This window comes from Peromyscus eremicus, chromosome 4 (assembly GCF_949786415.1).
Source record: "Peromyscus eremicus chromosome 4, PerEre_H2_v1, whole genome shotgun sequence".
Taxonomy (NCBI): domain Eukaryota; kingdom Metazoa; phylum Chordata; class Mammalia; order Rodentia; family Cricetidae; genus Peromyscus; species Peromyscus eremicus.
This window is the reverse complement of record NC_081419.1, coordinates 48063850-48135938: the sequence shown is the minus strand read 5'-3', so window position 1 is coordinate 48135938 and position 72089 is coordinate 48063850. Positions and strand designations below refer to the sequence as shown.

At 41.0% G+C, this 72089-nt stretch overlaps 3 protein-coding genes and 1 pseudogene across 5 annotated transcripts in view; 2 read left to right on the top strand and 2 right to left on the bottom strand.

Annotated features, from left to right (window-relative positions):
* Ubr3 (ubiquitin protein ligase E3 component n-recognin 3) overlaps positions 1-20422 on the bottom strand; it is a 159124-nt gene extending 138702 nt beyond the window's left edge. For 2 of the 3 annotated variants that reach the window (XM_059260641.1, XM_059260643.1), the window contains exons 1-3: positions 19830-20422; positions 4024-4163; positions 114-272 (exon numbers count right to left, since the gene is read on the bottom strand). In XM_059260641.1, the coding sequence (XP_059116624.1) occupies positions 114-272; positions 4024-4163; positions 19830-20383 (853 nt within the window). In that variant the 5' untranslated portion in view covers positions 20384-20422. The remainder of the gene's footprint in view (positions 1-113; positions 273-4023; positions 4164-19829) is intronic. The other variant, XM_059260642.1, reaches the window with a different exon arrangement.
* A 21120-nt stretch (positions 20423-41542) lies between these two features.
* Mettl5 (methyltransferase 5, N6-adenosine) lies at positions 41543-53751 on the top strand. Its single transcript, XM_059260640.1, has 7 exons — positions 41543-41879; positions 44970-45084; positions 45509-45690; positions 47371-47453; positions 51497-51548; positions 53188-53237; positions 53649-53751. Exons 1-7 carry the CDS (start codon positions 41771-41773, stop codon positions 53685-53687), a joined length of 630 nt encoding a protein of 209 aa, XP_059116623.1. The 5' UTR covers positions 41543-41770; the 3' UTR covers positions 53688-53751.
* On the bottom strand, positions 53463-66742 carry Ssb (small RNA binding exonuclease protection factor La). The gene is made up of 12 exons (XM_059260639.1): positions 66612-66742; positions 64957-65048; positions 60457-60560; positions 60088-60262; positions 58885-58992; positions 58711-58811; positions 57114-57185; positions 56776-56815; positions 54972-55112; positions 54307-54502; positions 54077-54202; positions 53463-53840 (listed from the first exon to the last, which is right to left on the bottom strand). The coding sequence occupies exons 2-12, from the start codon at positions 65020-65022 to the stop codon at positions 53752-53754; spliced, it is 1218 nt and encodes a 405-aa protein (XP_059116622.1). The 5' UTR covers positions 65023-65048; positions 66612-66742; the 3' UTR covers positions 53463-53751.
* On the top strand, positions 54688-54779 carry LOC131910182 (small nucleolar RNA U13; annotated as a pseudogene).
* Positions 66743-72089: the final 5347 nt, after the last annotated feature.

The following is a 72089-nucleotide window of genomic DNA, read 5'->3' as shown; positions in this document are numbered from 1 at the left end:
TTTCAAGCTTTAGAATTCTATGAAAAATATTAACTTCATTTTTATTTTCTAAAGATGCTACTTTTATTACAATGAATAAGTAAATTGTACATTTCTCCTAACTTTTCACTTACCAGAAGTCAGATCTTTGTAGTTTTGTTGGTTTGTTAACACCTGAGTAAGAACAGACCTCATTGCTCCTCCCATTTTAGTCAGGTCTTCTAAAAAGGAAATCTGAGGCTCCAAAAGCTGTAGGACTTTGTTAAGATCTTTTTCTGATGGTATATCAGCTGCTTTAAAAAAAATGTATTTATAACACATGTTTTATATATGTATATAAATGCATATATATATATACATAATTATATAATGAAGAATAATTTAAAATATTTTGTTCAGAACAATAACATTTTATTCTTTCACAATTTTAGTGGTTTTGATATTTTATAGCCAAGAAAGTCACTATTTAAGAACTCTGCTAGACACACACCTTTAATCCCGGCATTCAGGAGGCAGAGGCAGGCAGATCTCTGTGAGTTCAAGGCCAGCCTGAAAATTCCAGGCCAGCCAGAGTTACATGGTTACCTGAGACCCTGTTTCAAAAAATAAATAATTTGCCGGGCGGTGGTGGCGCACGCCTTTAATCCCAGCACTCGGGAGGCAGAGCCAGGCGGATCTCTGTGAGTTCGAGGCCAGCCTGGGCTACAGAGTGAGTTCCAGGAAAGGCGCAAAGCTACACAGAGAAACCCTGTCTCGAAAAACCAAAAAAAAATAAAAAATAAAAAAAATAAAAAAATAAAGAATTCTATTAGAAAACTAGTATCTGCCCAGCACCTACCCTACAAATGACTCACTCTGGAAATCAGTCATTTGAAAAAAGTAGATGATAAAAAGAGATGACTAGTGACATGGTAAGAATTTAATTAGTGGGGCTGGCAAGATAGCAATGTGGATAATGCTTGCCTCTAAACCAGACTTCAATGCCCAGAAACACATATGAGGGTACCGGGACCTCACCAAGAGTTCTGTGGTGGGTGCACACTCAAAGAGGAATGGAAATAGAGGTTATAAAAACTAAAAATATGTTTAAAAAAAAAAAAACAACTCCTTGGCCAGTAAATGAGAAAAATATTAAAGATGAAAGGAAAAGCAATGTTTTAAAACCTCACAGCAGTAGTTCTCAACCTTCCTAATGCTGAGATCCTTTAATGCAATGTCTTAGGTTGTGGTACCCCAATCAAAAAATTATTTCATTGCTACTTCATAATTGTAATTTCACTAGTTACAAATTGTAATATAAATATCTGATATGCAGGATAGCTGATATTCAACCCCTGTGAAAGAGTTTCTCAACTCCACAAAGGTGTTGCGCCCCACAGGTTGAGAACTTCTGCCCTAAAGACTGAAAGAAAGACATAAACAAAGATGTAAAGTTTAGTAATGACTGGTTAAAAGAATACCCATAAGAGAGCTAAGGGAGGGTCTGCATGCCCCAGAAAGGAGAGACATACTAAGCACCCAAATCCTCACTTTCTCAGTTGGCTGCAAGTGCTGTGAGCTACGAACGTGTACCTTCTCCCCAGTGACTCACACAGTAACACAGGAGATCTGTAATGGATGTTGTTTTAGTTTCCAGGGGCTCTGACAACATCTAATAATAGGCTACACATTTAGGGTAGAGAAAAAGAACCCAAAGCAACTGTGAATTCACAAGATTTCTGTGAATCCACGAGCTTCCATGACCTCGAATTTTAGTATGGTCACAAACAAACACAGATTGGGGGTTTTGTTTGTTTAGTTTTTTTCTTTTTTTGATTGTTTGCCTAAGTAAGAAATTAATGCTGAGCAAAAGAAGAAAACTTAATGAATGCACATTCATGAAATTCATCCTTAGACAAAAATGCTTTCACTAGTTTCTTCATATTTTCAGATTTAAAAAAAAAAAAAAAAAAAAGACAGGTGTGGTAGCACATGCCTTTAGTCCCAACAGATGAAGGCAGAGGCAAGCAATCTCCAAGTTCAAGACAAGCCTGGTCTACATAAAGAGCCAGGTCAGCCAAAGCTACATAGTGAGACCCAGTGTCTAACTAAAGAAATAGATAGAGCAGATAACAGTAGTACATAACTATCACAGCTATGCCTCTACTTATACTACTACCTTTTTAACCACTGAATGTTACTGAAGGAAAAATTAATAACACACTTTTGTATGAAATAGTCATTAAACTAATTGTAAATTTTCAGAGTCTCACAAAAAAATGTTTTATTACTTTTTAAAAATAGAATGCCTGCGATATAAAATGCAAATTTCCAAAAAGCTTAGCAAATTCATGAGAAATAATACTGAAAACAAGTTTTTTCATCCTAAAGAGACAGCAGTCTGGGACTAAATCTAAGTAAAAGTTTTCTTTTTAGAAAGCTACATGTCCTGAGAGGAGTACTTCAGAAATGATTCTATGTTGTTGTTTAAAACACAGTTAAGAAAGTGTAATGGCTTGCTCACAAGTCTCAGGAATGGTGAAGACATTACAAGATGGCTGTAGTGATGGACCTGTAATCCCAGCACTCAGGAAACAGAGGCAAGAGGAGCACCACACAGTGAGTTTCAGGTCTACACAGTGAGTTTCAGGCCAACCAGGAATACAAAGCAAGACGCTGCCCCAAAAAGCAAAAAATTAAATAAAATAAAATCAAAAGGTCTATTATTCTTTCACAATTTAAGAATGGGAACAGAAGATAAAAATGTATGCCATATCCTAGTTTCAAACTGAATATAAGGTTTATATATTAAATTGTTGAAAACATAAAAATAATATAAAAGCTGGTACCACAGGATAAAAAAGTCACTATCATTAGAAAGGCAGAAGACATAAAAAGCTATAAATTTGTTCTATACTACTACCATCTCTAATTCATAACATCTTACAAGACATAAAAAGCTAATAAATTTGTTCTATACTACTACCATCTCTAATTCATAACATCTTACAACGAACTCTAATACGTGCCTAAATCAACCGTTTAAAGAACATTTTTCAAGATTATGACAAAATCTTAATACAATAAGTGTAAGTTGAGTGTTTTTCCTCTTTTTTTAGTACTGACCTATGCACACTTAGCACTGATACACTAATATGAAAGCAAACAATTTAAGTCTATCATAAGTTGTTATATAAAATATCTCAGGGAGGAAAACAATAGCAATTTATTATCTAAAAATCTGTTAAATTCAAACATTTCTCGACTATATAATTTTGCTCAATGATAATATAATTAATTGCAAATCACTCTTTATTTAGAGGCAAAAAGTACCAAACTATGCCTCTACAATGTATCTATAAAGTTGTACAGATCAGTACTTTTCTATATTTCATAGTCATTACTTGAATGTTAAGCAAAGAAACATAAAACGCAGCAGAAAGCAGTGCGGAAAGGGGATAAGGTTACAATAAATGTAATGTATAAAAATGCCATCATGAAGCCCATTATTTTGTATGCCATCTTTAATTTCTTATTTTTTAAGTATTAAAAATGTTAAATAAATCTGGGCAATGGTAGCACACACCTTTAATCCCAGCACTCAGGAGGCAGAGGCAGATAGATCTCTGAGTTCGAGGCCAGACTGATCTACAGAGCAAGTTCCAGGACAGCCAGGGTGGTTACATGGAGAAACCCTGTCTCAAAAAAACAACAAAAATGTTAAAAAAAAAAAAAAAAAAAAAAAAAAAGTGTTATCTTGGACTGGAGAGATGGCTTGTGGTTAGAAGCATGCACTACTCTGACAGAGGACCTGAGTTCGGTTCTCAGTACCCACATCTGAAGGCTTACAGCTACCTATAACTCAAACTTTAGATCTGACACCTCTGGCCTCCCTGGGCACCTGCACTCATATGCACTAACACACTAACAGATAACACACACATATACATATAGTCAAAAATATATAACTTTCAGTGATAGCTTTAAATTTTTACTTTATGATTAGTGCTAAAATTCTATGATGTGATCATTTAAGAGTATTACAATGAACATATTAAAACATACCTGGTTCATTATAGCCTTCTCTTAAGTACTGAATAAGACAAAAAATAAATCTTGGAAGAACAAATTCAGACATCATCAGTAAGTCTTTGGGGACACAGGGAATATTTGAACTTGATTTAATCTGATGTCTTCTGCAAAACCTGTAATAGGGGGAAAAAAGGAACTGAGAAAAGGAGAGAAAAAATGTCTAACCAGGCAAAAATGTATTATTTCTATTTATAATATTCATAAAGAAAATACAAGCAAATACTAAAGCCAGAACAATCCTTCTTGGTGAATTTTAAAGCACCAAGTTAAAAGAATATAGCTTCAGTGTGCCTTTAAACTAAAAGTGGTACCCAGAGACTTTCTGAGAAAGACCATAATAGCCATGTCCTAAACAGAACACAAAAAGAAAATAAGCATAGTTTTACATTTATGACTGCAATATATCACTTCCAAGTACTATTTTACTATTTCCATCCTTTATAAGTCTGTAAGTACACACTCGGGAGGCAGAGACAGAGGCAGAAGCAGATGGATCTCTGTGAATTTGAGGCCCGTCTGGTCTACAAATTGAGTTCTAGGACAGCTCAGGCTGTTACACAGAGAAACCTTGTCTCAAATAAATAAATAAATAGATAAATAAATAGATAAATAAATAAATAAATAAATAATGAGATAAGCCTGTAAGTACAACTTGATGTTATCTGAAGCAATTACATTTTCCAATCCGACCTCAATGAATTAATCAATGATATAAGTAATTGAAGTTTATCTTAAAAGTTTATACATTCAAGTGTATATATTCTTGTTAATCTTCATTATACATTATCGGAAAAAATCACTGGTACATTTGAGCAACAAAGGCAAATATTCACAATCCAAATTGTCACAAATAATTTATTTTGCTTCCAAACACAAAATTACTAATTAAACACATAAAAATGTCTAAAAATAAACTTAATAGGAAGAAGACAAAAGCTATTTTGGCTAAAAAAAAAAAAATTAATGATCTGAATACTGACAGCAAACAGCATACTTAAGTGGAAAAATGATTTTATTTCATAAAACACAGAAATTCTTCTAAACTTAAATGCCATTAAATTCATTAAATTTAAAGTGCAATGGAATGGGCTGTTGCACAAAGAAACCCTATCTCAAAAAACCAAAAAAAAAAAATCTAGTTGCCATTAATAATTAATAAACATAAAAACTGATCAGGAAAAGCTCCATCAGGAAAAAAACACCACACACGTTCATTTGTCAATGATACAACAGGAAAAATGTTTATAATTCATAACTAGCCAAAGGGCTACCTAAATACAACCCTGTGTTTTAGCCCCAGAATGGTACACCGCCCCATCTTAGACTTGGACTCAGTACAGCTTACCATGCCAACATTAAGGATGAACTTCTCTAAACTCTTTCTAATCTTGTACACAATCCTTTAACCTAACCGTCTAAGATTTTTTTTCTTTTTTTTTTTTTCAAATTTATGAGCATGTGTGTACCCCACATTGGGTGTGTGGGGAGTGTGTGGTGGAGGAGGCCTGTGCCAGATCCTCTGCAGTTAGACTAAGAGGTGGTTGTGAGCCATCAGGTGTTACATGCTAGGAATCAAATTGGGCCTTCTGGAAGAACAGCAAGCACTCTTTTTGGTTTGGTTTGTTTGGTTGGTTTTGGTTTTTTGTGGTGGTGGTTTTTGAGACAGGGTTTCTCTGTGTAGCCCTGGCTGTCCTGGAACTCGCTCTGTAGACCAGGCTGGCCTCGAAATCACAGAGATCCACCTGCCTCTGCCTCCCAAGCACTCTGAACTCCTGAGCCATCTCTCCAGACACTCTTCTTTTAAACCTTTTGAAAAAATTTACTTTCAAAATAACTGTATTAGTTCGAGTTCACTTTAAATTAGAATTAAGTTGTGAGATATTTTGTGACACTTCCTAAAGAGGACAGTGATACATGAATACCCATATTGCAGGGGTTTGTTGTTTTGTTTGGGTGGGGGCTTGTTGTGAGGCTTTTTTAGGGAAGGTCTAATGGCCCAGACTGGCTTCAAAATCCCTAAACTAACTGAAGTTGCCTTAAAACTCCTAATCTTCCTACCTCCACCTTCCATTGCTGGGATTACAGGTATATACCACCTTACATGGTCCCAGAAACTCTCATACACTACACAGACATTTTATAAACTCTCTCCTTTGTTTATAAATTAGGTAACCAGAAAAAAAATGCAAGATTTACTAACATAGGAATTCATAACTATATTAAGATCCCAACTCACTATTACTGCAAGCTTGATGTATAGTTCATGCTTAGCATGTGTAGGACCCTGGTTAGATTCCCAGTACCAAAGTAAGGAGGGAGGAAGTCCATATACACAAATATATCACATGTGTGCATGCAACTTTAAACATAAGCAATCAACCACTTCCTGTTTTCTCAATAAGAAAGAGTAACACTATTTGCAGCGTTAAAGTCCCACTGTGTAGAAATCTAACCCTCTTTTACTTTAGAGTAAATTAGAAAATGAGTAATTGAGCAGATATTAAAACTGAAATTATCAAAACTATGACAATATACTTATAGTTTCAGAAACAGAGTTCCTGCCTTATAGTTTTTCCTACTATTTACAATGAATGGGGGTGTCTGCACATTATAAGAAATTGTATATCTTTGAAACTGTCTGACCAAAATACTGTTTGTAGCTTAGACCAAACTCTGATTAATAATAAGTCATTGCTAGTCAAAAGGGGGAAGGCCACAAAATCATGTGCCACCATCTACTCTTCTCCACAAACCTTATTAACCTACTCTACCCCTGGACTCCTTACTGCAGCTAATAACAGCATCATTTTCTCAAGCATTCATAAGTAACTCCTCTCAACTTCCAGCATAAAATGTACATGGTTAAGTGACTGCTACATTTAGACTAGTATATGATTTTTAAAAAATATCATAGTAAAACCAAAAGTATATTATTTATATTCATTCTTTCATTGCACTTGGGTTTAGATGAGATCTTAAATTAACATGTATCCACGTTTCCTAAAATTTTCACTTGTTTAGGAAAGAAAAGTAATTTTTAAGATCACAAAAACTTGTAGCTATAGGACAAAATTTAACCATGTTTTTGTTGTTATTTTGTGTGTGTGTGTGTGTGTGTGTGTGTGTGTGTGACACGCTGCAGTTTCCAATGCCACTATAATGAACGAATATTCAATGGGGAGGTGGGAAAGATGGAGGAACAGAATGGTGAGTGAGAGTGGAGGAGGTGGAACTAGAGACGCAATGCGGTGACAGGTGTGAAAGGCTGCAGTGGACGGGGGACACGTCGTTGCTGAGAAAGTCCAACAAGCCTAGAGCTTGCACAGATTCAGACCCCGAAAACACTGCCCAGCTGCATGATCCACCTGGTTCTGAGCAACAACAGGAAGTCAGTTCATTTTCTGGACTGGACCTCCTTGAAAGACCTCTGTGGTCTGTCCTGCTCCTGGAGGCCATGTATCTGATGTCTGTGGTCCATACTGCCATTGAGGGCCATATTTGGGTTCATTCTCCCACTGCGGCCTGGGCTGTGTTAATGTCTGTGGCCCGTGTTACCACCAGTATCAGTGGTCTGTGCTGCCACCCAAAGCCATGTTGATGTATGTGGGCCGTGCCACTGCTGGGTGCCATGTTGATGTGAATGACCTGTGGAGCCACCTGAAACCATGTTGACAGCCTTGGTCCAAGCTGCTGCCAGTGATCCTCCTGAAGCAGGGGATCACATTGATGTCCATAGTCTGTATTGCCACAGGAGAACATGCTGAGATCCGTGGCACATGCTGACACAGAGACCATGTGGTTGTCCATGGGCTATCCCAAAATCCATGTACAAGTTCATGATCTGTGCTCCCACTGACTGTAAAGGGCAAAGTAGCTACTTTTGCCATGGTATTGATGACTTCAGATTCATAGCTGAGAAAGAGGAGCATAGAAGGCTTCTTCTGTGACAGTCATTACCCCTATCTCCACCCCACCCAAGCCCCCACAAAAAAAAAAAACAGGTATCACTATCAGAGTTTTAGACTGAGTAAAAAAGCAAGACCCAATGAAAGCAGCTTCTTCATTTTTCTTCATTATATTTACTTATGTGTATGTATATGGGGAGGGCACACCTGTGCAACGGAGCATGTATGGAGGTCAGAAGACAACTTTCAGGAGTTGTTTCTCTCCTTGTACCATGTGGGTCTCAAGGATTGAACTCAGGTCACATGGCTTGCAAGCTTTGATATTTGCTCAGTAATTAGTAGAACAAGTAGTCAGAAATTTTTTTTTTTTTTTTTTTTTGGTTTTTCGAGACAGGGTTTCTCTGTGTAGTTTTGGAGCCTTTCCTGGAACTCACTTGGTAGTCCAGGCTGGCCTCGAACTCACAGAGATCCACCTGGCTCTGCCTCCCGAGTGCTGGGATTAAAGGCGTGCGCCACCACCGCCCAGCGACCAGAAAATTATTAAAAATTTAAGAGTTACATATGTAACTCAATGACAGAATGCTTGCAAAGCATTCATTGAGCCAATGAATATAAAAAGTCCTCTAAGAATCTGGAAGACCTGGGCACCACTACAAACCAACTACTACAAAACACCAGACCCTTTCCAAATGCACAAGTAACAAGACTGAGCAGTATATTCTATTAATGTATGACAATAACAGAATTAGATCAAAACTTACTAGTAAATATTACCTAAACTCCCCCAAAACTTCTACATAACCCAAGAATCAAAGAGGAAATCTGAATAACAGAGAATATTAACTGAATAAAAGTAAAAATACACTAAAAATGTGAGATGCCTCTAAAACTATTTTTAGACTCTAAAATTTAGAGAAATGCCTAACATTAAAGCTTTTTAGTGGGGGCTGGAGAGAGAGCTGGCTCAGCAGTTAAGAGCACTGGCTGCTTTTCCAGAGGATCTGAGTTCAATTCCCAGCACCCGCATGATGGCTCACAACCATCCGTAATGGGATCTGATGCTCTCTTCTGGCCTGCATGAAGACAGGTCACACATGTACATAAAAAAGGAAAAAAAAAAAAAAAAGAAAGCTTAGTAACCGAAAGCAGAAGCAGGGCTGAGGAGGTGGCCGAGCAGTAAAGTGCTGCTGTTCAAGCACCAGGACTGAGAACTCACGGAAAAAGCTGGGCACAGTGGAGCCTACCTGTAACTCCAACAGTGGAGGAGGGGACAACCAGACCTGAAGCTCACTGGCCACCTAGCCTAGCCAAACTGACAAGCTTCAGGTGCAGTGAGAGGCCCTTTCTCAAAAAACCAAAGTGGAGGGCCAGCAAGTAAAAGTGACTGCTGCCATCCATGCCTGATGACCTGAGTTCATTCCCTGAGGACCACACGGTGGAAGGAGAGAACCAACTCCCACAAGCTGTTCTCTGACCTCCACATATGTGCACACACAAATACACATATAAACAAAATGTTAATTGAAAAAATGTAGCAAGTGATAAAGGCACCTGATGACAACTTCTAGCTTCAACATGCAAGCAGCACACAAAATGCCTGTGCACATGCACCTGCACACACACGTGCAAACATCCACTGATAAGTACATACACCACACACACACATCACACATACACATCACATCACACACAAAAACAAAAGCCAAAAAAGACCAATTAGCAATCTATACTGTTAGGAGAAAATTAAAACAAAAAGATGAAAGAAAATAAGAAACAGATACTAATGAATTTCTAGGGATGGAGAAAAAGAACAAAAAAAAAAAAAATCAATAAAACCAAAAGCTGGTCTGTCTTCAGTGGCAGGGAAACATAGCTCTATGCAGCCCACAGCAGCCTGAGTTCTTTACAGAGAACTCTCTACTCAGGGGCATCCAGAACTGTTGGTTTTGACACAGAAACTAATTACAGGACCAGCAAATATGAAGCAGAGTTGGGGTTTATTAAAACAGAAAGTCAATCAAGGAAAGAATAAGACTCAACTGACAGCACAGGTATAGGCTTCTCAGAGAAGAGATGTAATTTATTAAAAAGACACTATATTAAAAAAAAAAAGACATTTTAATATGGTTTTTAAGTAGAGGGATTAAGCACAGAGACTTTCCAGGAAAGAATAAGACACAGCCAGATGTGGCCTGTCAATCAAGAGACTTGCAATTGTATCTTAGCATTAGCTTTATATACAATTTTGGTAACTTTTTGTTTGTTTTTTTGTTTTTCAAGACATGTTTCTCTGTGTAGCCCTGGCTGTCCTGGAACTCTATAGTCTCTCGAATCCAGAGACTCTCCTGCCTCTGCCTCCCTTGAATACTGAGACTGAAGACATGTGCCACCACCGCCTAGCTATTTTGGTAACTTTCATGTTGCATGGCTAAAAAAGTTTTTCTTTTCTCTTCCTTTCTGATTGATATAAGATTATAGGATGGCTCTGGTAGTACCCTGAATGAGGTTAAATGCAGTAAGGTGCAAACAGGAGCCACAGGCTCAACAAGAAAGCTGGGCATGATCTTTATGTAAAGGGAATCCTGAAGGGAATTCTGGGGAAAGGCCCCCAGCAAGGCTGACGTCCAAGACTTCTCAAGTCTCAGCTAACAAGAGGCTCCATCCAGAACTCAGGGAAGGGTCCTTCCTTTTCCTTGTCACAATGCTCCTTGCTTCAAGTCCTCCCACCGACCACAGCCTGAGAAAGCCACACACTAGACCTCAGTCCTAAAAACTTGTACGAATGTGGCAGACTGCAGGACAACAGCAAACTCCAGAGAAACAGAAAAAAAAAAGGGGGGGGGGTCTTTAGCTGTCTTACTAAAGCAGCTCCAGAGCAAGCATGACAGTCATGTCTAGTCCTCTCAATGTGAATACAAAGGCATGTGTTTATCTTCCTGTTTTTGCTCTACTCAAATTGTCTCACAGTTTAAATAGTTTTAAAGTATTATAATGATAAGAGAAAAAATAATTACAACTAAGAGGACTTCCAAATTGCTGCTATACTTAAATTTCATAACCATGAAGATGCCACAAAGTACTCTACCAGCTGAAGTAGGAAATCATGTCCACACTTCTTCGAGGAAATTAGTAAGGAAAAATGGACAAGGAATACAGAAAGGGAACTGAAGTTTTCTTCAGCTCTTCTTCCTCCAAGCTATTACATCATGAAAGGTGTTTTGTTCCTTTGTTTGAATTGGTAACTTCACAGTTAGATGACTATTTCATTAGAGAAAATTCCAAGTTCACAGGGAAGAAATCTAACAAGCAATCCATACAAATGTATGCAATATATAATTTAAGAGATTAGCTCGTGGGCGGTGGTGGTGCATGCCTTTAATCTCAGCGCTCAGAAGGCAGAGGCAGAGGCAGAGACAGAGGCAGGTGGCTCTCTGTGAGTTCGAGGCCAGCCTGAGCTACAGAGTGAGTTCCAGGTAAAGGTGCCAAAGCTACACAGAGAAACCCTGTCTCAAAAAACCAAAAAAATAAAAGATAGAGAGATTAGCTTGCTGGGTGGCAATGGCGCATGCCTTTAATCCCAGCACTTGGGAGGCAGAGCCAGGCAGATGTCTGTGAGTTCAAGGCTAGCCTGGTCTACAGGGATGAGATCCAGGACAGGCAACCAAAACTACACAGAGAAACCTTGTCTTGAAAAACCAAAAAAAAAAAAAAAAAAAAGAGAGAGAGAGAGAGAGGGAGAGAGAGAGAGAGAGAGAGAGAGAGAGAGAGAGAGATGAGCTCTACCAGGAGTGGTAGTGCATGCCTTTAAATCTAACACTCAAGAGGCAGAGGCATAAGGATCTCCGTGAGTTCAAAGCCAGCCTAGTCTACACAGTGAGCTCCAGGCTAGCCAAGTGTACACAGTGTGACCTGTCTCAAAAAGAGAAAAAGAAATTACTCTCATACTTTCTACCATTAATTATATTACATAACACAATTAACGAATTTGCTAAAATGCCAGTATGTATAAATGGGATATAAATGGGAAAGTAAAGGCACATATCTTTATTATCAAACTTATATTGAAAGTTCACTACTCGTACAAGTATAAACTAGCCAGGCGATGGTGGCGCAGAGGCAGGCAGATCTCTGTGAGTTCAAGGCCAACCTGGGCTACAGAGCGAGTTCCAGGAAAGGCGCAAAGCTACACAGAGAAACCCTGTCTCGAAAAACCAAAAAAAAAAAAAAAAAGTATACACACACACACACACACACACATACACACACACACACACACACACACACACACACACACAAAGGATAAATAGAAACTCTCAACTAATAAAGTCCAACCAGGGCTGGAGAGATGGCTCAGAGGTTAAGAGCACTGACTGCTCTTCCAGAGGTCCTGAGTTCAATTCCCAGCAACCACAGGGTGGCTCACAACCATCTGTAATGAGATCTGGTGCCCTCCTCTGGCCTGCAGACATACATGCTGTATACATAATAAATAAATGAATCTTAAAAAAAAATAAAAATAATAAATGAAGTCCAACCCTGCCCCACAGCTTCACATTTATGCTATATAAATGTTGCCTTATGTACGCCTTCCACTCGCTGTGGAATTAGACTCACATTGAGCTTCTTCAAGGATAGGAATGTAAAAGGTCCACTAGAGATCATGGAGAGAGGAGCCCACAGCACAGGGGAAACACAGAAATAATGGCATGTAGGCAGATAGAGTACTGAGGCGGGCAGGACAATGGTACCTTATAGACTATGGTACGATGTGATGAAGGCCCTAGACTCTGATGGTAACAGACAACAGGAAGGACCAAGTAGACACAGAACAAAAGAACAGGACTTGGTACCAAAGAGGGCAGCATAAGAAAAAGGAAAAAATCAAGGACACTCAGCAGACATTGTTAGATAACTCGGCAGTATTAATTTATCCGGTTATACCAGGACATAGGACAAAGTCACAAAGTCATGCAACAATAGTTCATAAGAAGTATGATACCCAATGACACTAACAAACTAGCAACAAAACTAGTTCTGTAACCTCAAGAGAGAGATTCCCTACAGCAGCATCAAAAAGAAGGAAGGCTGGGATGCTTAGTCCACAGAAGGTATGTACCACCATTGCTTCAACAGGTTCACTAGAAAAAGAGGAGCCCTGGCTAAGCTGGTACAAGTTCCCAGGACCAATGGTAACAGCATGATGACATCTGCCATCAATGGAAAGGCAGTATCTCAGGTACAAAAGCCACAGCTTGTTGGAAAAGCCACAGTGCCAAGCTGGGAAAGGGAAAAGGCTATATAGAACCTAGCTCTAGAGTGGGTTAAATGTACACTGCTGAGTTTTCTGTATGGAATAAAAATGCCTGCAAAAAAATCAAAACTAAAATGTTATGCATGTTACATGGGCCAGGATGGAAAGAAACCAACTCATACAATGGGGAGAGTGTAACTTAATTTCTCTGAATGGATCTATCAAAGATTGAAGTGTCCATTTTAACTGAGATGTAGTCTCTGAGAGTTTATCTTTATACATATGTGTGTGCACACACACAAACTATATGGCTATATTGCCTACAACAGCCCCATGAAAATGCAGTGGAATACTAAGTAACTATGAAACAGTGTAGCTAGAGTTTTCCTGCCTGGCCCACAGTCAGGACAAATCTCTCTCACCTGCCAGTCCCACAGCCTCTCAGAACCTGACCAAGTAAACACAGAGACTTATATTGGTTACAAACTGTATGGCCGTGGCAGGCTTCTTGCTAACTGTTCTTACAGCTTAAATTAATCCATTTCTATAAGTCTGTACCTTGCCACATGGCTTGTGGCTTACTGGCATCTTCACATGCTGTTTCTCATCGTGGCGGCTGGCAGTGTCTCTCTGACTCAGCCTTCCACTTCCCAGCTTGGCCCACAGTCAGGGCAAATCTCTGTCACCTGCCAGTCCCACGATGAGAAACAGCATGTGAAGATGCCAGTAAGCCACAAGCCATGTGGCAAGGTACAGACTTATAGAAATGGATTAATTTAAGCTGTAAGAACAGTTAGCAAGAAGCCTGCCACGGCCATACAGTTTGTAACCAATATAAGTCTCTGTGTTTACTTGGTCGGGTTCTGAGAGGCTGTGGGACTGGCAGGTGAGAGAGATTTGTCCTGACTGTGGGCCAGGCAGGAAAACTCTAGCTACAAAACAGAAATAGGTAAGAGTGTAATCCACATCTTTAATCCCAGCACTCAGGAGGCAGGGGCAGGCAGAACCCTATGAGTTCAAGGCCAACTTGGTCAACACAGTCAAAAATCTGTCTCAGAAAGGGGAGGGAGGATGCTAGAGAGATGCTCAGAGGTTAAGAGCACTGACTGCTCTTGCAGAGGATCCAGTCAATTCCCAGCACCCACATGGTGACTCACAACCATCTGTAACTAGTTCCTGGAGTTCCAAAGCCCTCTTCTAGCACCAGGCATGCAAGTGGTTCTAGGACATACATTCAAGCAAAACACTCACAACACAGAAAACAAAAGAGAAAGAAAAAGTGTTTTTTAAAAGAAAGTGCGCCAGGCGGTGGTGGCGCATGCCTTTAATCCCAGCACTCGGGAGGCAGGCGGATCTCTGTGAGTTCGAGGCCAGCCTGATCTACAGAGCGAGATCCAGGACAGGCACCAAAGCTACACAGAGAAATCCTGTCTTGAAAAAAACAAAACAATAAATAAATGAATAAAAAATAAAGTGCACTATGTGCTAATATGAGACACTGTCCAATACACGTTGAGGGAAATAATGAAGAGAAAGACTGTTAACCAGCTACTCACTGCCTCCACTTCAGCACTGTCACAAACCAAACTACCGAAATAGTTCAATGAAACAGCTAGAAGGACTGATCCATTGTGCTAACATCTTTTAAGTGCATAATTAAGGTCAAATGAAAATGAGAGAAATCCCTCATTGAGGAACATATGAAAAAAGGAACCTTGACCTTTTATTCTATCCACGCATTTTTATGTTATACCCCATATGGACTACTTTTGACATTTTAAAGGTGGGGGAAAGACTTTCCTAAGCACTCTGAAAATAGGTGCTATGAACCTGTTAATCAATGACATTTCCTGAATAATAAAGCAATGTAATCTTAGGGCAACTTTTCAGATGTAGCCCAACTTGACATTTAGGGAGCATCTGTTAAATGCATCTATGCTGGCCTCTAGGGTGCCTTTTTTTTTTTTTTTTTTTTTTGCATTTTTCTTTAAAGTTTAATTAGGGTGCCTTTTTTAAGGACCTTAAAATCTGAGAAAAAGTAAGCAAAGTGGCAAAAAAAAATCTATAATACATGATAATACATTAAAAATAGTCAAACTACATCAAAATTTGAGAAATATTTAAAATCCCAGTTCTATTTAGTTTCCCATCATAGTCTTAAAACCAGCCAGTCAGATATTATTTTAGATTTTTCATCACACTATTTTTTCTTGTTTTTAAGTTCACCCACCCATCAATCATTTCTGGCAACAATTACATTCATTCAATAGTGATTCTTGTGCATGTGGAAAGCATAGCTTCAATCTCCAGCACTACAGACAAAAACATATTGTTATCCATTGTTTTTCTTTTCAAGATTTATTTTTATTTTTATGTATATGTGTTTTGCTGCATCTATGTGCACCACATGTGTGCAGTATCCCCAGAGGCTAGAAGAGGATGCTGGGTCCCCCAGAACTAGAGTAACAGTGTTACTCCAGGTTCTCTGCAAGAGCAGTAAGTACTCTTAACCACGAAGCCATCTCCCCAGCCCAGTTATACATGGTTACTAATACATCATTCCCATATCCTTTGTGACATCATCTCACAAATGAGTCCTCAATTATTTCCTCTCTTTGTTTCCTGTATCTGCTAATACTACTACTACACTGACAATATCAATGTTACTAAATAAAAAATAATTGAAGCCAGGAGTGGTGGCACATGCTTTTAATTTCAGCACTCAGGAGGCAGAGGCAGGTGGATGATCCCTGTGAGTTCAAGGCCAGTCTGGTCTACACAGTGAGTTTCAGGACAGCCAGAGCTAAATAAAGAGACCCTGTCTCAAAACAACAACAAAAAGAAAACAAAAAACAAAAAAAAAAAAACGAATCTCTTCCATATTTCTGTAATTGCAGATTTGTAAATGAAATGCTAATATTGTTGTGATGGACCATCTCCAATCATACAACATGCTACAACAGTCAGACACGTGGAAAGGATTAAGGCACGGCAAGATTTCTTCTTTTATTGAGCACCCAGGTACAAAGATAAAGTATAGCTCTGGGATAGAGCATATTCCTCATTACAACTCCTCGTTTCAATCTCAACACTGCAATTAATCAATACAGTAGTAAGAACACAGGGAAGGTGGGCTCTTTCTAAGATTTCCTGAGCAGTGCAATGGGACTAACAAGCTTTTATACTAATAAGAAGAGCAACTTCAAAATATATGAATTCTCCATTTTCTAGCAACCTGCAGGGACTGCTGGCCACACCAGGGTAACACAGCTCTGTCCACCTGGAACACTGCAATAACTCGTTGATTTCTAGTTGTAAAATAATTCCAGAAGCTGCACCTTAGCCTACATTCCTGGCCATTGTCATCTCTCTCTCTAGAGGGAGCAGAGTAGGTATTCAGCCCAGAACTAGTCTATCTTAAACCACTAAGTTGTGAAAATTTTAGAATAATCACACGGTTCTAATACTGTTTTAGTCTTGTCCATGAAACTGGACATGGCAACTCCTGGAACATACAGGCAACAGTTCTGTTTTTCTGAGAGAACAATTAAATCAGTAAATGCTAGGTGTCAATTCACATATACCTGCTATACCATGGGCAAAATAAATTCCTGAAACCCCAATAAAAATACATGGACTTATTTATCTACAGCATGGATGCCCTAAATCTGTGTTTGGTTTGGTTTAGTTTTGGGGAGTTTTTGTTTGGGGTTTTTGTTTTGTTTTGTTTTGTTTTGAGACAGGGTTTTTCTGTGTAGCCTGGCTGTTTCTCTGTAGACCAGGCTGGCCTCAAAATCACAGAGATCCGCCTGCCTCTGCCTCCAAAGTGTTGAGATTAAAGGCGTGCACCGCCACCACCAACGGCTGTGTTTGTATTCTTTAAATAAATAAATAAATAAATAAATAAATAAATAAATAAATAAAATCATTGGAAGCTGGGCATGATGACTCACACCTGTAATGCCAGCATTTGGAGGAATGAGGCAGGAAGACAATTCACAACCAACTGGGATTAGATATCAAGACTGATCCTGGAGAGAGAGAGAGAGAGAGAGAGAGAGAGAGAGAGAGAGAGAGAGAGAGAGAGAGAGAGAGTCCTCAGCAAGGTAGCTCACACCTATAATCACACTTGAGAGACAGAGAGGCAAGAGGATCACTGAGAGTTCAAAACCAGCCTGGTCAATACAGCAAATTCCAGGACCCTATCTCAAACAAAACAAAAACCTTACTAATATTATTTCCACTTCCAGAATGAAGCATCATAATTTTAAAATGTCAGTTTTGCATTTCATCCAGAATAACCTGAAAATTGCTGATTTGTTCCAAATTTCAGGCAAGAACCAACATTATTTCTTTCATTATTACTTCCCCTGAATGCTAACCTAGAACAAGAAGTAAGAACATCTCAGTGTCTGTAAAAGCTAGCTCAAAGTCCTCCATGACTTGATGTCCCTCTTTTAAAAGGGAGGATGATAGATAGCCGGGCGGCGGCAGCGCACGCCTTTAATCCCAGCACTTGGGAGGCAGAGCCAGGCGGATCTCTGTGAGTTCGAGGCCAGCCTGGACTACAGAGTGAGTTCCAGGAAAGGCGCAAAGCTACACAGAGAAACCCTGTCTCGAGAGGAAAAAAAAAAAAAAAAGGGAGGATGATGAGCCAGTAGGATGATAGGCTCAGTATAAGAAGAACTTGTCACACAAATCTGACTACCTATATTTAATCCCCAGATCCCACAACTCAAAGTTGTCTTCTGAAATCTGCACTGTATGTGTGCTCTGTATGTGTTATTAATTAAAAAAAATTGGAGGTAAAAAAATGACATTTAAAATCAAAAAGACAAAACAGTACTGAACAGAAAAACCAGTAAGAGGAGTAGTTAGAGGTCGGATGTGGAAGTGCACCTTCTTAGCATGCATGCACAACACCCAGATAAATCCTCCAAACCAAACAAATTAAAGAATACTGTTTAATATAGGTGGTAGGGAAAAGTGACTAAGAGGTCAAGATCTATAGCCAGCAGGCCTAACCTACCCATACCTGAGTGCTCTTTAGCAAGTTTTAAAAAGCTGTGCTCTATTTTCCTCTCCAATTCAATGGGAATAATGCCAGTGAATATCTCGAAATTGTTAAGGATTAAATGAGTTAAATTATGTAAAGAAGTTAAAATCTGAAGTTTTAGTAACATTGTTAAAGAGGCTACTAGAAAATAGGCCATTCCGGCATTAGCTATAACAAGCCTTGGGAAGGGCAATTTTAAAATCCCACCTTTGTAAATTTAGCCCACTGATAGTCTTAATAGAGTGAGGGAAGACTGGCAGGCCAAGGTTTTTATTTTGTACTAGGAATCTTCATGCCCATCAAAGGGCATTATTAAATCAAGGGTAGCAAATTAATTCATGGACACTGTGTAGCAGTTTTCACACAATGGGATCAGGAAACTGATTTACTGACATGAACAATGTTACCTTTTGGGTGAAAGAAGGCAGCATGAGTAGGAAGCATCATTGCTGCTTGCTTTGCACGGAGAGAAACTAACAGCGTGAGAAGGGACTGCCAGACGAGAGACCAAAAAGGAGGGAAACTTCAAACTATCGCTTTATTATATTTTGGCTTTCATATTCAATAATATATATTAAAATGCTAAAAGTGAAGCAAAAAAAAATTCCAGGTCTAATTGCTAGCCCTGATTATTATTTGCAAGCTCTTACTATCTCCTTTAAATCCTTTTTCTTAATCCTGCTCAGAAACCTCTTCGCTGGCCACTAACTTCTTGACTATTTAAGGAATTTATCACTAACGACTGTAGTGTACGTGGATTAAGGCATAGGTACCAACACCAGGTGCACTGCACATATCAAAAACGCATGTGTTTGCCAAAGATGCATGTGTTGAGTGTCTCCTTCGGACGGATGTTCTCCTATTAATGATTAAGGTGTGCTTAATTAGAGAAGGCTAGCACTTGACTCCTAATTTGCTCAGTGATTTCCTCCTCCTTCGGGTGTGAGGGGTATTCTGTATCTGACGGCTCTCGATGTCACGCCAGCACACCAAATACTCTACTGACAGCTCAACAGTCCCTTTTTATGCAAGCCCCTCCCCTTCCCTTCTCCCTCAACCCCCATCAGCTCCAGAGCTCCGTCCTTCATACAGACAGACACATAGACAGTTCAGCTTTTCCCCCTAAGGGCTTCCCTGAAGTACAAGACCATCTCCCTGGCCCTCCCTCATCACCCGGTGACCCAATTCAGATCCCAAACCGCTCCCTCCCAGTCAATCCGAATCACTTCTAAGGCTCTTCTCCAGAACCAGACAGGCAGCTGTACAGCCTTTCCCAACAAGTACCCAACTGACAGCTCCACGCCAGATTCCCCCCAAGCATCCGCTCCTCTTCCCTGCCCTCTCGCCCCACGCACTGACCCCTTGTTCCCCGTCACTCGCCCACCCTGACCTCCTCGAAAATCCCCAGCTTGGTTCCCCGCACATGCTCTCCGCTCCTCCCCACCCCCTTCCCACCAGTGACAGCTCAGTCACCTCCAGTCCCTTGGGTCTGCGTCCTCCCCGAAGCCTTCCCCCGACCCCGCAGGACTACACGGGCCCCGGGTCGCCTCGCCGGGGCTCTACTCACCCACTCTCCCGCATCACGTTGCTGTCCCCGCAGTCGCAGGCGCCCCCGGCCTGGCTGCGGAACATGTTGAAGTCGTGTCCGGTGTGGTCGCCCTGGTGGAAGCACTCCGCGCACAGCGACATGCAGGGGGAGATGCCGCACGTCCGGCAGCGGTAGGCCACGAAGTTGGCCGTCCAGACCAGGCCGCAGAGCGCCGCGGGGTCGTAGGCCCGCACGGCCGCGCAGAACTCCTCGTAGCCGCCGCCGCCGGCCAGAAGGCACTTACACCACTCCAGGGCATCCTCCTCGGCCGCGCCTGGGCCGCCGCCGCCGGCGGCCGCCTCCCCGCCGCCCGCAGCCCCCGCCAGCGGCCGCTCCGCGTTCAGCACCCGCTCCAGCAGCGCCTGCAGCTCCTCGGCGCCCGCCCGGTTGTCCGGCCGGCTGAGAGCGGCCTTCAGATGCGCGGCGGTGGCCGCCTTGTCTAGGGCTGGCCCCTGCTCGGGCTCCTCCGGTTGGGGCGGCTGCGAGCCCCCGACGGCCGCCGCCGCAGCCGCAGGCGCCGCCGCCGCCGCCATGATGAGAGCTCAGAATTTGGAGAGTCCAGGGCCCGCCGCTCCTCCCGGGAGGGTGGGGGAATTGACTGCTGCGATGGCTCGGCCCGCCCAACTCTCGCGATACGCGGCGCCGCAGAGCACCTCCGCGCGCTCCCCGCCCCCCCTGCGCACGCCCTCCGGACATGCCCCGCCCCTCGCCGGGCTCCGCCCACCACCACCCCCTCGCCGGGCCCAGGCTCTGTTCTTGAATTCCCTCTCAACCTGTTGGCTCCCAACTTTCAAAACTGACAACTAACTTACACAGGAACTCGGTCCAAAGACAATCTTTAGTATGAGTGGAGGTTTTTTTTTTTTTTTCTTTTTTCTTTTTCTCTTACCCAAACTCTTTAGTGGAGAGAAAAACCAAGCTCCCTAAATTGTCTCTTAAACCTGCCAACATCAGTATTTCTCACTGCCTGGAGCGGACAGAGACAGACCGAAACCAACCGCTGGAACCTGGTCACTGTATCATGAGGGTTTTGGTTAGTTTTGTTTGCTTGCTTATTTGTTTGTTTTAAGACAAGATTTCCTGTGGCCCAGACTGGCCTCAAGCATTCTATATAACTTAGGATGACCTTGAACTCCATCTCCCAGTGTTGGAATTACCACTATGCCTGATTTATAGAGTGCTAGGGATTGAACCCAGAGCTTCGTGCATGCTAGGTAAACACTATACCAAGTGAGCCACATCCCCAGCTCTCGTTTAACTTAATGGGGTAGAGGGGTTTCTGGAGAGATGACTCAGTGATTAAGAGCACTGTCGGCTCTTCCAGATGACCCAGGTTTGATTCCCAACACCCAGAGAGCAGCTCACAATTATCTTTAACTCCAATTTCAGGGAACCCAAAGACCTCTTCTGGCCTCTGTGGGCACCAGGCATGCACAGAAATACATGCAGGCAAAACACCCATACATAAAAAACATTTTAAATAGAAAATAAAAGGTTATGATTTATTTGATAACTATCTTGAGCAGAAAATTCTCATCCCCACCTCATTACTGTGAATTGGTCGTTTTCCTGTAGCCTTAGGGGTTGGAATGGGTTGTTTGTTCCAAAACACTGTGTAACCAAGGCTACCCTCAAACCAGAGCCTCCTACCCTAGTGCCAGGATTGCCACCTTCTTCCTCTACTCCAGCTGGTAAACTTCTTGAGGGCAAAGAACCAGTCTCTACTTCTAATGGGAAGCACTCAAGCGTCTGTCTGATTATCGTTAAATGGGAAATCATTCCAATAAGCAACACTCCTAGAATTTCTAGTGTGTACCGGCTCTTTAATGCTATTTCTTTTAACCTGCTCGATAAGCCTGTTAAGTGGCAGTAGAGGAAACAAATTTTTAAGTAATTCATATGCCCAAAAACACATGGCAGGCAGCAGATCTGTTTAATTCCCAGGACTAGCCTCAGACGTCCCGGGGAGCAACTGATAGCAACCTGGCAGACATTTGGGAAACTGATTTGTTGCTGTTGTGGGATATTCACAGAAAAGACTGCTTGGACATGGGTTTAAGCCAATAGAACGTCTTTATTAGCTGGCTAGTGACTACACTGGCTGTTTGGGATCCCAGTGTAGCACTGAGTTTTTGTCAGGAGCACAAAAAAAAAAAAAAAAAAAAAAAAAAAACACCATGTTCTGGGTTGACATACTTCAGTTAACAAGAGCAGTTAGCCAGAGCAGAACTACAGAAGCCAAAAAAGAAAACCAAGGCTAGTGCATTTAGAGACATTCCCATAACTATAAACTGTGATGGATGAGGTCTTTGTTTTCACTTTGGCAAGTGGTGCTGTCTACGTGCTGAATTTTACAGCCTGAGTGGCACTTCCGCCATGGAGTCAGTTGTGCTAAGGTCTGGGGTCCTGTTAACTGCATGAATAAGGCAGGCTAGAAATCCTTGGGCTTTGAGAGATGCAGATACAGACATTTTGCTGGAATTTTTTTGAAGGGCCTGGGGGGAGGGGGATGCAGTGATATTAAATGATAGCAAATTAACAAAAAAAAATCCTGAGAACTACATTTGTACCTTCCAAATGTCTTGAGGAACAGTCTGCAGAGGAGTTAATGTAGGCCAAACCCTAAATGCACTGTCATGCTTATTTCCCAAAAATATCCTAAAACATGAGCTGAGAAACTTACTAAAAATGCTCTTGTTTCAGTGTTATACAAATGGGAGAACTGCAGGAGGTACCTCGGGCGGCAAGGTCTTAAAGGACTCAGTTGTCCCCAAAGCAAACAAACCCTGTCCCTGGTGGCAACTGATGTAATCCCAGCACTGGAGAAGAGAAGACGGGAAGCTCAGAAGTTCAAAGTCATCCTCAGCCACATAGGGAAGTCAAGGCCATCCTGGGCTACCGGAGGTCCTGTCTGAAACTAGATTAAAAGATGAAGCGAGACAGGAAGGTACCAGATGCTCCAAACACTTGAGGCAGGAGCACTACGTGGGCCTTGCCAGTTCCCACTGTGGCAGCAGCCAGCCTCAGTGCCCGGGAAATCATGTCATCAGCTGTCAACATGCCCACCCCTTAAAAGTGTCCACCAGGCAGGCACAGCGCCCTCTCTTGCCTTTCTTGCCTCTTACCCTCTTCCTCTCTTCTCTTGCTCCTCTTGCTTTGCTGTCTGTCTGTCTGTCTGTCTGCCTGCCTGCCTCTCTCATGCCCCCACTCCCAGAAGGCCTTTCGCTCTTTCACATGCACTAACTCTCTTGCGAGTGGCATATTCCCTTCATGGCATACCTTGGCAAGGCCCACTGAAAGGTACCCGCTTCGCCTTTTTTTTTTTTTCTTTCTTTCTTATCCTTTCAGGCCTTAGGAGTTTGAGGCTAGCCTAGGCAACATAGTAAACCCCCCCCCCCAAAAAAAAAAAAAGAAAGAAAATTTAAAACAAAAATTTAGGCAACAATTAATATTGAAAGAGAAAACTGACAAAATAATTTTTACAGATATGGCCAATGAGGTTAATATTTACTAACAACGAAATATACTGGAGCTAGGAATGGTACACACCTATAATTCCAGCACTAGGTTTTGGTTTCTTGGTGGTCTTTTTTGGTGGTTGTTTTTGTGTTGTTTCTCTGTTTTGAGACAAGGTTGTGGCTGACCTGAAACCCAGAGGGATGTGCCTGCCTCTGCCTCCCCACATGCTAGGATCAGAGGCATGCACCACCACACCTGGCTTCATCCCAGCGTTTGGGAGTAGAGGCAGAAAGATCAGGACTTCAAAATCACCCTCTCCTACACAATCAAGTTCAAGGCCAGCTTCAGCTACAAGATAACCTGTCTCACCAAAAAAAAAAAAAAAAAAAAAAATTCAGAAAATGAGGAAAAGACAAGAGAAGAGCTGTTTTAATGGCTATGTAATGAGTATTACTGCTGCATGTAAAACAGGTAAAATAACAACGACCTCTGTGCCGGGAAGTGATGGTGCACATCTTTAATCCCAGCACTCAGGAGACAGTGGCAGGTGGATCTCTGAGTTTGGGGCCAGCCTGGTCTACAGAATGAGTTCCAGGACAACCAGGGCTACACAGAGAAACCCTTTGGAAAGAAAGAAACAAACAAACAACAACAACAAAAAACAATGACCTCTACAGGTTAAGGCTTAATGTGAGATCATCTAGCTGAATAACTTGCCATATGGCAGGCACAATGGTTCTTACGGTATGATTTCAAAAATTGCCATTAGATTTGGTGAATGTACCATGCACACTGGGAAGAGATGACCTGCATTTGGAGTCCAAACAGAAACTGAGAAGTTAATATTGTTGTGATCATCTTGCTCCATGACTATCTCCTTGCCTCTTGCTGAGAGACAGACACAGGCCGCTAAGTAGGGTGGTTACTTATTCCCCAGGATTCTGAGTGGACCTGGCAGAAAAGAGATGCTTCAGCTTTGTAGAGGGTCCAGCATGGAGCTGGGGTGAAGAGAAGTCTGTGGGCAGAGGCTGCATTGGAGACGTAGGAGCTGATGTACTCAGATCACAGACACGGGTGCCTACAGACAGCTCTTCTTCCTCCACTGTGTGAAAGGTTGAATATAATTATAGTGGCTTTTTATTGTTTTATTAACAAATAAAGCTTAAGAGTCAGATATTAAAGGTATAAACATGATAGATCCACAGAGCGCCAGAGAAAATGATCAGCTGCCCTTCTCTCCACCTTCCCAGATAAGGGCCCAGGAATCTTCCCAAGCCCCTCCTTCTTCCTCTCTGTGTCTCTCTGTCTTCATCTGAGTTCCCCAGAAAACTATGGTTTATTCAGGCCAGCTGAATGTGGACTCCACCCACTGAATCAAGGTTTAACTCCATTGGCAGTCTCAGAGCAATACAAACAAATCTCCAGCAACATTTCCCCCTTTTTGTCTAAATAAAAAGGAAAGGTTTTAATTCTAACGTAGTAAAACTATATACAATAAAAACAATTATCAAGTAAGAATTATATTCACAATGTCCAGTCCATTTGTATTAGACAAATTCAGAGAAAATACACCATTATCTACCCTCTCTTGGTGACGACCAAGTTTTGTACCTAATTCACTTTCTATCATAATTTGTATTACCAACCTAGAAATATCTTTTTAGACCTAAAAGCATTTTCTTAGATGAACAATTTAAGCTTTTGTGTCTCTCAACCTTATACATTTTACATCTCTTTTATGCCTTTCTTTTCTGAATTTGTAACAAGGAAAACTGTAACTAAAACTATCTAGTCTTTGACCCCATCAGAGATCTGAAAAGGATATAATGTTACTTGAGTAAACGGGAAGTGTAGAGCAAATAACTTCCAAAGCAGTTTTTCTACTATCCAATGTCTCTCTGTAGCTGTGGTTCCTTTCTCAATAGCATTCAAAAAATCTAAAGCTAATAGAATATTGTGCAATCTATCTCTGGGGTCTTTATTACTCTTTCTGTTTATTAAGCATATCTTTTAAAGTGTGGTTAGATCTTTCTATAACTGTTTGTCCTGTAGGATTGTATGGTATACCTGTAATATGCTTTATGTTGTAATATGGAAAAAAAAAGTCTCATTTTACCAGAGACATATGCTGGAGTGTTGTCAGTCTTATAGGTATACCCGTGATGGCCATATCTTCTAATAACTGTGTAATTGTAGAATCAATCTTCTCAGAACTCAAAGCAGTTGCCCATTGAAATCCTGAATAGGTATCTGTGGTATGGTGCACATATTTTAATTTTTCAAACTCCACAAAATGAAACACATCTATTTGCAAAATTTTTTTTTTGAGTACCCTTTGGGTTACTTCCTACAGGTAGTGGAGTTTGGCTATATAAAGAACAAGTAAGATATTTTCTTATAATTTCCTTGGCTTTTTGCCAAGTGACAGAAAAACCTTTTTTTGAATCTTTGCCCACTAACGTGGTGTTTCTTATGAAATTCTGAGGCTTCTTATTGGGGACTATGGGGGTCCAGCCCCTAGATAATCCCCTCCCAGGGTCCAGGAAGAATCTACAACCAGCTGATAATTAATCTTTGATGAGAAGAAATGAATCTATGTACACGAAACTCCTTAGTCCATACACTTTATTCTTCTGAGTCAGTTACAAGCTTCTATTCTGCTCTCATATTTAGCTCATTTCTAGCCTGATTTCTCTCTACACTTGTCTGCGGTCCCCTCTAGGTTCTATCTTAATTCCTTCATCTAGTTCTGCCCCTTCTAGGTTCTCATCCACCTTCCCATATCATCTCCTTTGCCATCTCCTTCTCTCTCCTCATCTCGTTCTTCCCCATCTGACTCTTCCTCATCTTCCATCTCGTTCCTCTAGTACTGTCTTCTAGCCTTTCAATCTAGTTCTTCCCCATCTCAGTTTGTTCTTCTCAAGTTCTTACCCATCTAGTTCTTCCATTCTCTTTTCTCCGTCCTGTGCCCCGGTATATAAAGGGAGGGTCCGAGCTAAATTGTGTAAAGCTATTACTTAACGTCCACCTCTCCTAGGTGGTGTTTCTTTGTGGAATTTACCGTAAGTCAGGAGACTTGCATGTGGGCTGTTATCATTATTAGTCCTCGGAAGTTGGGCGCCCACCTGGGTGGTGTTTCCTGTAGCAGCTTCTAGCATATTTCTTACCAATAGATGATCAATTTCATCATTACCTTGTGCTAGAGGGCCTGGTAGGCCCATATTGGATCTGATATGTATTATATATGGGAAGATAGCTACTTCTGATTATTTCTTGCAATTGAATAAATAACAAAGTTTATTCTAAATTATCTGGAATAAGTTCAGCAGTCTCAATATATAAAACAACTCTTTCTGCATATTGAGAGTCAATAACTATATTAAGAGTTTCTGGAAAATATAGTAATACCATGAGAATAGCATATAATTCTGATTTTATTTTGCTTTACTTGAATTTACTGACTTATAACCTGCCTTTCCTGATTTATTTGCATCAGTATAGAATGGAGGGGACTCCAGAAATTGGTGTTCCTCATATCATGTGAGGGAGGGTCCAATTAGTTCTTTGTATAAACTGAAGTCTCTTGCTTTGAGAATATTTTTAACACAAATCTTAAATGGTCTTATTAATAGACCTGGAGCCGGATATTGAAGTGAAAGCTGAAAGGTCAGAAAAGCAGAACAAGCCAGCCACAAGTTCTTATCTCTAGGAAATCCTCAGCCTCAAAGAGGAGATCCTACTAATTACATAGGTTATAAGATAGGTTTATAAAAAATTCAAACACAGAAAGTACAAATCAGGAAAGATCAATTATGGACACTTAATGATTTTCAAAAATTGCTGGGAGATACTAACTGGCTAAGGGCCACGATTGGAATACTCAAGAACTAAGCAATTTTTTTCATACCTTACCAGGTGATAAGGGCTTAAATAGTACAAGAAAATTATCAGCTGAGGCTGAGAGATAATTGGTTTTGGTGGGAAAAAAATTGCAGGATGCACATGTGGATCATTTGGATCCAGAGCTTGATTGTATTCTGATTATTTTACCTTCTGTGTATTCTCTCACAGGAATTCTTATGCAGAAAGAAAAAAATACTTTAGACTGGATATTTTTGCCACACAAACGGAGTAAAACTTTAAAGACCTATGTAGAACAGTTTTCTGAATTGATTCTGAAAGGGAAATTGAGACTTTGTCAATTATTAGGAACAGACCCAGCAGAAATTGTGGTACCCTTTACTAATGCTGAAATTGCCTCATTACGGGCAGAAAATGAACGTTGGCAAAGAGCTTGCAGTAATTTTTTGTGGGGAGAGATTAGCAACAAATATCTGTGATGATATATTGTGTACCCTAATAAACTTGCTTGGGGAATCAGAGGACAGAGCCAGCCACTAGATTAAACACAGAAGTCAGACAGTGATGGCACACACCCTTAATCCTATCACTCCGGGAGGCAGAGATCCATGTGGATCCCTGTGAGTTCAAGGCCACACTGGGAACAGAGCCAGGCGTGGTGGCACACACCTTTAATACCAGCACTTGAGATCTCATGTCTTTGATTGGGAAGGACACACGCCTTTAATCCCAGGAAGTAATATGACTGGACATAGAAAGGCATGTAAGGTGTGAGGAAACAGGGGATAGGGGGAAAGAGAGAGAGAGAGAGAGAGAGAGAGGAGGGGAGTGGAGGTTGCATTACTTCATGGTGAGAAAGGCAGGAAAGAGAAGAAAGAAGTGGGGAGGAGTTTTTCTCTTAAAGGGGGTTTTAAGATGATGTCAGGGCACTGGGCGGGTCCCCAAGGGGCGGGCCTGGATGCCAACACTTGTGATTCTTCAATATGTTGAGCATTGAGCTGTTGCTGTACCAGATGTTCTAATACCTGTAATGTTAGGTATTTTCTGATGTCAAAGGCGATTGTCCCACCGAGACAGGTCTGTCAGTTAACCATTTTAAAGGTAGGGCTGTTGGTACCTTGAAAGATCAACAGCTGCTGTGTCCTACTCATGTACAACCTGAACGGTCGTTTATGTATGATAACTGGATAAACTAAGTTTGGTTTTCTAATAACTTTGGACCCCTCCTCTTCAGTTTCAACATGCCATGGTATGGTAGGTTCTGCTCTAAATTCCTCTGTCTGTGTGTGAATACTTTTCTTAGTTTCATAGGTACATTTTTTCCCTAGGGCTTTTATCTTATCAGTCAATTTTTCATATTTGGCACAGATACAAACCACTTTTTAAAGGATAAAATATGAATTGTCAAATTGATAATAGTTATAATCAACATTATTAATCCCGCTATGTTGGTTATTCCTTCATTTATTTTTTTCCAATTTTAAACCATCCACTGTGGAACCATATGGTGTCTTAACTCCCTGCATCATAATATTCCCTTTTAATGTGGGAAAGACTTTTTTTTTTTTTTTTTTTTTTTTTTGAGACAGGGTTTCTCTGTGTAGCCCTGGCTGTCCTGGAACTCACTCTGTAGTCCAGGCTGACCTCGAACTCACAGAGATCTGCCTGGCTGGGATTAAAGGCGTGCGCCATCACCGCCCGGCTTTTTTTTTTTTTTTTTTTTTTTTAAATAAAATCCAAGTCTTTCCTTAAGAATTCTCTGGTGTCTCACCTGATCTGATGATTTTCCAGTTTATCTACGGCAGCAACTATGGCAAAGGCAGAGCTGTGCAGGGGGTCGGGGGGGGGGGGTGCCCAGATAGCCAGCCAGCCAGACTAGCATGGTGGGCACTGGGGTCTCAGCCAGCTGCCACTGTGCTGCATGGGCCAGGCTGAGATCTCCTGCGACTCCTCACCTGTGCCTGGGGGCTGAGGGTATGCGGCGGTGGCAGCAGCAGTAGAAACCCAAGAGGGTACAAGAGGCTGTCAGGGTGGCATGGGGATGAGATCCAGGGCCACCTGCAACTCTGGGGAGAGGGAGTGAGCTGCCTGAGAAGCAGACACGGGGAGACATGCAGGAGAAACTCACGTGACAAGCAAGAGGCCACAGGAGCACTGTGATGGGCTTCTCCTGGCCCCAGTCTCCCCTAGGCCTATGTTTCAGCAGTCTCAATTTCTGTTTAGGTCTCAGTTTCTGTTTCAGTTTTGGTTTCTGATAGGGAAGATGGGGGAGATATTGCGGAAAGTACCAGGCATGAGTCAGTACTTACAGCCCCAGCCAATCAGAAGTATATTAGTGTGCTGCTCGCTTGGCCAATCACATTTAGGATGACCTAATCCCCTCCTTATAAAAGGAGCCTGAGCGCGTCTGTAAGGGTCCTAACCATTTTGTTGTGTGGCTGACCCCTTCATGCAGGAACTCTTTCGAGAAATAAATGCTTTTGTTTTTGCATACGTGAGTGGTGGTCTTTTGTGGGGTGATCTGCAGACCTGTGGGAGACCAGCTCCTGCTTTTATTTACCCCGGAGACTCTTGAGGAATGAAGGATAAGAAACTTAGGTAGAGCTGGGCCTCGGTGGCATGCGCCTTTAATCCCAGCACTCGGGAGGCAGAGCCAGGCAGATCTCTGTGAGTTCGAGGCCAGCCTGGGCTACAGAGTGAGATCCAGGACAGGCACAAAACTACACAGAGAAACCCTGTCTTGAAAAACCAAAAAAAAAAAAAAAAAAAAAAGAAAGAAAGAAAGAAAGAAAAAGAAAAAATGAAAAGAAAAGAAAAAGAAAAGAAACTTAGAAATAGAGGGGGAGAGAAACAGAGACATGCAGGATAGCATCGGGTGGGCCTGGATCCTTATCCACTGGCCCAGAACTTTATTCCAAAGGTCTATTTATAACAATGCTAAGCGGTGGAGCAAAAGACCTCCCCCTTGCTAGTTAGACCCTTCCAAACACCTGGTACCCAGGCCCGTGATCCAATCAACCTCCCATGCAGTCCTTCTGGGTACAGCCACTAGGAAACCTAGTGAGCTCCAACACAGACCCTAACAGCAAGGAGCCCCCAAATGACAAAGCCAGCCACAAGCGGTGACTTCAGTGGGTAGCTGCCTCATGATCTTCTGCCCCACATGGACACCAGATGAAGCATTTATTTATATTGTTCAATTATCAAATAAAACTCAGGAGTCAGATACTGAGATAAAAACCAAATTGATTAGAGAAGTGGCAGAGAAGAGATCAGTGACCTCCTCTCTCTCTCCTTCCCATATTCAAAAGGGTCCGTGAATCTTTCTAGCCTCACTCTAGTACTTCCTGTGTCTCTCTATATGTATTTTGGGTCCTCCAAAACCTCTATGGCTAATTCCAGTCAGCCAGTTGCTAACTCCATCCCTTGATTAAAAGTTAAACTTTATTGTCAGTCTCGGAGTGTCAATGCAAACAAATATCCCGCAACATGTCATTCTCATTGTAGGCTTAAAATAAGGTTTTCTTCCTCTTGCATAGGGAAGAACTCTAATAAATGCAAATCTTGTGTTAAGAGCCTTTTTATTAATTTTGGAAGAAACTGTGTTTATCTTTCAGTTATAACTTTCCTTTTTTCCATCGGGTTTTATTTTCATTTCAGAGGCAACTTGGTAACATCACAAGGCTATAGATCCATGGTAGAATCCTTGCCTAGCATGCTTGAGGCCCTGGATCCTGTCAAGGAGTGGGAAGTGATAAGAGTACTTTACACCTGGAATCATAACTCATGTTAATAATCCCAGTAGCTGGGACACTGAAGCAGGAAGATCACAATTTCTGGACTAGCCTAGGCTACAGAGACCCTGTCTTGGAGAGAGAAAGAAACACACACACACACACACACACACACACACACACACACACACACACACACACACACACGGTGAGTGTGGGGGTGGGGAAGTGTAGTAGTACACAACTGTGATCCCAGAACTTGGGAGTTTGAGACAATAGGATTATCACCAAAAAGGCCAGTTTAGAGTACACAATGAGGTCATGTCTCAAAAATTTAAAAAAAAAAAAAAAAAAAAAAAAAAAAAAAGGAGCTAAAGAGATGGCTCAGTGGTTAAGAGCACTTGCTCACTTGCTGCTCTTGCAGAGGACATGGGTTCAATTCCTAATCCCAACATGGCAGCTCACAAGACCGTGGAACGTAAATTCCAAGGGTTCTGATGCCCTCTTCTGGCGTCTGTGTGCACTGCATGCATGTGATGTATATGCATACATGAAAGCAAAACATATGTGTAAATAAAAATGAAATCTTTTCTAAAGATTTATTTTATTATTGATGTATGTGTGTGTGTGTGTGTGTGTGTGTGTGTGTGTGTGCGAGAGAGAGAGAGAGAGAGAGAGAGAGAGAGAGAGAGACGGAGAAGGAGAGAGAGACTGATTGAAACTCAGCCAGCAGAGGCCAGAGGTATGAGATTGCCCGGCACTGACGTTACAGGTGATTGTGAAGTACAGTCAGTTGTGATTCAGTGTTTGGAACAGAATTCTGATCCTCTGCAATGGCAGCTGAGCTGCTGAACCATCTCGCCAGCCTCTGTTAATAGTTTCCTTGAGACAGCATCTCATTTTGTTGCCCAAGCTATCTTGAACCCATTATCCTACCTCGGCCTCCAGAGTGCTGAATTACAGATGTATGTGTGCCACACTGCCTCGCTCATGGTCCAGCTTAACTAAGAGAGACTAGCAGTTGGAAGATTGTTTAGTGAAATATTAGCATTTCATAGTGTTAAGATGAATCTTTAATAATCTCCCTCCTTTCTCAACTTTCTCCTTGACTACCCCAACACATATGAAAGTTTTAAGATTTTGAGTCACTTGAAGAGATTATGAATAACATAGTTACAAAGATTTACCTGTAATTCTTTATGTATAACTAAGTTTTAACTTCTCTTAGTCACAAGGCTGTATGATAAATTTATGTTTGACTTCATAAGAAACTGCAAGGCATGGTGGCACATCCCTGTAACTCCACCATTTAGGAGGCCGAGGCAGGAGAATGGATAGCTCAAAGTCAACCTGGACTACAGAGTGAGATAACAAAGGAACAAGAAAGTACCAAAGAGGAAGAAGCATTTTACATTCTACAGTGACACAGGACATCTCCTAACTTCTCAAAAACCATTTTGTTTTGGTTTTGTTTTTTGAGACATAGTCGTAATAAAAGTAACTCACTCTGGTTTGGAATCCCATAAATAGCCAAGGATGACCCCAAGCTCCTATTGTTCCTGCTCCTACCTCACTAAAGCTGGGGTTACAGGCATGCACTGCCCTGCGGGACTCTCACTGACTTTAGTTATTGTGTATCTACTTCTTCCCTTTTTTGTGGTGATATATTGTGTACGCTAATAAAATTTGCTTGAAGATCAGAGAGACAAAGGAACAAGTCACTGCCACATCTCACCTCTTCTCACCTCTAGGACTCCTCAGCCTGAAAACGCCTTCAGTTCCTGTCTCCTCATGCCTTATATACCTTTTTCTGCCCAGCTATCACTTCCTTCTTAGTTCTGGGATTAAAGGTGTGTGCGCTGGGCGGTGGTGGCACACACCTTTAATCCCAGCACTCGGGAGGCAGAGTCAGGCAGATCTCTGTGAGTTCCAGGCCAGCCTGGTCTACAGAGTGAGATCCAGGACAGGCACTAAAACTACACAGAGAAACCCTGTCTGGGGGCGGGGTGGGGGTGGGAGTGTGTGCTTCCCAAGCAAAGGCATGAGATCTCAAGGGCTGGAATTAAAGGCGTGTGATTCACAAGTACTGGGATTAAAGGTGTGTGCCACCACTGCCTGCTTCTATTTCTGTCCTAGACTGAGTCAATCTCATGTAGTCCAGGGTGACTTTGAACTCACAAAGATCCAGACAGAAATCTGCCTCCCAGTGCGAGGATTAAAGGTGTGTGCCACCACACCTGGCATCTATGTTTAATCTAGTTGCTTGTTCTGTTCTCTGATCTTCAGGCAAATTTTATTAGGGTACACAATATATCACCACTTTTGTTTTGTTTTGTTTTGGTTTTTCAAGACAGGGTTGTTGCTTGGCTGTCCTGGTACTCACTCTGTAGACCAGGCTGGTCTCGAACTCAGAGATCCACCTGTCTCTGCCTCCGAGTACTGGGATTAGAGGTGTGGGCCAGCAGTTATTGTGTATCTTCTTATTGCCATTCTAGGGGTAGGCATCTCATTGTAGTTTAATTTGTACTTCTCTAATAACTAGCTGAGCATATTTCATGTGTTTAATGGATATTTATGTATTTATCTTCTTTCAAAAATGTTAATTGATTTTTTTGGTCTTTTTGCAATCTGAGTATAAATTCTTTTTTAAAATGTTAATCCCATTTTTTGTCCATTTTGAAATCTTGGGTATTTAAGATTCTGTTGCAGTCTATATCACACTTGCACAAGTCTACAAGCTTGAAGAATAAAATTTGCCTCTTTTTGTTTTGCTGTGTTTGTAGGATGTTGTTGCTGTTTGTTTGAGACAGAGTCTTGGGTAGCCCGGGTTAGCCTCAAGCTCATTTCATAGCCAAGATGATCTTGAATTTCTGTTCCTCTTGCCTCCACTTCCTGTGATGGAATTATAAGGGTGAGCCACCATAACCAACTCTAAATCTGAGTATTTTTTTTTCATGTGACTGATGATTATATTGAATGGTTCTCTGATTTTGAGATCATGACCAGAACAAGTAAGAAACCTGGTAAGTACTAGATCTCTGTACATGTACTGCTATGTCCCTGCAACTGAAAAGGGCAGGTGACATTTAAACATTCTTATTTTTGCTGCTCCAGTGCTGAGGAGGTGGATGATAAGTGTTAGGATTTTGTAGAAATGCATGAATGGGTGGAAACTCTTGAAGAATGTCGAAAGGCTGCATTTGTCAGCAGGCATCATCGTGCACAAGCAGGGCAAAAGTCCTTGTTTTTCTCCACAGGAATGTGGTCCTATAGAGAAACCAGCACACATCTGTGGGAATCCAGCTCCCACCTTTTGAAGGGTTCTTGGGTGGAGGCGAGAGGAATAGATAGAAAGAGAGACCTGGCCGATGAGCAGAAAAACAGAAACACAGAATAGCTTCTGGAGGGCCTGGATCAATACCCAACAAGGGGATAGTTTAGATATGATAGGATGAAAGGGTAGATTAATGAACCTACTTTTAAAGAGTAACAACTTGTTTAAAATGTTTTACATTGCTATAGATTTTAGTTTATTGATACAAATTTAAACTTAATTTTGTTATACTGTATATATATATTTCTATTCTTGTTTGAGGTATTATGTTTATGTAACTCATTTAAAATTGTAATGGATAATTAAAAAATAGATTAATAGTTAGTCATCTATGATAATATTTGTAGCCATGTTAGTTAAGTCTTCTAGGTATACATAGATATATTGCAGATAGATAGGTAGTCTTCAAACACTTCAAAGACCTACAGAATATGGCATTTAAAATGTTTTAAAAATTTAGACTTTTTGGACAGTGAGACATGTCTGCTCCTGACAGCACCGATTTACTTCAGAGAGGAGGATGGGCATCGAAGACACTCCATATGGAGTTTATCTTCACCTTGACAAAAATGGCCATTTGGGCAAGAAACTGTTCTTGCCTGGACTGCTTGATCAACTGGACATGCAGGACCCATAGAAAGGTGACCACTGAACTTTGCTTGACAAAATGGTCCTTCAGGTTCCTGCTTTGCAGAGAAAACTGCCAGACATTCTACAAGACACAGAAAAAAGTGAATAAGAGACTCTAGGCCTGTGGGCTGAAGACAGATGCCCCAACTTTACAAGAGAACTTTGAATGACTGTCCAGGCTGCCAGCTGTCTCTGTCTACCCTACAAGACTCCTAAAAGTTGCTTATATCCTTCTCCATTTCTCAGGTAGTAGTATATCCTTCTGAGGTCTTTGATGTGGTTAAAGACTAGATACTTACAATTTTCCTTAGTTATAATAAAAGATAAGTTAGATATAAAACCTTAAACTTACAAATATAAGATAGATAGGATCTCTTCTTTAATATTGTAACTGTAATTCTTGCTTGATAATTGTTTTGTTATATGTAATTTTACTATGTTAAAGTTAAAACCTTCCTTTTTAAGAAAAGAAAAGGGGAAGTGCTGTGGGATGGTCTGTATGTCAAGTGTGTTGCTGATTGGTCAGTAAATAAATCACTGATTGGCCATTGGCTAGGCAGGAAGTATAGGCGGGACAAGGAAAAGAATTCTGGGAAGTGGAAGGCAGAGAGGGAGACACTGCCAGCCGCCATCAGGACAAGGAAGATGTAAAGTACCGGTAAGCCACAAGCCATGTGGCAAAGTAAAGATTAATAGAAATGGGCTAAATATAAGAGTAAGAGCTAGACAATAACAGGCCTGAGCTAATGGCCAAGCAGTTTAAATAATATAAGAGTCTGTATGTTTATTTTATAAATGGGCTCTGGAACTGGCGGGACTTGGTGGCGGGAGCTGGAGAGAAATTCTCCAGCCTGAGAAAGATTTGCCCTGACCGTGGGCCAGGCAGGAAAACTCTAGCTACATCATCCTTCATTGAAAAGGGCTTTTTATAATATGCCAAGGGGAGAGGCAAAAGACCTCCCCCTTGCAAGATCAAAGCACACTGTACAGCCAAGTGTAGACCCTTCCAAATGCCTGGTAAACACTCCCCCAGCCAAACCATCTCCTTATGCAGCCCTGGTGGGTAAAGCAAGTCCAGATTTTCTAACCCTAAATAAGGTCTCACTAGATAGCCTCTGTGAGCTCCCACACACATCTCACACACACTGGTCAGTACATGCTTTGACTCACAGATTCTGATCAGTGTGTGCTGGTGGACACACTATTTCTACACAGTTAGCACTTAAAAGTGTTCCTAGATTTTATTTGTCTTTTTTGGGGGGGTTGTTTGTTTGTTGTTGTTTTGTTTTATTGAGACAGGGTCTCACTATGTAGCTCTCGGCTGGCCTGAAACCTACTATATAGACCAGGCTAGCCTTAGATTCATAGAGATTGACCTGCCTCTACCTTCCAAATGCTGGGATTAAGGGTGTGGGCCACAACACCCAGCTGGGTTTTCCAAAATAATTTTTATTTACTTTTTAATTTTATGTGTTTGGGTGTTTTATCTACATGAATGTCTGTGCATTATGTGCATTCATTACCCTCAGAGGCCAGATGAGGGCATCGAATCCCCTGGAACTGGAGTTACAGATAGATGGTTGTTAGTCTCCGTGTGAGTGCTGGGACCCGAACCCAAGTCCTCTGGAAGATCAAGTGCTCTTAACTGCTGAGCCATTTCTTCAGCCCCTTATTTGGGTTATAATTTGATGATCCATTAGGAGAAATATTGAACAAACTTTAAATTATGTGTCACTGTTAAGTGATGATTGTGAAATGTTTTACTCACGATATACAAGGCTGGGGCATGAATGAATTATGTTCAGAGTGTTTCTAACACTAGGTAATGGGTTGAAAGCAGTCTGGCTTTCTGTGGATTGATCTTCTACAGCACTGTAACTCTTGGCTATCCTAATTTATTTTGCCATAAATCCAGCTCTCTGGAATTAAGCTAGAATTCTGGAGGGATCACTTATGATGATCTCTTTCAGGATTCATATTTTTTGTACACAGATTGTATAACCTAAGGTGATGATTTCCAAAAACCAGGGATAGGAGTGGGGACACTGGTGTGTGGATGTCAGATCCCCTGGAACTGGAGTGACAGACAGTTGTGAGCTGCCAGGTGGGTGCTGGGAATTGAACCTGGGTCCTCTGGAAGAGCAACCAGTGCTCTTAACTGCTGAGCCATCTCTCCAGTCTACTAACCAGTTCTTAAAGTAAGGTCAGCAGACCTTAGTGGAACCCCAAGGTACTTTCCAGGAGTCCACAAATATCAAGATTATTTTCATAGTAATGTTAAGACGTGCATTTTTTAGAAAACTTTTTAGCTTGTATTTCTTTAAGCTTTAGATACTCTAAACTTTAGAGTCTAAAAAGATGCCATCAGTTGTTCTTGGATTTTTCAAATGTTTGTTTTTGGTTTCTCCAAGTACATGGTGAACTGTGTAGAGGAAGGGATTGTATATCTGAAGGAGATGCTGGAGCTGTGGAGATGCTGGAGTGGTTAAGAGCACAGGCTGCCCTGCCAAAGGATCCAGGTTCAATTCCCAGTGCTCACATGGAGGCTTACAACTCCAGCTCCAGGGAATCTAATGCCCCCTTCTGATCTCTGCAGGCACCAGGCATGCACATGGTACAGAGACATACATGCAGGCAAAACACCCATACACATAAAAATAATATAAATATTTTTTAAAAAGTAGATGCGATTACCATTGGAACAGTGTTTATTCCACAGAAGTAATCACACATTTTTACTAACCCACAAACTAAGGCATGGGTGTAGTGGCTAACACTTGTAATCTCAGGACATGGGAAGCAGAGGAAGGAGGATTGTCATACATTTGAGGCCAGCTTGGTCTACATAGCTACTTCAGGCCAGTCACAGCTACATAGCAAGACCCCCTTCTTAAAAACGGAAACAAACAAAACAGTACCTGCCCATAAGGTGTAACCTTTATCAATGCTCTGTATAGATCAAATGACCTTGCTTCTACATTTTTTTTAAGTTTTGACAATAGAAAAGCAGCTTTCTGAACTAGGGGAATGGCTCAGAGGGTAAAGGCATTTGCCAACAAGCCTAAGGCCCTGAGTTCAATCCCCAGAACCAACAAGGTGGAAAAAGAGAACTAACTCCTGTGGGTTGTCTTCTGACCTTTGCATAGTGAATATGTGTGTGGAGGTCAGCACTCATGAACACACACACACACACACACACACACACACACACACACACACACACAGAGTAAGTAAATACATTTTAAACTGAAAAGGGAAAACAGCATTCTCCGTAATTAACTCCTTACTGTTATAATGTACATTTTATTGCCAATAATCCACCAGACGTTTATCTCCCTTCGCTCTATTGTAATCGACCACTACCCTAGCCTCATTCTCAGCATTATTATCTCTTGGAATTAATCTATGGGTCAATGTCACGTTTTAACCCATTTTTACACGTTAGTAAAAAGATACACAGAATCATGTCTGTGGTGCTGAGAATCAAACCCAGAATTCTGTGTATGCTAAGAAAGTATTGTATTATACCCCAGCCCTCTATATATAATTTTATGTTTATATATGAATATACAATAGATTCCATTCAATTTTTTAAAGATTTATTTATTATGTATATAGCATGTATGACTGCAGGCCAGAAGAGGGCACCAGATCTCATTACAGATGGTTGTGAGCCATGTGGTTGCTGGGAATTGAACTCAGGACCTCTGGAAGAGCAGACAGTGTTCTTAACCTCTGAGCCATCTCTCCAGCCCCTCCATTTCATTTTTAAAATAGAAAAATGTTAGTAGTGGTGGTGTGCACACCTTTAATCCCAGCACTTGGGAGGCAAAGGCAGGTGAGTTTAATCACAGAGTTTAAATTTCTGTGAGTTCCAGGCCAGCCTGGTCTACAGAGCGAGATCCAGGACAGCCAGAGCTACATAGAGAAACCCTGTGTCAAAGAAACAAACAAACAAACAAACAAAACAAAACAAAACAAAAGGTCACAAAGAAGTTGACTTCAGTCTCTGTGGACTAATGGTTGTTGTATATCTAGCTAGTTTCAACCACCCTTTCCTGTCAACAGTTAACACCATCATCAACTAACATTTTCATGACATTTCTTATAAGAAAAAGAGCTTAATGTACCTGCTCAATGTGCTAAAGATTTTATATATAGTAACTCTTTTTTTTTTTTTTTTTTTTTTTGGTTTTTTTCAAGACAGGGTTTCTCTATGTAGCTTTGAGCCTTTCCTGGAACTCACTTGGTAGCCCAGGCTGGCCTCGAACTCACAGAGATCCGCCTGGCTCTGCCTCCCGAGTGCTGGGATTAAAGGCGTGCGCCACCACCGCCCGGCTATAGTAACTCATTCTTATAATAACTGTGAAATGTACTTTTCATAGAAAATAATCTTAGATACATTCTCAACTTCACCGGCCTTTTACTGGTTTTTTTTTTTTTAATTTGTGTTCTTTCTTTTAATAATGAAAAGAGATGTCATCACACCTTTTAAGGGCAATTTTGCATTTACATACTAGATCCTGACTCCTCAAGATTGTAACTGTGCCAGGCATGGTGGCACACTCCTTTAATTCCAGCACTCTGAGGCAGAGGCTAGGACAGCTAGGGACTCATAATGAGACCTTATCGCAATAAATAAAAATAAGTAAATATAAAAAAGAACAAAATAAAAAGATTGTAATTGCATCCAATATTTTCTCTCCTTGTTTTTAAGATTTTTTAAAATGTGTATGGGGAGTTTCCCTGCATGTGTCCATATACATGCAGTGCCTGCAGAGTCCAGAGGAGGGCATCAGATCCCCTGCAGCAAAAGTTACAAATGATTGTGAGCCACCATGTGGGTGTTGGGAATTGAACAGGTCCTCTGGAACAGTGGTCTTAACCATTGGGCCTTTTTTACTCCAGCCTTCTTTCTTTATTTTTAAATTAATTTTATTTATTATTTCCTCTGTGGGGAGAGGAGGTGAGTCCAATCTCTCCTTTCACTGTGGATTCCAGGGATTTAACTAAGGTTGCCTGCTGAGCCATCTTGCCAGCTTCTATTTATTTATTCATTTATTTTTAAGACAGGGTCTATACATAACCCTTGACGGGCCTGGAACTCTCTGCATGCACCAGACTGGCCTCACAAAGATTCACCTGTCATTGGCTCTTCAGCATAGCCTAGTAGTGTATGGCACCACCACCTCCATTCCCGCATTATTTATTTATTTATTTTTGGTTTTTCAAGACAGAGTTTCTCAGTGTAGCCTTAGCTGTTCTTGGCTGTCCTAGAACTCGCTCTGTAGACCAGGCTGACCTCAAACTCACAGAGATCTGCTTGCCTCTGCCTCCTGAGTGCTGGGATTTAAAGGTGTGTGCCACCACTGCCCAGCTGTCTCCTAGACAGTGGTGATAATGATGATTATGATGGTGATGATGATGATGATGGGTTTAGGAATGCAGATCAGTAGTAGATAGCTTGCCAAACATGCACAAAGTCCTGGGTTCAAATAAATAAAATACAACTAATAATGGCAATAATGGCCTTACTAAGCATCAATCACTTTCATTCTTCTTTTCATAATTATAATCGTTAGCATTTAGGCATCTGTACTGGCCTGCCCTTAGGGTTCTGACAAGATATATCTTCAGCTGGAGCCACTAAGAGCACCCGTTCTGAGCATTCGCTTAGTTTCTTTACAAAAAGTGGGCCTTACCTCCCCTCTCTTCCTTCGCTCTTGTCCCTGGGGACCAGTCTCTGCCTCCTTCTCTCCCCCTCTCCTCAATAAACCTCCCACGTGGGCCCTCTTGTATGGCGTGACTCCTCGCCACTTTTAAACGACAACAATAATTATTTTTAAAATTTGCTGTTATGTGCCTACTTCATTTTCTCCATAATCCACAACTTCTGCTCCCGGTTTAACAAGTCCTATCACGTTTCCCTCATTTGATATCACAACTATGTTATTTGTTTATTGTGCAGCCCTGGCTGGCCTGGAACTCTATGTAAACCAGGCTGGCCTCGAACTCAGAGATCCTCCTGAGTACTAGGACCAAAGTGTATGCTACTCATGCTGACGTACTCGTTCTTTTAAACTCTCTTTTGACTTTTCTTTCCTTCTGGCTTCACTGATATCACTGTTAAGAAACACGATGCCAGGCCGGGCGGTGGTAGTGCACGCCTTTAATCCCAGCACTCAGGAGGCAGAGCCAGGCGGATCTCTGTGAGTTTGAGGCCAGCCTGGTCTGTTACATAGAGAAATCCTGTCTCGAAAAAAAAAAAGAAAGAAAAAGAAAAAAAGAGAAAGAAAGGGGAAAAGAAAGAGAGAAAAGAGGAAAGAAAAGAAAAAGAAACACGATGCTTCAGGGACAGGGACACGAAGTTAAGGCCGAGCATTCGAATGGAGAAGGACGCCGAAGTGGGTGTAGATCGCTCCTTTCTGAGACTTGAGAGAAACACAGAGAAAGGGTCACACTGGCCTAGTGTCCCATATTCAACTCTTTTCCCCATGCTTTGGACGGCTACAGGTGCTCAAGACAAAGCTGGCGTTCCCAGGGGAGGTCGAGGCTGGTCCGCCACCGCCCACGAAAGCCACTTCTTCCGATGCCTCCCAGGCGGAACCCCGGCACCCGGCCGAGGTTGCAGCTCGGCGCCGGCAGAGAGTGCGCGCGCGCGCTGGCGCTTCCGGCGCTGCGGGAGGGCCCGCGCGGACGTCAAGGGGTGCGTCGGGCGTTCCTGCATCTCTTCGCTGCCGCGAGCGGCGCGGCGATCCTCCTGAGGTCTGTGGGATTCCCTCGTTGAAACCTAACTAGTCTGCCCGCCCCGGCCTGCGCCCCTGGAGAGGTCCGGTTAGGTAGATTTCCCGGCAGGTCCTGTGCTGTGAAGCCCTCGGAGCCCAGACTTTAAAATAAAAACAATGAAGAAGTTAAGGCTTAAGGAACTAGAGAGTCGCCTGCAGGAAGTGGATGGATTCGAAAAACCCAAGTTACTTCTAGAACAGTATCCCACCAGGCCGCACATTGCAGGTAGGGCGGCTGGTTCATCGTGCCCTCTTCTGGGGTTATTCCTGTCCAATTCGTGATGAAAATAAGTAGTGATTTGGATCTAACGATGTTCTAGAGAAGTAGGTTTTTGACATTACAACATACAGACCCGCCCAACTCTACCACACTATCTTTTTACTGTTTTTCCGAGTGTCATACAGCTTTTTATTTATTTATCTTTGTTTCTTTCATCACGCTGTAAACGATTAGGATCAAGGAATTTTGTTAGTCTTGTTCATACCTGAATTTTCATTGTCTAGAGAGTCTTGGTACCAGTTAGGAGCTCACTAAATATTTGCTTACTATGGATAAATTCCTTACTGACATCAAGGACAAAGATTCCTGTGTTGTGTCTCACTGTCTTGTAGATACATAGAAACCACAGTTATGTGCTTGTGTAAAGTTGAGGGTGCCTTTTGATTTTTACCAAATTACCTCTTGCTTGATGCCAAAGATCAATACTGAAAATGTAGGAGAGAATGCAGAGTAGCAGGGAAGAAAACCAAATTCCTTTGGGAGTACCTGCAAGGGGGAATCTTTCAATTCCAAAATAGTTGTTCATAAGCTGCCAATAAAACTCATGGAGAATACATGTGTTTAACTCTAAAATATTGTCATAGCTGCAATCAAAGATTTGCATTAAACTGTTCAGATTAAGACCAGATTTCTCTATTTTGTATTAGTGTGCATATGTTTGTGCGTCTGCATGTGTGGAGGGCAGAAGTCAACACTGGGTGTTTTCTTCAATTGCTCTCCATAAGTTTTTTTTTTTTTGAGTCAGGGTCTTACTGTACTTAGAACTTACCCATTCGCCCAAAAGGCTGACCAGCAAGCCTCAGAGACCATCCTGTCTTGTCCCCCTTAGTGCTGGCCTTTTACATGACTGTTGGGGATCTGAACTCAGGTTCTAATGCTTACAGGGTAAGAACAGTACAGACTGAGCCAGCCACCTATCAAGCAAGTCCCTGGCTTTCTCAGTGTACCTTCTTACAGCCTTCTGGTTATAGGGTTTTGTCATGAAATCTAATTTTTAAAAGATAAAAATTCGAGGCCAGGTATGGTGAGATACCTTTAATCCCAGCATTTGGGAGTCAGAAGCAGGTAGGTAGGTCTTTGTGAATTCAAGACCATCCTGGACTACATAGCCAGGCCAGCTAGGGTTATATAATGAGATTTTGTCTCAAAACAAATAAATACATAAATAAGTAAATATATCAGTTCTTGAGCCGGGAGGTGGTGGTGGCACACGCCTTTAATCCCAGCACTGGGAGGCAGAGCCAGGTGGATCTCTGGGAGCTCAAGGTCAGCCTGGTCTACAAAGTGAGATCCAGGACAGGCACCAAAACTACATAAAGAAACCCTGTCTTTTAATCCCAGCACTTGGGAGGCAGAACCAGGCAGATCTATGTGAGTTCGAAGCCAGCCTGGTCTACAGAGCAAGATCCAGGAAAGGCGCAAAGCTACACAGAGAAACCCTGTCTTGAAAACTCCCCTCCCCCCAAAACCTCAGTCCTTTCACACCTAGTTTGTAATGTGCTCATGATAAGAGTTTCAAAGTACCTGCAACAGTAATCAAATATTCCATAGTTGGCTTTTAAAAAATTTTTATTTACTATTTTATAACTTTTTCCTACATGTATGTATGGGCACCACATATGTGATTGGTGCCTATGGAGGTCAGAGATTGGAGTTACAAGTGTTTGTGAACCAACGTGTGGGTGCTGGGAATCGAACCCAGTACCCCTAACCAATGAGCCAACTCTCCAGCCCTATAGATTTTTTTTTTTTAGGGGGGGGGTTGGTGTTTGTTTAGATTTTTTTTTCGAGACAGAGTTTCTTTGTTTTTAAATTATTTATTTTCATTTTATGTGCATTCGTGTTTTGCCTGCGTATATGTCTGTGTGAGGGTGTCAGATCCTGGAGTTAAAGATAGCTGTGAGCCACCATGTGGGTGCTGGGAATTGAACGCGGGTCCTCTGGAAGAGCTAGTAGTCTTTCTTGAGTTCTGATATACACAAGGAAAAATTGATGGTGTTATTCATGTTTAATATACTGTATTTTTGAGAGTCTTATATTTAAGAACTTTATGTAATCTCAGCTATTTCTGCCCTGATCATTTGTTCTGTTATCAGGTCTGTTATAGGTTATGAATATGTGCATCTATTGATATTACATCTAAGTTTGGATGAAGAGATGACTCAGGAGTTAGGAACACTAGCTACTCTTCTAGAGGACCTGGGTTCAGTTCAGCACCTGCATGGCAGCTCACAACTGTCTGCAACTCCAATCTCAGGAGGTATCTAGTATCTTCTGGCCTCTGTGGGTACCAGACACATGGTACACATCCATGTAGGCAAAACAACAAATTAAAAAAAAAAAACAAAAAAAACCCAGCATCTCCAAGTCTATATTGTGGATGTAGAAGTTTGTGATACCCATATTCTGGTGATAAGCATACTACAAATAAGTTCTGTGCCCTTTATTTATTGGGGGCTGCACAAGTCTTGGTCCTCATTAAGATCCGAGAAGAACTTCTGGCAGTTGGTTATTTACTTCCATCCACCATATCTGTCTTGGAGATTGAACTTGGGTTGTTCTGCTTTGAATCGAGTACTTTTGCCCACTGAGCGCCATGTTGCCAGCATCAGATCAATAAAATTTCAAAATAGTTTTGGAGACATAAGACAGGGTCACTAAACTTATATTTTGACCAAGAATGGTAGACTTATTTAATCGTTCATAAAACTTAGTCTTTTCATCAAAGGGAAAACCGCATCTATGTATCTGTGCCGAGCAGATGTTTTGAAATGTTTCCAGTCTTGTCACTGTCAGCAGAAACTTGACACAGTCCTATAGTTTTTGGGAACCACTGGTGTATATTACCTTCCTTTGTGGCCCCTCTTCCTAAATACTAAGTTATTACATTGCATCTTTAGAAAATAAACTGGAAAACAAATAATCTGGAGCTACATGCTGTGGGAAGACATTATTTTAGAGCCACTTGCACTAGACATTAGTAATAAGTTTGCTAGCTTATTCACTAACATTCTATTTGATTTTTACTGTTTTTAGCATGCATGCTCTATACAATCCATAATACATATGATGACATTGAAAATAAAGTGGTTGCAGATCTAGGATGTGGTTGTGGAGTACTTAGCATCGGGGCCGCCATGTTAGGAGCAGGGTAAGTGATCCTTTTTTGCTATTTGGATATGGTGTGGCTTCAGTAAATGTATATAGGATCAGCAGCACTATAATCATAGGACTCTATAAGTAGGGTGAGAACTTGATACTGAGTACATTCTGAGTAGGCTGAAGATCAAAACTTTACTTTTAAGAAAGAAATCAAGCCAGGCGGTGGGGCAGGTCTTTAATCCCAGCACTTGGGAGGCAGAGCCAGGTAGATCTCTGTGCATTTGAGGCCAGCCTGGTCTACAGAGCGAGATCCAGGACATCCAGGACTATACAGAGAAACTCTGTTTTGAAAAACAAAACAAACAAAAGAAAAACAAAAAAAACTTTAATTGGGTTGAAAACTGCATTGTAAAATAACTAGGAACTTTTTTACTAGGAACTTGTAAGTTGTCTTTTTTATTTTATATTTATAGGTTGTGTGTTGGATTTGACATAGATGAAGATGCACTGGAAATATTTAATAGGAATGTGGAAGAATTTGAATTAACAAATGTTGATATGATCCAGTGTGATGTGCAATCATTATCAAACAGAATGTCCAAATTATTTGATACAGTAATTATGAATCCTCCCTTTGGAACCAAAAATAACAAAGGTTAGTAATAAAAATCCAGTAAATCCACATATTTATAGAGCAGTGATCTGGGTTAAGTGATTTTATTATTATTGTTTATTAGCCAATCACTTTTATACTTATTAAAATTCATATTTGATGGGAAACTTTAATCTTTATTTTCATAGATTTATGTTCATGTATCTTATCATTTCTGATTAATAACTGGAATGATCTGATTCACCCCCATGCTTATGAAACTTTGAAAACATATTCTTTTAGAAACTAGATTTTTCTTTTTGTTTGTAGAAACTAAAGTACTAAAACGGGGATCTCACACACGCTGAGCACATGCTACCCATCACTAAGCCAGATACTCTCAGCTCCTAAAACTTGTTATTAATGCCTTTGAGTTTCAAAATATGCCCATAGGGATTTACTGTGGTTGTGTGTGTACTGTGGGCAAGATAGGAAGTCAGTAAGAAAAAGAAGAAAACAAGCAGTTTAAGCCACCACACCACTAAGATTACTATGAGTACTTTGCATTCTTCATCCTCTCCTCTTAGTCACTTAGAATATTAAAATTTACAATAGTCCTATTTTTTTTTTCTAACCAAACAGCCTAATTTTGGTTTTATTAGATTTTATTTTAAAGACTTACTTGAGACAGAGTCTTACTATGTAGTTCTGGCTTTCCTGGAACTGTGTAGACCTGGCTGGCTTCAAACTCCCTCCTCTGCTTTCTGGGTTCTAGAATTAAAAGTATGTGCCAACACACCCAACTTAGATTTATTTTTATTTTACTTCTGTATATAGGTGTTTTGCCTGAATGTCTTTGCACCATATGTGTGCAGTACCCAAAAAGGCAAAGACATTGGCTCCCCTGGAACTGTCATAGAGAGTTATGGACCATCTCGTGGTTGCCTGCTGTAGGGTGTCTTTTTGTAGGCAGTGACTATATGCTGTTCCCATTGGTTAGTAGTTAAAGCTGCATTGGCCTATGGTAGGGTAGGATGGAGCCAGGCAGGAAAATCCAAAAAGGATGATGAGAGGAAAAAGGAGATTAGGGGAAGATACCAAACTGCTGTCCAAGGAGCAACCAGGTAAAGTCACAGAACACATGGCGATACAGATAAATAGGTTATTTAAGATGAAACAACTAGCTAGCAAGAAGCCTGTCATAGACCATACAGTTGGTAATTAATATAAGCCTCTGAGTGATTATATTATAAGCAGCTACAGGAACTTGGGGCCATGTGGGACCAGAGAAACTTCTGCTACATTTGCTGGGAATCAAACTTGGGTCCTCTAGAAGAGCAGCCAGTGCTTTTAAGCACTGAGCCATCTCTCCAGCCCTGCTAGCCCATAGTGTTTTTGTTTAAGGTTTTTAGAATTATTTTATTTATGGGGGTTTAGCCTATGTTTGTGTGTAGCTTTGTGTGTCTGAGGAAGTCAGAAGATGTCAGTTACTTGTAAACTGGGATCTGGAATATGGATGGTTGTGAGCCCCCATGTGAGTGCTCTAAAAGAGCAAACTAGCTCTTTACTGCTGAGCTAGTGATCCAGCTCCAGCCATTGTTCTGTCAGAATATTTTATTGGTGCCGTATTTGAAGTAGAAACTTTGGAGTTTTGAAAAAATGCTACTTAATTCCTATTCATTTAATCTACTCTGCTAAGAAATACATAATATAAATAGGAATTTTCTTTTTTACTCTTCACAGGGACAGATATGGCTTTTCTGAAGACTGCTTTGGAAATGGCAAGAACAGCGGTATATTCTTTACACAAATCCTCAACTAGAGAAGTAAGCTTAAACCATAATCTTGTTATTTTTAACCAGGCAGTGGTAGCACACACCTTTAATCACAGCACTTGATGGGCAGAGGCAGGTGGATCTCAAGAGTTTGAGGATAGCCTGGTCTACACGGCAAGTTCCAGGACAGCAAGGGCTACAGAGAAACCCTATCTCAAAAAACCAACATATATGTGTGTGTATATATATTTTAAATTTTTATGTGTGAGTGTTTTGCCTGTATGTCTGTGCACAACATGTGTGCCTCGTGCCCACAGACCCGTAGAATGCATCAGATCCCCTGGACTGGAGTCACAGATAGTTGTGATCTGCCAAGTGTGCTGGGAATTTAACCCAGGTCTTCTGAAGAACAGTAAGTGCTGTTAACTGCAGAGCCCTCTTTCCACCCTCCTTGTCTTCACCCACACTTGTCTCAAAAAGAACAAATGAGAAAGAAACAAAGAACCACCTGACCTCTACATGCCATGTACATATATACATGTACACACATGCACCCACAGCAAAAAGAAATCCAGGTCAACGGAATACATTTGGGGTATATGGTAATCTAATAGCCCCTGTACAAGTGTAACACTGCTTGTTGGTACATGCCTATAACCCCATCATTTGGGAGGTGGATGCAGGAGGATGATAAATTTCAGATCATCTTTAATTACAAAAGGGTAGGCTTAGCCGGGCGGTGGTAGCACACGCCTTTAATCCCAGCACTTGAGGGAGAGGCAGGCAGATCTCTGTGAGTTCGGGGCCAGCCTGGTCTACAGAGCGAGATCCAGGAAAGGCGCAAAACTACACAGAGAAACTCTGTCTTGAAAAACAAAACAAAAAAAGGCTAGGCTTGTACACACCAGACCATCTCACAAAGCCCTAGATTTAAGTCCCATCACAGCATAGACCAGAGTTGGTGGTACACCTCTATAATAATAATATAATCCAGCATTCAAGAAGACAGACAAGAGTATGAGCTCAAGGCCCTCTGCTTCATGAGGAGTTTCAAGGCAAACTGGGATACATGAGACCCTGTCTCAAAAAAATTTAAGTAGGTCAACAAAATGACTCAACCAATAAAGGTGCTTGCCAGTAAGCCTGTCAACCTAAGTTCAATCCCTGTATTATTCATTTTCTTTTGCTATCATAAAATATCCTGACAAAAGCAACCTAGAGGAGAAAGCGTTTATTTTAGCTCACAATTCCAGGTTTTAGTTTATCCTAGCAGGAAGTCAAGGCAGGAACTCCAAGCATTAGAGACAGGAGCAGGAGAAAAGAACGCATGCCTGCTTGTCAGTGTCCAGCTTGTTCTCTACACTTAAACAGTTCAGGATCCAAACTCAGGGAATGGCTGCCCAAACAGGCTTGGGCTCTCTTCTCACTTTAATTAACATAAAACAATCCTCCTGGGGGCAGGAAAGACAGCTCGTTACAAGCTCTTGTTGCTTTTTGCAGAGGACCGCAGGTTCAATTCCCAGCACCCATATGATGGCTCTCAACCATCCGTAACTCCAGTACTAGGGAATTGGATGCTTTTTTCTGACATACAGCACAGACACACACATAGGCAAAACAGACTAAAATGACTAAACAAAGAATTATTACCCACAGGCAAACAATCTAGATAGTCTCTGACATCTCTCCCGAGGGATTCTAGAACATATCAAACTGACAATTAAAATCAACCATCATCGGGCTGGAGAGGGTGACTCAGTTGATAAAGAATACTTGCTGCATTTGCAGAGAATATGAGTCAGCTCACAAGTCTATACTCCAGATTCAGGAGATCTAATGCCTCTGGCCTTTGAATATATACCTATACTCAATGTTCATATGTCCATACACATCCACACACCTAAAAATGGTAAAGGGCCTAGAGAGATGGCTTCATGGTTAATAAATAGCACTGTGCTTTTGTAAAGAACCTGGGTTCAATTCCTAGTACCCACATGATGACTCCAGTCACTCCAGTCCCAGGAGATGCAATGCTGTCTTCTGGCCTCTGAGGGCACCAGGCACATGTGGTACAAGACAAATCTTAAAAATAAATATAATTTAGTTACTTCCATCTTTGCTGTTTGGTATTGCCATTCCCCCCATGGGGGGGTGGGGGGAAATTTATCAGCATTATTTTGTCAGATTTAATTAAGAAGCTTTTCACTTAGGGCAAAAATGTTTCCTGCCGGGCGGTGGTGGCGCACGCCTTTAATCCCAGCACTCGGGAGGCAGAGCCAGGCGGATTTCTGTGAGTTCGAGGCCAGCCTGGTCTCCAAAGCGAGTTCCAGGAAAGGCGCAAAGCTACACAGAGAAACCCTGTCTTGAAAAACCAAAAAAAAAAAAAAAAAAAAAAAATGTTTCCTTTAGAAAAGTAACCAATTTAAGTGATTGATCTGATGAGTACTGTATACACTGGGAAGAATGAGTTTTCTTTAAATATTAAGACAGCCCTTTACTGCTCATTAAAAGTACCTGACATACTGTTCATAGATTTGATGTAATTGATAAAAAACAAATTTTTAAAAAGTAGCAGATTGTGCCTCAATCTTTTTTTGTTCTGGATCTTGCTCTGTAGACCAGGCTGGCCTCGAACTCAGAGATCAGCCTGCCTCTGCCTCCCGAGTGATGGGATTAAAGGCGTGCGCCACCACCGCCCGGCTTTTTTTTTTTTTTTTTTTTTTAACCTCATGCAGCATGGGGAGAATTTTTGCACCTTTGCTCATAGACATAACAGAGTAGTGGAAGAGATAACCGTGGGACTGCTTTCGGTATTTATCCCACTTACCCCACTCATTCTTTTACATCTCTACCACAACAAACCATACACTATGATAGAATTTCACCAGCCTTAGCATTCAATGCAGTGCCACAACCCATTCCTCACAAATTTGTCAAGGATCCTAAGATTCCACGAAATTAAAATACCATCATTTGTTAAAGTCTATATCCTACCGAAGTCCAACATGGTTTTTGATTTTTTTTTTTTTTTTTTTTAAAGTAACTGTCTAAGGCTTTGTGTTATGTAGCTGTGTGGAGGGAGGAGGGAGGATCAACAGCTATGTATGCAGAGAGGCCAGAAGAGAATGCTTCGAGCTCTCCTTTAGCATTTCCCTCCTACCCATTTCAAGCGGAGCTGTCCAGGAAAAAAACCTAGAAGCCAACAAACCCCAGCAATCTTCTTATCTGTCCCCTCGTAAATGGAGTTAGAGGCGTTTGTGGGAACTAGGGTCTTAACTCCAGTCCTCACGATTACACAGCAAATGCAACTAACCACTGAGCATCTATCTCTCTAGCCCCTAAACTTATGATCTTCAGTAGAAGGAAATACACCCAGAACTCATTTGGGGCAGCAGGAGGGGGAGGATGATGACACACATATTAATAGACAAAAAGTTTTAATATTTGAAATTTTTGAACCTAAACTATTGGGGAAAGTATTTTATCAATTTGATGACAATTAAAGATGACTACCAATATGGCCAAAATGTATGTAATACCAAATTTCAATATCTCTCTCACCTTTCTGGAGTAATATACATACATGAGTTAACCTTTATTTGTGAAGAGGTTCAAGAATTTAGACTTATAGCTAATGTTTCTGGTGCTGTGTAGGAGCATTGTTTAGAACACTTCATTCTGATCAAATCACATTGTTCAACAGATGAGGAAAATGAGGTAGGTCCAGAATGAATAATTTAGCCAGGGCTGCTACAGCAAGGTACTAAGTAGAAGGACTACACTTCCAAAGACTTGGCTCCACACCATGCTTTTCTCTACCATCCTGCCACTGAATGGCCTGTGGACATAGAACTGTTACTCCCTAATGAAATAAAGCTACACTGTGTATGTTACAGATTTTGATGGATATTTCAGTTTTCAATTACATAATTTGGTTCAGATGCTAAACAGTAAGATCACTTTATTCCTGGCTTTTAAAAGTGTGCAGATAATTAAAATTTCTGAGTCTAATTTTATTGAAAATTTTAAAATTTTAATCTCAAACATTAGCAGATCATATCTTAATATCAACTCATGAAAATATTTGTCTTTAGCATATTCAAAAGAAAGCTGCAGAATGGAAAATCAAAATAGAAATTATTGCAGGTAAGCTTTATCTCAACCCTAATTATTTTTTTTTCCAAGATAGGGTTTCACTCTGTACATCAGGCTGTCCTGGAACTCTTGAGATCCACCAGCCTCTGCCTCCCAAATGCTGGGATTAAAGGCATGAGCCACCATCACCCAGGTACAAACCTAATTATTTAAAAGGCCAAATACTATGGAATGTTATCCAGTTCCGTAGTAGGTTGGAAATGCACTAAACACAGGATAAACATTAACCAAGGTTTACCTGTGTCTATCTCTATTTATGCATTTTCTAAACAAACAAACAAACAAAACAATGGTATTTGGTTGTCCAGGCCCTGACACGTGAGTAAAAACATGGGCTTGGACATGGTAGGACTGCTGTGAAATCCACTATTTGAAAATGCCAGCGATTGCCTGGTGGTGGTGGCATATACCTTTAATCCTAGTACTCAGGAGGCAGAGGCAGGCGGATCTCTGTGAGTTCAAGGCCAGCCTGGTCTACAGAGTTAGTTCTAGGATAGCCAAGGCTACACAAGGAAAAGAAAATGCCAGCAATTTATGCCTGATACATAGCTGAACACCACTAACCTTTCCTTTTCTGTTGGGAGACAGAATATAAACATTCACACTGGAATAAGAGATGCCTTTTTTTTTTTTCTTCCCTTTTTACTACGTTGAGTAAGTTTGCCAACATCCCAACAGGAAAACTATTAGAAAGAAAAGTCACCAAGTAATTTTGAGAAGCTTGAAATAAAGACTGGGGTATGGTACTGTGTTTGTTTAGTATGCACAAGAGAAAATGGGGGAAATGTGCAATAAAAGGAACATTTTTATTTTTCTGGAGGCATGATTTCTCTGTGTATCTCTGGCTGTCCTAAAACTCACTATATAGACTAGGCCTTGAACCTGCCTCTGCTTCCCAGTCCTGGGATTAAAGACACATGCCACCATGCCTAGCCATGAGTTTACCATGAATTTGGTCCTATGGTGTTAAAGCATCTACCTAAATTGTTCATAAAGACCTGTCTTCCTGTCGTATTAGGTGTTGTCGTCCCTTACGTAAACAGAGCACTTTATAACAGTCCCAATAGTATACTAATCCAGACCTTTGTTACGCCACAAGTGGTCTTCCCACCATCAGCTTTAACAACCTCAGAGCCTATACAGAATTAGTTGGCAGCTAAACAAGATTCCTAGATGACCTGATCACAATTATAGAAAGCTATGACCTGTAGGGTTAGAATCTATAAAACACATCACTATAGTGAATATATAGTCAATAGTGAAAGTATAGAGAATTAATGTTATAAATTAGAAAGCAATGTGAAAACTGGGCCTTCATTTTGTTAGTGGAAAAAATAACTAGGACTAACCATTATTAAATTGTGGACAGGAAATTTCTGAAGCATGAATATCGTAATATTGTCAGCTATAGATACATATTATTTTCATAGGACTCCCCCTCCCCACTTGTTAATTCTTTTAACTATTCTCCATAACCTTAAATTTTGGTGTAAGTAATCAAAACAGCAGGAACACCACATATAACTTGACACATAAGTATTTGAGAATATGTCCAAAGTGATGACTGTAAAATGTTGTGTGTACAGCACTTAACACTTTAAAGGTGAATGTTTGGCTTGTATTTTTACAGAACTTCGATATGACCTGCCAGCATTATACAACTTTCATAAAAAGAAATCAGTAAGTTTCCCAATTGTGGCCTGTGTACATTCAGTATTCAGAAGCTTTGCAATAACTCTTTCCACTCTTAGCAAGTTGCATGGGTAAATAGAAAGCCAGACTGAGAAATTAGACAAGTTAACTGTGGAAAGAGCCCATACTCAAAGCAGTCAATATTCTAGTTGAAGTTCTTTGTGAAGTTTTAAGAGCAAAAAAAGAAGAAAAAAATAAAAATAAACGGTTGGCTATTTTTATACAGCATATATTTTACAAGTTTGTACTAATACATTCTCATATTACAAAGGCAATTAAGAGGAAGAAACTTCCTTTTCATATTTGAATCATCCAAACACAAACAGAACTATACATTTTTAAAAAACTTTCATTTGGATAACAACAAAAAGACAAACAAAATTTTTTCCTTTTATACAGGTGGACATTGAAGTGGACCTAATTCGCTTTTCTTTTTAAAAGCTTCCGAAGACAAAAAGCAGCTTAAAATCTAACTAAGATGAATAAAAATGTTGTTTACTAACTACTTGTCTCTAGCACCATTCTCTCTTTTCTTATGTTTTGATGCAGGTTCTTCTCTGTCTCTTCCGTCTCTCCCTCTTTTCATTGGTCCTATACAATCACAAATAATTTGTTAAATTCAATGTAACCACTGCTGTATTAGTACTGACTACAATTACTAATAATAGCAACTTTAAAAATTAGCAACTTCCCTTCAGAGAGAAAGGCTTCTTTCTCCTTCAGTACAGACTTCCAACTAGCCTCTCACTTGTGAAACAGCATAAATGCACGAAATAAGGTCCCATCAAGTACAGACGTCACTCCCAGAAGCCTTGAGAAAGACTTACCTGGACCGCGTCGATGGTCATCATCATCAAATCTGGGCCTCCTTCCCTGAAAGTGTCCTCTCCCTTTGGGTGCCCCACCATAGGCAGGTCTGTTTCCCTTCCCCTTTCCTTTATTGAATCTGCGGCCTGTAGAAACAGGATTGAGAACTTAAGTCAAAAACTTCAAAGATTTTTCTCAATCAAAGATGAGGTAAAACAACCAACTACTAGTGAAAAATTAGAATAATGACCTCCTCCTCCTTTTGACTTCCATTTGTTTAGGGATTCTTGCTGATCCTCCATGATTTTTTTCATTGCTTCTTTTTCCACATGTCCTTCTAGTACTTTCCAAGTCACCTTTCTGTTCCTCAATTGTAGGTTACCGTTATGCGCACTTCTGGCTTTCTCAAGTGCTTCCTTAGCTTTCTCTTTAAAGAGAATTATTCCCTACACATCAAAGAGAAAAATAATGTTCACTCTTCAGTTTGTAGTCAAATTATCTACAATTTCTTTACTCAAAGCTATTCCCTAACCTAGCACATCTGTTGTTATTACTATTTTCAATGCATCTTACTGAATATTAGGAAGGAATGCTTTGAAAGTAAACTCCAGTCACCGACACCAAGTTATTTATACTATTATTTTTTTTTGGTTCATCATGCCTTTTCATGACATGTGCCTCCTACAAATCTTGTTACAACGTTAGCACATTACCCATCTGACTTGGAAAAAAGGACTTAAAGACAAAAGTAAATGACTTAAGTAGGAACCATTTTAATCAACATGCTTTATAATACTTTCTTATTAAAGATTTTTTTTTTTTAAAAAGACCATTCCTAGTACTTTTTTCTTCTAACAGACAACATTCTTTAGACTTTTAAACTGATTGCTAATAAGGACAAAGATATTCACAAACCTCTTTTGCTCCTCTGACAAAGTCAATCCATTTTATTTCACCGTGATTTGAGAAAAGGATGTGTAAATCTTCTCGACAGGTCTGGTCATCCAAGTCACCTGAAAACTTCAGTAAGCATCCCATCTTTCCTTCTAGAGATCTCTATAAAAATACAAGACCATCAAAAGGTTTCCTTAAAGGCAAGCTCAACAAAATGGCTCACACCATTCTATATCTACTAAGGAAAACAGAGACGTCAGTGATATTTTAATGTAATATAACAGTGTATTTTTCTTTGCCATCCTATTTTACAATGGCTTTATTTTAGTTTCTTCTAAAGGTGATAGTTTAATATAACTATCTACTAATAATATTGTGTACCACTAATGCAATGACAGTGGTAGAATCACTTACACACATTCTCTAAGAAGTCCTTATGCATGGCTAGTGGTGTAAGTGGTGTACCTGGTATGGGTGCCATGGGGACTGAGGGTCCACTCCTAACACCACACATGCACGCACAGTAAAGTTCTCATAGTTTAAAAACTCATTCTAGGGGGCTAGAGAGAGAGAGCACAGGGGTTAAGAGCACTTCCCAGGGCCGGGCGGTGGTGGCACACACCTTTAGTCCCAGCACTCAGGAGGATCTCTGAGTTTGAGGCCAGCCTGGTCTATAGGGACGAGATCCAAGACAGGCATCAAAACTACAGAGAAACCCTGTCTTATAGAAAAAAACAAACAAAAAAGCACTTCCCACTCCTCCAGTCTACCCAAGTTAGGTTACCAGCTCAGATGGCTCACAATCACCTTAACTCTAGGTCCAGGGACCTGTATACATATGGCAAACATTCTCACATACACACACAAATAAAAAAAAAAAAATCTTAAAAAAAAAAGTATTCTCAGGAGGAGCCAGGAATTGCACTTGCTGTTCTTTCAAAGACTTGAGTTCAGTTCCTAGCAGCCACACTATGCCACTCATACATGTAACCCTAACTTTTGAGGATTGGACAACCTCTTCTAGCCTCCAAGGGTACCTAACACACATACAAAATTTAAAAAAAAAATTATAATACACACACACGGTTCACTGGGGCTCACAGACTGAACCAACAACCAGGGAGCCTGCATGGGACTGACCTAGGCACTCTGCATATATGTTACAATTGTGTAATTTGGTCCTCTTGTGGAGGAGGAACTCCTAACAGTGGGAACAGAAGCTGTCTCCTGATTCTTTTACGGCCTTTTGGGACCCTACTCCTCATACTGGGTCTCTTCAACTAACCAGAATACATGGGGAGGTGCTTAGTCTTACTGCAACTTGATATGCCATGTTTTATTGATACTCATGGGAGACTTGCCCTTTCTAAAACAGAAGAAGAGGAGGAGTTGATTGGGGGAGTGGGAACAGAGAGGAGATAGGGGGAGGGGTTGGGAGGAGAGGAGGGAGAGGAAACTGCAGATGTAAAATAAATTATTTAAAAAAAAAATAGAAAAAACATATTTAAACAAGTTATTTTAGCAGGGTATAGTGGGGCATACCTTTAGTCTCAGCAATTGGAATGCAGAAACAGGTGGCTCTCTCCAAGTTTGAGGCCTAACTGGTCTACAAAGCCAATTATGGGGCCAGCCAAATTAACATGGTAAGACCTCATCTATAGATAAATAAAATCTAGGGGCCAGCAGGTAAAGGTGTTTGCTGCCGTGCTCTGACGTCCACACAACCACAGTGGCACACAACCACAGTGGCATGCAACTGTACACACACACACCAACTCCAAGAAGACACTCTTAAATTCTCTCATGTATTAGGTATCATACTTACTGTGTCAGTACTTCCTGACTTGTGTCTTCCTTCATGTTCTCTAAAAATAAATGTGCTGTGATTATAATATGTTTAAACTTAACTACATAAGAATTCTAATAATCTTGATAACTACCACCAACCCACTTAATTATCTAAGCAAGTCCTTAGACTTTTTTGATCCTACAACACCAGCAACATGGCTTCCAGGTTATCAAGGTATCTTGAGGCCAACATTTCACTATCAATCCAGACAGACCCATTACCACTCAGCTCAAAGCTCATCAACTCATCCCAGAGCCACTAAACTCATCAATGCTTTAAGAAATTCAACTCTGTCACATAAATTCAACACTTACTGTTTAGCTTTTAACTTCGCTTCCACTTTGCTCTGCTTTCTTTCTTCATTTTTTTTTGCAAAGTAATCTTCCCTGAAAAACACAAAACACAGACTAAGTTCACAAAGACAAAGAAGAGACTGAAAATTATTTTTATTTTTTTTTTCAAGCCAGAGTTCTTCTCTGTAGCCCTGGCTGTCCTGGAACCCACTATGTAGATCAGGCTGGCCTTGAACTCAGAGATCTGCCTGCCTCTGTGTCTCTCAAGAGCTAAGATTATAGGCAGGCACCACCATGGTCCAGCTAAAAATTACTTTGAATATTTGAAATCCCAGCTACACAAAGATTACCATACATTACTGGAGGGGTGGCGGTGGTGGTGGGGTAAGGAGATTTTTAAGTCAGGCAGGGTCTTACTGCTCATTACACACTGGCCAGGAAATTTGCCATGTAGCCCAGGCCTCAAACCAACAATCGTCCTTCCTGAGCCTCTACCAGAGATGGGAAAACAGGTGTTATATTTCCTGTCATCACAATCACCTAAAAACTCATGCTACGGAAGTTACACACACATACTCTACCAAGTGCACATGCTATAAAACCTGGCATCAAATAACAAGCTGTATAATACAAAGAAAGACACAATGGCCCTATGACTAACTTCATGAAAATGGTCTAGTTCAACAGTTTTTGCCACAGGCTCTCACTATGCAGCCCATGCTAGCCTTCAACTCTGCTTGCTTCAGCCTCCCACCTGTGACTACAGGAGTACTGGCATTACAGGCACCTATCACCATGCCTAGCCATCCCTTGTGGGTATTGTTTGTGTGGAGGATAAAGGTTAAGTGTTTGCTACTATCAATCCCCACCTTACCTTTGGAGGCCCTACATGTCTCACTAAACCTATAGATTAGCAAATGGCCACTGAGCTCCAGCAATGGCCTGTCGGTGCCACACCATCCCCAGATTCTTCTGTTTGCAGACAGGCACTTTAGTGACTACATCATCTCCACAGCCCTAGCCTCATTTTTTTTTTAAGTTTTATTCGGGAGGCAGAGGCAGGTGGATCTACATGAGTTTGCAACCAGCTTAGTCTACAGAGCCAGTTTCAGGACAGCTGGGGCTACAGAGTTTGATCCTAAGGACCCTTACGTAGAAGGAGAGATCAACACTGTCACGTTGTCTTCTGACCTCCACATGAGTGCCATGGCATGTGCTCTCCCCCACAAAAATATACACAAAATGTAAACAATAAACTTGGGAGCCAAGGGTATGGCTCAGTAGGTAAAAACACTTATCACTGGAATCCATGTAAGGCAGGAGAGAACGGACTCCAGAGTTGTTGTCCTCTGACCTCCACATGCGCACTATCGCACATGTGCACCTCCATCATACACATACACACCTCAATGCACTAACAATAAATAAGCTTAGAAAAGCTACTAAAAAACACTGTCATGTTCTCAAAAGACTATTATAATCACCCCAACAAACACTATTTCCAGAGCATACTGAAAATAGCACTAACTGTACAGGGGATGCTGCTGTTTATACCTTATCCCACTGTATCAATTCCAAATAATCATGTGGTCTGAGAAACATAAGAGAAAAGACTTACTTGAAGAGTATTAGCAGGCTTGTGTCTTTGTACTTCTGGCCAGGCGTCTCTACAAACTTCTTTGCAGACTGAATACTATCAAACACAGCAAATATTGACCCCTATAAAGGACAGAAAGACATTTTCTTTAAAGCCATATTTTACAACTAGAAAGTCTATATCAAATAATCATACCTTAAATGTTTTGTGCAATGTTCTTCTCATCTGAATATTCAGTATTTGACCTTTGTCATCTAGCCATTCTTTTATGTCATCAAGGGTTGCATCAGTTGGGAAGCCTTTCTGTGAGAAGTGGAAAAAGAAGTACAAATAATGACTCCTGGGTAAACAACTCTCCCCAGAATAAGTTCTCTCCCCCTCCCCGAGACAGGTTTCTGTGTAACAGCCTTGGCTGTCCTGGAACTCATTCTATAGACCAGGCTGGCCTTGAACTCAGAGAATCACCTGCCTCTGCCTCCCAAGTGCTGGGATAGAGGTGTGCGCCACTATCACCCGGCTATAAATTCTGATTTATTCTGTTTTGAAATGAAGCCAGAAACCTAAGTGTCTAACTGCAGTAGAATATTTTCAGGTGTGTTACTTTTGTTCATGTTGCATTTGTTTAACTCTGTGAAGCTGTATTACTGTGCCTGTCTGAGACACCTGATGGTCTAATAAAGAACTGAACCGCCAATAGCAAGGCAGGACTGCCTGGCAGAGTATATATAGAAGGAGAAAACTGGGGAAGAGGAAAGAGCTAGCAGCCAGAGGAGGAGGAGTAAGAGTAAGATTTACAGATGTTAGAGAAAAGGAAAAGCCCAGAGGTAAAACGTAGTTGGGATAAGTTAAGGAAAACTGGCTAGAAACTAAGCCAAGCTAAGGCCGAGCATTCGTAAGTAATAATAAGCCTCCATGTGATTTATTTGAGAGCTGGGTGGCAGTGCCCCCAAAAGACCAAAGACCAACCATCATCTAACTTTCTGTCCCTTCTCTTAATGGTTTAGCAACCCTATTCTCCAGTGCAATAAAGTGATTCACCTGAGATTTGCTCCAAAATAACTCAGCTGGAGCAAAGACAAAACATTATTTACATGTTCAGAACTGAAGTGTGGCAATGGTACATTATACTATACAATCTATGTCTTTGTGTTTAAAGCTTTCTATGTATTTAGAAATTAACTAATGAAAATTACTATAGAATTCAGCTATTAACAGGACAGAGTTGAACGTATGTGAATTAACAATGTAACATTAACAATGATAAAGTTTAGAAGTAAAGTACACTTGCAAAAAACATATAGTAATGGGCCAAACATGTTCTGAGTCTTTATTGTTATTCACTCCATATATTTTCCTTCTAAATAAAAGTAATATGAAATGCAATGAAGAGCCACTTACAATATAAACAGATCTGTTTTTTACATCATTCTTATACTCATCCGTCACTTCAGGAAGGGGTCTGCTTGGAGATCTTCTGATTTTAGTTTTGTCTGCACTCACTTCCATGAGTTTTGCCTTAGATTTGCTCAGTGCTTGCACAATTACATTAAAGTCTGTTGTCAGCCGGTTTAGCCTGAAGAGTACATACATAGAAACATTGTAAAAGCAGATTTAGTAGTAGCTATCAACAGTAACAGAAAACTTAGACAACTTTTTGAAGATTTTTGGGTTTATTAGCCCCAAAACAAACAGTTCAATGATAGCACAGGACCAAGTTCCTGGGTTTGATCCCCAGAAATGGAAACAAACCAACAAAAAAGGTCTTACCTGTTGAATTTTATCATTATGTCCAAAGGTACCCAGCCCTCATCCAATTTGATCTGTTCCTTTAAAAACTTGTCTCGTGGCAAATTGAAGTCTCCAAAATAATACTGTGAATAATTACAATGTATTTCAGATGTTAGAGCGCTGTATAATGCTGAGTTCAATCATGCAAAATTTTGAAAACTACTTTATACTACCCAGTTCTATTCTTTAAAAATGTATGTTTGAACTTAAAAGACCTAAGAAGCATTTCTCCTAAATAAACTATTATAAAATACATATATAACACAAACCAATAGAGAAAACTAAAATGCTAGTGAGCTAGTATAAATGTGTTACTAAAATAAAGTCTCAAATATAATTAAAGATCTAAGATATTAAAAATATCTTTTCAGGGCTGGAGAGATGACTCAGCGGTTAAGAACACTGATCTTCCAAAGTACCTGGTTCAATTCCCAGCACCCACATGGCAGCTAACAACTGCCTGTAACTCCAGGATCCAATACCCTCACACAGACATACACACAGGCAAAACACCAATGCATATAAAAGCAAATAAATGATTAAAAAACAACAACAACCCCCCCCCACCAAAACCCTTTTTATTAATCAATATGGAAAAAATAGATTGAGAACTTGAACTTGAGTTTAATCCCCAGACAAAATGAAAAACAAAAACAAAAAACCCGAAGTATGACTACTTGGAATGTCAAAAGCAACATGAGTGAAAAAGGTAAAACGTATTTAGGCAAGATTCTTGCCAGGCGGTGGTAACACACACCTTTAATCCGAGCACCCTGGAGGCAAAGGCAGGGGGATCCCTGAGATGGTGGCCAGTCTGGTCTACAGAGCAAGCTCCAGGATAGCCAGGACTACACAGAGAAACCCTGTCTTGAAAAAACAAAAATTCGGGGCTGGAGAGATGGCTCAGAGGTTAAGAACACTGACTGCTCTTCCAGAGGTCCTGAGTTCAGTTCCCAGCAACCACATGGTGGCTCACAACCATCTGTAGTGAGATCTAGTGCCCTCTTCTGGCTTGCAGGCATACATGCAGGCAGAACACTGCATACACAATAAATAAATCTTTTCTTTAAATAAAAAAAGAAAAAACAAAAATTCTTGTAAATTAAAAGGGAAATTAGGTGCAGTGGTTCATGTTCATCACTTCTGCATTTAGCAATCTGAGGCAGAACTTCCCTGAAGTTCTGAAACTTGAGATCCACCTGACTCTGCTTCCCAAGGTGCTGGGATTAAAAATACCTAGCCACTTTAAAAAAATTATATAAACATGTACCACAAACACAAAAAAGTCACTGGGCAGTGGTCGTGCACACCTGTAATCCCAGCACTTGGGCTACAGAGGCAGGCCTATCTCTGAGTTCAAGGCCAGCCTGGTCTACAGAGCAAATTCCAAGATAGTCAGGGATATATAAAGAAACCCTGTATCAAAAAAGCAAAACACAAAAAACCCACAAAAAAGTCTAACATCATTACTAATTGAAGCCTAAACTAAAATGCCTTTAATCCTAGTGCAAGGAAGGCAGAAACAGGTGGAATGAGTTCGGGAGCAGATTGCTCTATGAAGTAACTTCCAGGCCAGCAGGTACTACTACATAGTGAGATTGTCTCAAAAACTAAACTAGCATAAAATGACATAGCTCGAGCCTATGTAGCTCCTCCTAGGAATTCCATCTTAAAGAAACCAGTAGAGGAGCTATAGAGATGTCTTAGTCCTTAAGAGTGCTTGCTTAAAGCCGGGCGGTGGTGGCGCACGCCTTTAATCCCAGCACTCGGGAGGCAGAGACAGGCGGATCTCTGTGAGTTCGAGGCCAGCCTGGGCTACCAAGTGAGTCCCAGGAAAGGCGCAAAGCTACACAGAGAAACCCTGTCTCGAAAAACCAAAAAAAAAAAAAAAAAAAAAGAGTGCTTGCTTAAGAGTGGACCTGAGTCACATTCCTAGCGCCTTAGTGAGCTGGCTCAGGACAGAGTATAACTCTAGCTCTAGGGGATCTGACATCTCTGACCTCTGAAGTCCACATACCCATATGCAGACACATACACCATTAAAAAAAAAAAGCTGGGTGTGGTGGCTCATGCTCTTAATCTTGGCACTTAAGGGGCAGAGGCAAGATGATCATGAGTTTGTGGCCAGTTTGGTCTATATAGTGATTTCCCAGGACAGCCAGGGATGCACAGTGAGACCCTGTATCAAAAAGAAGGGGGGGGGCAGCTGTAGGCCCTGTTTACTAAGATTTATATGAAGAACATCCATCATAGAACTGTTCCAGTTAAAAGATTCTACACATTAGAGAAGATGAATGGATTAATGGTGTATTACGATGACACGAAACTTTACTCCCTAAAAACATATCTCATGTTTGGTGGGGGAAGGGGGAAATTGTTATGCACTATTCTAGTTGGGGATGTTTAGGAAATCTCTGTCTGAGTAATTTTACTGTGAATTTCATACTTCTCTTGAAAATAAAGTCCCCCCCCCCCTTTAAAAAACAAAACATTATTTTAGGGGCTGGCTAGATGTCTCCGAGGTTAAGAGCACCAAATGCTCTTCCAGAGGACCCAAGTTCAATTGCCAGCATCCACATGGGAGCTCGTAACCATCTATGTAACTCCAGTCCTAGGGGATCTAATGCCCACTTCTGGCTCCATGGGCTCCAGGCAAGCACATGGTGCACAGATATGTATCAAGCAAAATACCCATAAAGTAAACTAAATATAAAACCAACATTATTCTGAACATGAAGTATGAAACTTTTTTTGTTCGTTTGTTTTTTCAAGACAGGGTTTCTCTGTGTAGCTTTGGTGCCTGTCCTGGATATCGCTCTGTAGACCAGGCTGGACCAGAACTCAGTGTGAAACATTTTTAACCTTGAATACCTCAAGATGGAGCAATCTGAGGCTGCAGGCTGTAGAAAGAACATTATTCTTTTCTACAACAGCTTTGTTATTGTTCTAAGCATTAAAGAGAGCAAATATCACTGTCTCTGCAATTAAGAAAACACTAAAAAAATTTTTTTCAAAAAACCAAACAACAGGGGCTGGAGAGATGGCTCAGAGGTTAAGAGCACGAGCTGCTCTTCCAGAGGACCTGGGTTCAACCCTCAATACCCACATGGCAGTTCACAACTGTCTGTAACTCTAGTTCCAGGGGACTCAACACCCTCACACAGACATATATGCAGGCAAAACACCAATGCACATAAAGAAAAGTAATTAAAAAGTTAACGTGGGGACTACAAATGCAGCTTATTGGTTGAATACCTGCCTAGCATGCCCAAGTTTTCTGAGTTTGCTCCCCAGTACTAAGAAAGAGAAAAATAGCCGGGCGGTGGTGGCGCACGCCTTTAATCCCAGCACTCAGGAGGCAGAGCCAGGCGGATCTCTGTGAGTTCGAGGCCAGCCTGGTCTCCAAAGCGAGTTCCAGGAAAGGCGCTAAGCTACACAGAGAAACCCTTTCTCGAAAAAAAAAAAGAAAGAAAGAAAAAGAGAAAAATAAAAGAAAAATAAAGCAGGATAATTTAAATGGCAAAGGAGTACAATTTAAAACAAAAACAGCTAAGAGATGCAAAACAAAAACAAAAAACACACAAACAACAATGTTTCATAGCACGACAATTCATGAACCATTTCCCATACAGCCATTATTATTACCAACAACACTTCAATCTAAACATAATGCCTAAATGTGAAATCCTAACAGAAATTTGAAAATACATACTTTGCTAAAGTTATGCTAACTTTTTGAAAAGAACTAACTGGACAGAATAAACTATTATTTGACAAGTACTTTACCATGGAATTTTATGCTAGCTTATTGGATATTAGACACTTCATTAATTCTTCACATCATCTTACAAATATTACCTCCATTCTCTGTTTTACAGACTTGGGAACTGAACTGGAGAAATGGTTATGAGACCCCATGTCTCAAAAATAAAACAACACTAGTCTGCAGTGTTACCTTTGGAATGTCTGTAAATTGTTTTTGTTCCAACATAGGAACTTTTATTATTTGAGAATTTCACATCATGCACCCTGATCACACTTACTTCCCAGTCCTCCCGGGCCCGCCCCCCACCCTTGCGATTACCACCCCTCCCCCCAAAAAGGGAAGAAATATGCCAGTTTGTGTTGCCCATGTACTCAATGAAGCATGGTTAAAACTCCCAGTGGCCAGCCCCTTAAAGAAACTGAGTCCTTCCCCACCTGTACCCCTGCCAGAAGTCATCAATTGTGGAGAGCATCCTTATCACAATCTTTTAAGATTTCTCCTTGGTGGACAGAAAGCCACCTGTAATTCTCGAGTCTCCTAACTTGGCCCCAATAATATGACTATGTTCACATTAACTACAAGAATCAAAGCTAGGCCAAATGTTTGAATAAGCCCACGTATCGACATTCAATGTTCCATTTTTCATCTTAAGGCCCTACATTTCTTTTGAAGGAATGTATAATTTTGCAATTTAACAACACAGGAAATTATACCTCAATTTGATGACAGATTTTGGCCTCCAGAGCAGCCATTTTTTCATTATCTCCATTTTCAGCCATTGTGGCTATCTGTAAAAATTCTCACACTGGAAGAAAAAGGTTATCATTTTTATATAATAGTCAGATAAGAAAGAGAACGATTAAAAATTACACCACTCTTTCATTAAATTTCAAGAATTTCTAATTTTACATGGTGTTTCCCTATGAATTCTCATATATCTCAAAAACCAACAACTTGTATTACGGATAAGAAACTTAAGGCCAACAACCTGCTATTCCTTTCAGCAAATCACACGCCTCCTCTTCTGTTTTGTTATCCTCATGTAGTTGGTAAAGCAAGCTTCAGATGAAAAACTACCCACTTAACCACGTCGCAACCATTTTTAGCTTTAAAAAGATCAGTATTACAGCCTGTCCACATACTCCTATCGCTCTCGGTACTATTTGTTTGGTGTAGTTTGCATTTCTTTTCAAATTAGTCACAGCTGCCCTACCAAAACTCATTACTGGCAAAAAGTGAAAAGTAGTTAAAAATAAGAGTTATGGTGATTAGACACTATTTAACAGAATATAAGAAAAATGGGAACTCGAGAGCATGGATACACAAAATTTAAACGGGGGGCGCTGGAAGGGAGGATGTGCCTAATACACCGGTTAACTTTATAGCCAGTTTCCTGTTACACAGCCTGACAGCAATCCTGGAATAAAGAGAGACTGTGATATTGGTTTGCCAGAAATCACAAACCGGATCTTCTGACTGACTAGCTTTCAGCGCTCTACTAAATAAACCACCCAGCTATATTGTACTCAAGCAAGTGTACGAGCTCATCAGGGATATCTGCAGTAGAAGAATATAGTGATGAATTACTGTCGGTATATTAGAGACGTTGCTCAAATGCTGGTTTATAATCTGGAGACCCATTGAAGATCTTGTAATGGGAAACCTACACGGTACATATCCCATTTCAGAATTCACTGTTTCAGGCACTGGTCTGTCTACCACCATCAACAAGAGACCTAGGTTCCTTTACAAAGCAAACAATGACAAAAACGACCTATTAAGCCCCTGCAAGACTTCTGTGGCCTAACCAATTTTGGAACTGTTTTACCAGATACTTCCAAAGAATTTCACACAGAAGCAGCTTTGAAGGAAGCGAATGGCAATTCTAAAAAAACAAAAAACAACAATCCCCCCCCCAAAAAAAAAGAGACAGCGACGCTGGGACCATCACTGCGGCCCCCACTTCTCCGGCCTCCAGTTAGTCCCCACAGAACCCTGTGGCGTTTAACCCGCACCGACCATCCCAGACACTTAAAGAAAGGTCCGGAACATCCGCCTTCCGCCAGCCAGGAAAGAGCTGCAGGTAACAAACCGAAAGGACGCCATAAGGATGCGGCCAGCCTCTACCGCAAGGCCCCGCGAGAGCCGCGTCCTCCCACACCGGCCCGCCCGGGCCCCTGCCACGTGGGAAGCTCGGGGCGCCCGCATTTCTGGCAGGGGCCCGCTCCGCGGCCTCACCGAGGCCCGCGCCCCCTCGGGCCGCAGCCCAGCACACCGCCACGGGCCGCGGCCCGCGCACTGGGAGAGAGGCGAGGCCTGCTCGGCGCGCAATCCTTTGTACCTCCTCCGCGGCCTCCGAGAAGCTCACCTCAAAGATTCTGACCCCACAGTCACCACAGCCTCAAGAACAACGACGGAAGCGCCTCTACTTCCGAGCGCCCGCGGGCCAGCCAAACGCGCTTAAAGATGGGGGCTTTCCCGGCAGTCCTTGCGGGCAGGTGGGCGTGGCCTCGGGCGCGCTCCTCCAGCGCGACGCTCTGCGCGTGCGCCTAGCGCGGCGGCCTCCCACAATCCTCGGAGTCCCGCCCTCCCGCCCGAGAAATTGCTAAGTCGCCCCGCAGAAGGTTGGGGGATGGCCGGAAGTCTGTTTGTGGAGATCTTTGTCTTTAGCATTTCTGGACAGTATATTCGAGTCTTCCCGTAGTGTTTGACTTTTCTTTTAAAACATTTTTTTGTTTGTTGTTTTTTCCAGACAGAATTTCTCTGTATAGCTCTTGGCTGTCCTGGAACTCACTCTGTAGACCAAGCTGGCCTCGAACTCATGGAGATCCGCCTGCCTCTGCCTCCCAAGTGCTGGGATTAAAGGGGTGCGCCACCACGCTTGGCCGGTCTCCATAATTTTGGCGGTGGTGGGAGGCAGAGCCAGGCAGATCTCTGAGTTCGAGGCCAGCCTGGTCTACAGAGTGAGATCCAGGACAGGCACCAAAACTAGACAGAGAAACCCTGTCTCAAAAACAAACAAACAAACAAACAAAAACACCCTATCAGTTGCTTGGTTTCTGACAGGACATCTCTCTGAAGCACAGATTGGCTTGTGATTAAAATCCTGCTTCAGAGCAGTGCTATGACTTAAGAGATGTCACCTGGCTCTTGTTCCTCCTGCTGCTGCTGTTTTTATTTGTTAAGGTTTTGAGTCAGTGCCTCAGTGAGTAACCCAGGCTGATCCCAAACTATGCTTCTGCCTCCTGCCACCCCAGTGCAAACAGGCCAACTTTTAAAAATAGTTTTATGGAAGCCAAGAGTTAAAAAAGCATTTTTTTTAACCATTTAGGATGGTTCCAGGAGATTTCAAGCTTGAATCAGGCCTGACTTCATCTGTTCGCTGCAAACTGTGACCTTGGCAAATTATTCCATTTCTCTGTCGCTCAAGATAAAGTAGGGACATCTAGTACAGAAAACCTTTGTTTTGCTGGATCCCTTCCCTGGTGGTACAATTTCTGCAAAACAACTTTAACCTTTTAGAGATGTTATCTCCTAAGACATAGTCTTTTCCCTTCAGTTTTCTTGGAATATAAAAAATATTTTCATAAAATAATGTCATTATCTCAGAGCTTTATGGCAGTTCCCAAAAAGATAGACTATCTAAAATTTGAAGGAAAAAATGCAGCTATAGATTAAATATAGACATCATTCTAACCAAAGGGAAAGTATTTACTAGAATTATGCTCAGGTAGTTTTAAGTTCAGATTAATTAAGTTCAGTAAATGTTTTTCAAGTCTCCACTGACTATGAGACACAAATCCTAAATTTTCCCTTTTTAAAGATTTATTTTATTTTATTTTATTTTATGTCTAGGTGTCTTGTCTGTGTGCTATGTGTGTAAATGATGCTGGAGAAGGCATCCAGCCGTCTGTAATTCCATTTCCAGGGGACCTAATACTTTGCTATGTCCTGCTCGCATATAGTGCACATATATACACTCAGGCACATACACATAAACACTTAAAAATAACTTGAAAGGAACATTCATAGTAGCATATTATGTAAATGAAAAAAATTGGAATCAACTATATGTCCACCACAAAAAATAATTAAACAGTTAAATACTATATAGTAATGAAAACTAACTGAGTTTCATTTGTTGACATTTGTGAAATTCGAAGGCACAATCCTCAGAGGAAAAGGGTTTCATGTAACCATTTTTTCCAAGTATTGTAAATATAATGAAATAATAATACAAATAAAAATATCGAGGCCAGCCTGGACTACCAAGTGAGTTCCAGGAAAGGCGCAAAACTACACAGAGAAACCCTGTCTCGAAAAACCAAAAAAAAAAAAAAAAATCTTACTTCATTCTACCATTCTCAAAATGAGCATGTAATAAAAGGTACCATTAAAAAAACTCAAGGAAAGATGGGCAGTGGTGGCACACACCTTTAATCCCAGCACTGGCTGGGGGAAGGACAGAGGCATGTGGATCTCTGAGTTTGAGGCTAGCCTGGTCTACAGAGCAAGTTCCAGGACAGCCAAGGCTACAGAGAGAAACTCTGTCTGGGAAAAAAAAAAAAAAACCCTCAAGGAAGTGAATTATCACCTTCAAAATATATATGTTAGCCGGGCGGTGGTGGCGCACGCCTTTAATCCCAGCACTCAGGAGGCAGAGGCAGGCGGATCTCTGTGAGTTCGAGGCCAGCCTGGGCTACCAAGTGAGTCCCAGGAAAGGCACAAAGCTACACAGAGAAACCCTGTCTCGAAAAACCAAAAAAAAAAAATATATATATATATATATATATAATTTTATATATATATATATATATATGTTACACACACACACACACACACACACACACACACACACACACACACAGCTATCATTGTAACCAGTTAAGTTTCAGGGGCTTGTCTGTCTTGTTCTCTTAACCCTCATTGTTCTACAATCAGAATTCAGCATATTCATTTGAAGATTCTACAATATTGAATAAGTAGAACTGCACAATTTTTTAAAGATTTATTTATTGTGTACACACACACACACACACACACACACACACACACACACACACACACACACGTGCTCTAGCTGCATATATACCTTAATGCCAGAAGAGGGCATCAGATCCCACTATAGATGGTTGTGAGCCACCTTGTGGTTGCTGGGAATTGAACTCATGACCAATGGAAGAACAGTCAATGCTCTTAACTGCTGAGCCATCTCTCTAGCCCCCCATAATTCTTTTAGAAAGTGATTGTGAAAAAATTAAAAGTAGCACTCCCCAGTCACTATGACTGAAACATCTCATGTACATTTCTAAATAGTCGTTTCACCTGTACAGAGCACAATTGATCTAGGGTAGTGGTGTCATTCTATTTGGGACATTACTATAAGATGCTTTGTTGGGCATACAGGTACAGATGTCTGAATCATACAAAGACACTGCATTTTTAACTACTAAGGACACCATTTTATCTTTTTTTAAAATTTTTTTTATTTACTTTACTTTTTGTGCATGAGTGCTTTTCCTGCATCTCTATCTGCCACACACATGCATGATGCCTGCAGAAGTTGTGAGCCTCCATGTGGGTGCTGGAAATCAAACCTAGGTCCTTTGCAGGAACAAGTGCTCTTAACCACTGAGCCAAGTCTCCAGCCAGACACCATTTTCTTAATACCATTTCATACAAGGTCAAAACAATTCAATGTTCAGTTGCTATCCAATTATGCATCCTTTAGCAATTCTGACAAATAAAAATTGTGATAAATAACTATATTTTAAAGCACGGCAAAAATATTTTTAGCCTTCGATGGCATGTCAAGATCTCCACACTTAATTAGTTCAAAAGTACTACCCACTGGGCAAGAGCTCAACCACTGAGGCATACCTACAGCTTAATGAAACTGCCCACAGATGTGTAAAGATGTAAGAGGGGGAAAAAAACTATATACATAACGTCTCAAAGGAAACTATTTCCCAATAAACCAATAAAAATGATTTTAAAACTCCCTGGAGGATTTCTGTTTTAGAGGAATGACTGGAATACCTTTATACTCAATGTAGAAAGTATTGCAAAATCAATTGTAGAAAAAACAGTCAAAGTCTACATAGCTTAAAATGTTGGGGAAAGTTGTCATAAAAATGTTCACAGCAATTAAATAGTTAAAAATGGGTTTGGTGGGCTGGGGATTTAGATTAGTGGTAACTTTAATCCATTTTTTTCCTGGATTTTGTGCCATTTGTGGTGTTTATCTTGGTTGCAATTTATCTATCTATTTATTTTAAGAAAATCTTCATCTTCTCACTTAATTTTGTATACATAATTTGGGATTGTTTTTCTCAAAGAGGGCCTTCAAAACGGTAGTTTGCACTATACCCCATAAATTCTAACACTCTATGTTCGAATATACATTAAAATAACAGACTCAAGTGAAGCTTGAACAATAACAAGGTAATGAAATTAGAAAATGAGGCACCCTTCCGAGAGTGGAAAGATAGCATTTAAGAATTTAGAGCAAGAGGGGAACTTGAAATGTGGAGGAAATTCTGGCTCATACTTGAGCAGCCAAAAGGTGGGAAATTATTCTAGAAGCATATTTACTTTAAGAAATATACCAAGATACAGATATTTCCCAGGAGGGCAGTACAGAGAGCAGACGTGCAGTGGAGGGAGCCCTGGCCTAGCAGCCTCAGCCCACAGGTTAAAACTTGCCTTGAGGACAGCGCCTCCTACTGGGAAAATAACTTTAATCCTGGCTTAGTAGGTTGGGACTGCAACTCAATCTATTTTGTGAGTATGGTTCAAACACAAAACTGAAGCAACAGATGAACTTGAAGGGGCCATAGTAAATTTTGAGAGAATTTCAGAGGTCCCTCAAGGAACAAAACCAGATCAAGTATTATAGTCATAAACCATTTGTACACTTTAGAAAGAATTCTCAGAGAGAACTTGGAACTACAAACTATTTTTAACTTTCCTTTTCCTTTTTAAAAAAATGTGTGTGTTGTGCATGTTCATGCGGGTGCATGTGCACATGCGTGTGCAGGCTAGATGGCAGCCTCAGGAATCCTTTACTCCTCCTTAGGCAGTATCCATCTTGGTTTTTGTGGCAGGGCCTCTTACTGGGCTGAGCTTGTCAATTAGGATAGACCGGCTGGCTAGGGAGCCCGAGATCCTTCTGTCTCTGCTTCCGCAATTCTGAGATTACAAGAGCATGCCACCACACACACTTTTTTAGGTAGGTGCTAGGGACATTCACTCAAGCCCTCATGGCTTGTACTGCAAAGCGCTTAACCCATCTTCCTGGCCCTTTTATTTTTATTGTGGAGGTTTCCAAGCATTTTTCAAAAGTGCAATGTATTAATACTCTAAGGCCCTGAATAGCTATAACCCACCTTGCATATTCATTAGCCAGTGATTACATCTTGTTCTTTCTATATGTCACCCACTCCCCAAAGCCCTCACTAGACTCTTTCAAGCCAAATGGCACACATCTTGATATCGTCCATAAAATTGTATGACCATATGTTTAAGAATAAGGATCCCCGTTTAAGTCACTATGTTTACAATTATCAAATTAAAAAACTTCAATTTGTCCAAAATTAGGCTGGTCAGGGTGGCACCTGTAATCCCAGCCCTTGGAAGGTTGAGGCAGGAGGACAGCAATTTTGAGCAGCCTGGGGTATGTAGCAAGAACTTGATTCAAAATAATAGTGTTTGAATTTGAAGTCATCATCAAATATCCAGTCGGTTATCAAATTCTCCTCATTTTCTTGTAAATACCTTTTCAGTTGTCTTATTCAGATCTAGAGCCCAAGGCTTTCACATGTCGCCTGCTCTTTGTTTTTGTATT

Excerpts from the sequence above, each read along its gene's own strand:
- Mettl5 (XM_059260640.1), top strand. The coding sequence starts at position 41,771 with ATGAAGAAGTTAAGGCTTAAGGAACTAGAGAGTCGCCTGCAGGAAGTG. Across the intron at positions 45,085-45,508 it reads GCCGCCATGTTAGGAGCAGG|GTTGTGTGTTGGATTTGACA; the intron begins GTAAGTGATCCT and ends TTATATTTATAG. Across the intron at positions 47,454-51,496 it reads ACAAATCCTCAACTAGAGAA|CATATTCAAAAGAAAGCTGC; the intron begins GTAAGCTTAAAC and ends ATTTGTCTTTAG.
- Ssb (XM_059260639.1), bottom strand. The coding sequence starts at position 65,022 with ATGGCTGAAAATGGAGATAATGAAAAAATGGCTGCTCTGGAGGCCAAA. Across the intron at positions 58,812-58,884 it reads CATTGCACAAAACATTTAAG|GGGTCAATATTTGCTGTGTT; the intron begins GTATGATTATTT and ends TGTCCTTTATAG. Across the intron at positions 56,816-57,113 it reads GCGAAGTTAAAAGCTAAACA|AGAACATGAAGGAAGACACA; the intron begins GTAAGTGTTGAA and ends ATTTATTTTTAG.